Source organism: Bactrocera neohumeralis, chromosome 5 (genome assembly GCF_024586455.1).
Source record: "Bactrocera neohumeralis isolate Rockhampton chromosome 5, APGP_CSIRO_Bneo_wtdbg2-racon-allhic-juicebox.fasta_v2, whole genome shotgun sequence".
NCBI lineage: Eukaryota > Metazoa > Arthropoda > Insecta > Diptera > Tephritidae > Bactrocera > Bactrocera neohumeralis.
In genome coordinates, this window is record NC_065922.1 from 61,077,937 (window position 1) to 61,149,089 (window position 71,153).

Below are 71,153 nucleotides of genomic sequence, written 5' to 3' on the forward strand. Positions count from 1 at the left end.
AAAAACCTGAACTGACCAGTTTCAATTTTTTTCCTATTGTGCCACCTCCCCCCTTTTTTTTTATAAACTTTTTGCTGGTGTTAGCCATTTTGCGTTTTTAAATAGAAAAACCGTTTTTAAAGAAACCCAAAAATTTGGGGCCCATGTTCGGGGCAATCTCCTGCCTCGCATCCCCTCGGGGTTTTTTGTTGTGTAATTGGTAATCTGGGCTAAAATCATAGATTTTATACCCACTCTGAAGAATTTGTATAAAACCTTTAAGAGCTATTTTAGGGGTTTATTTCGAAGACTCATCATCGGGTTTCCGTTTTTGGCGTCTCCTTTGTTTTTTTGCCCTTTATAAGGGCTTCCGATGAGTCTTATGCAAAGAGATATCCCTCCACTTTCGCATTAGTAGGGCATTTCTGCACTTTAATCGACAAAAGACCTTCTGGTATATCCCATATCCAGTATAGTAACGACGAACCTGTTTTCTGCTACTTTTTCGGTCTCAGCAAAATGCTCATCTGAACATATATTTGTTCCACGGCAAGTTGCTCAGACGGTTTTAAATTTTCTTTAAGGTCGTCTTCCTGGCCAATATTCCAATCAAGGTTGATGTCGTCGTCTTCTTCGCAATTGCTGCCTGCTTGCGAGAAGTTGCGTCGCAATATATGCATAGACAATAGTCTTGCAACAATGTATTGCATTTCGTGTGCGGATGGATGATTGTTCGCTCCCAAACTTGCGCGAATCCTATAAAAAAAGTTTTCCAGTGCATCCTGGTTCATTCTCCTTAAGAGTATAAATGATATATTCGAATATTCATCGAATACATCGCCGCTCAATGCAATCATTGCATTTATTGTAAATACAAAGGAATCCAGGCACAGTATTTGGCTATTTGGCTTTTTTATACTTTTTATGTATTGGATGTGCTCTTTTAGCCTGTTTATTTTATCAATTAAATTTCTTCGTATTGGCCGTCTTTGCGGATTTGGATTGTAAAGCGTTTTACAATCCAATTCGTCGAACAGGTCATTCATCCTTTTAACCAGCAGCTGGGTTGCTTTGGCACATTTCTTCAAATGCTCATCGGAGCCCAATAAATTTTGCTTTATTGCCATATCTATTGCCGCGGCGACCGAATTGCTGAATACTTGCGTAGCTCTAGACACCGACATCTTTTCCAAATTTGAGGGGTACACATGCGAATACGTTAATTTAGGGCACATTTTAAAATTAACGTTCGCTTGGTCGATGTCAAATATTTTTCGGACTACTTTAAACGAAGCCAGTCCATCTTGCGTCTCGGTGTCGTACTTCACGATCATGTTGCGCATGCATTTGATCAGATGGCAATAGTCGAACATCATATATATTTTATTACCGTTATGGTAAAAATAAGGTTTTTCTGGCGATGCGCCCAATATTAGCCTCAATTTGGCATTGTGGGGACCCTGATCGCATACTATTGTTTTTATTTTAAGTCCGATTTCTTCGGAGGCGTTTTGATTGCTCTGGAGCAAATTTAGCAATCTTTCACTGCTTACGCCATCTTTCGCCACATAGTAGGAAATTACATATTTCACATAATTATGATATTAGTATATTTTGTATGAATGCATGCATAGTAATATTTATAGTCAATTTGGACTTGCATATTTAATAATTTTGTTTGATTTTTACATAATATACTATTCTAATAAATATTTTTATATTATATTTCCTACTAATAGAAATTAAATTTATCACAACAATATATACATATGTATGTATGTATGCATGTATGTACTTACATCTTCTATCATATTAATCTTGTCTCTGCACATGCTCATATCATAATCTTATTATGTATGTATGCATATGTACGCATGTGCGCATTCAGAAATTCAAATCATGATTTTATCACTTATCAATATAATGTATTACATGCGCGCGCATTGATCTGCATGTTCATATATTCATATATATTTATATGTACATATGTATATTTGCATACACTTCCGAACAAATAATGCACAAGCATACAAACATACATATGCGTACACATGTGAATATGTCACCAACAAAAATTGAAGCATTGTTCTACAAAAACAACAATTGTCTAAATAGCAGAAGCATCACAAGTCAATATGGCAGCCAAATTGGCGAAGGACAAATGTAGTAAATTTTACAACAAAAACGATTTCATTCATAAACGCAGGCGTAAATTCCACAAGCGACCTCGCTTCATTCATAGAAACAGACGCCGTAACATCTCCCCGAGCATGCCTTTGCCTACAAGCGTCTTTTCGCGACGATGGCAAAAGCTAAAAATCATAAATTGAACAACTTTCTGATGATTCTTCACAGAAAGAAGTGACAAAAGTGGCAACATAGCCGTTGTCGATTTATTATTTGTCAAAATATTTTTCCGTGACTCGCAAAAATCTGCGTCGATTTATGCACGCGCATATAAAATATTTACCTTTTGTTGGCGACGCTGTTCGAGCAGCAAAACAATCGGCGATCGTTTGTTAGTTTTTTCGATATGTATGCAATGCGCGACCGACTACAAACGAATATTAGAATCTTTAGGGACAAGCCAGCTGCACAACTACATAACNGTGTCCATAAGAACGTGTGTATTCCACAGATGTCGCTTGCAGTCTGTCGTGCTCAATTTGTTCAGCACTTGACTCTTAGACAAAACGCAAGTTTCGGCCATTGGTTGACCGTGACAATGGAGATGCGAAAGAAGCGTGCGACACTTGTTACTATGAATGTACATATACATATGTATATGGCTCGCATTTGCTTTCGTAAACATACAGACAAATGTGCCAAAGAAATAATATGTATATGTATCATAGAAATTCTATTGGTACAAATATGGAAATGATAACGAAATAATGCGAATATGCATATTTCATGAAGGTCATTAATTTTTTTTAAGAAATGAAGTTCATTTGACACATCTTCGCTTTGTAATAGACGAAATAAATATAACTTTTTTGAAATAATTAAAAAATTAAAAAATAAAATTAATTATTTTTTATCTAATTTTTTACGATTTTGTAAAAAACTAAAATTTTTACAATTTTTCTGAAAAAAATGCTTCATATGGTACAAGATCACGCATATGTGTCTCAGAGAATGCTTCTTTACATTCTTTGTGTGACTTTGCATATTTTTCTTCAAAGCATTTCTCTTTATTCATTCTCGCATGAATTCAGTCGTTTTACATATATTTCTGCCATTGCACATGCTCATATGATAGCCAGAGCACGGCGATTCCCCTATGTGATTCTATCAGCTCTGTTAGAATCGAACCATCATACAGATTTCGTGTGACTTATTTTCTTACATTTAAGTTCTCTTTATTCATTATCGCATGAATTCAGTCGTTTTACATATAATTCAGATATAGTAAAAATCGAAGAATTAACCAGAGAGAACTTAAAACATAGAGAAGGTGCAGGTTCGACCAGAGAACTTAAAACATAGAGAAGGTGCAAATTGAATTCTGTATGATGTTCGATTGGACGGTTAACAGAGCTTATAAAATTGCGACACGGAATTTCACCATTCTCGCTGCTATTTAGCAGAATTGAGCATGTGCAATGGCAGAAATATATGTAAAGCGACTGAATTCATACGAGAATGAATAAAGAGAATTGCTTTGTAGAAAAATATATACAAAATCACACAGAGAATGTAAAAAAGCATTCTCTGAGTGACATATGCATGTATTATATGAACCATTGTCACATAAGTATGCGTGATTATTTTGTGTTTGAAGAACCATTGTTTTCCGAAAAATGGTAAAAATTTTATGTTATAAAATTTAACAAAAAATAATTTTCTATAAATTATTATTTCAAAAATGATATTAATTAATTTCGACTATTATGAAATGAACTGAAATGTGCTCATATAAACACTTCCATTCATTCCTTCCATTTCTTAAACAAAATTAATGACCTTCATGAAATACCTATGCATATTCGCATTATTTCGTTATCATTTCCATATTTGTACCAATAGAATTTCTATGACACATGCATATGTACATATATTATTTCTTTGGCACATTTATCAGTATGTTTACGAAAGCAAGTGCGAGCCATATACATACATATGTACATACATTCATAGTAACAAGTGTCGCACGCTTCTTTCGCATCTCCATTGTCACGGTCAACCAATGGCCGAAACTTGCGTTTTGTCAAAGAGTCAAGTGCTGAACAAATTGAGCACGACAGACTGCAAGCGACATCTGTCAAATACACACGTTCTTATGGACACAGTTATGTAGTTGTGCAGCTGGCTCAATAACTGTGTCCCTAAGAACGTGTGTATTCTAATATATTCGTTTGCAGTCGGTCGCGCTCATTGTGTGCAGTACTTCTATGTGTCGAAACACTGACGCGACGGTAAAGCGCCACAACATTGTGTTGTTGGTAGAAAATCCGAGCTGTGCCGAAAGAAACTAACAAACGATCGTCGATTGTTACCGCTTCCCTTGCTGCTCGAACAGCATCGCCGACAAACCAGCGTAAATATGTATGAAGATGTATGCGCGTGCATACATATCGACGCAGATTTTTGCGAGTCACGGAAAAATATTTTAGACAAATATTGTAAATCGACAACGGCTATGTTGCCACTTTTGTCGCTTCTTTCTGTGAAGAAGAATCAGAAAGTTGTACAATTTATGATTTTTAGCTTTTGCCATCGTCGCGAAAAGACGCTTGTTGGCAAAGGCATGCTCGGGGAGATGTTACGGCGGCTGTTTTTATGAATGAAGCGAGGTCGCTTGTGGCATATGTGCCCGCGTTTATGAATGAAATCGTTTTTGTTGTAAGATTTACTACATTTGAGCTTCGCCAATTCGGCTACCATATTGGCTTGCCATGCTTATGCTATTTAGGCAATTGTTGTTTTTGTAGAACAATGCTTAAATTTTTTGTTGGTGACATATTCACATGTGTACGCATATGTATGTTTGTGCATTATTTGTTCGGCAATGTATGCAAATATATGTACATATAAGTATATATGAATGTATGAACATGCAGCTCAATGCGCGCACATGTAATGTGTGTATTGATAAGTGATAAAATCATGATTTGAATTTCTGAATGCGCACATGCGTATACATGCAATCATATGGGCAGATAATAAGATTAATATGATAGACGATATATTTATGTATGTATATATTTTTGTGGTAAATTAAATTTCTATTAGTAAGAAACATAATACAAAAATATTTATTAGTATATTAGAGTATACTATATAAAAATCAAATAAAATTATTAAATATGCAAGTCCAAATTGACTGTAAATGTTACTATGCATGCGTTTATACTCATAATTATTTTTACATGACAATATGGAAATGCCGACGGCAAAACGCAAAAGCATACATATTTGCATACATTGCGATTGCCTGGTTCAAAGCTAAAATTGAAGCATGAAAATATAACAATGCTGTATCATAAGGAGCCTGCATACATACATATATTTGGGTCTTCATATTTTTGGGCATGTGAGACAGAGAACACAATAAAAAATGTCTTTACGTTCTCTGTGTGAAACGTGTGTTTTGTACACATTTTTCGCTGTTAAAAGTGGAATATCAAAGAACTTATTTTTCTTCAATATTCTCTGCTTGAGCATATATGCCCTCTCATCATATGCCGTAAATACAAATATTTATTTCTCTTCATATTCTTTGTTGAATATGTGGAGAACTGTTAAAATTTTAACATTTCACAGCGGGAATTCTGTATTTGTGTGGTGAGATTCCGTGTCGCAAATTTATCAAATGTTCGCTGTCGAACCTGCACCTTCTCTATGTTTTAAGTTCTCTGGTAAGGGAATTCGCCGCATTTGTTAACATTGTAGGTCGGAATTCGCTTCACAATTTTAACATTTTTTACAATTCTCTCACATATTCTAACCGAGAATATGAAGAGACAGAAATATATGTATTTACGGCATATGATGACAAGGCATATATGCCGAAGCATAGAATATGAAGAGACAGAAATACACTCCCAACGAAGAATTTCGTTTTGCTTTTCGTTTTACATTTTATTTCGTTTTGAACAGCGAAAAATGTGTACAAAACACACCTTTCACATAGAGAACATAAACAAATTTTTTATGTTCTTGTCTCAAATACCCAAGAATATGAAGAGACATAAATACATATGTATGCATGCTCCTTATGATGCTCCTTATGATGCTCCCAACAACAGCATTGTGATATTTTCATGCTTCAATTTTTCTTTCAACTTGGGAATCGCAATGTATGCAAATATGTATGCTTTTGCGTTTTGCCGTCGGCAATTCAATATTGACATGTAAACATAATTATGATATGAGTATAATTTTGTATGAATGCATGCATAGTAATATTTATAGTCATTTTGGACTTGCATATTTAATAATTTTTTTTGATTTTTACATAATATACTATTCTAATAAATATTTTTATATTATATTTCCTACTAATAGAAATTAAATTTATCACAACAATATATACATATGTATGTATGTATGCATGTATGTATGTACATCTTCTATCATATTAATCTTATGTCTCTGCACATGCTCATATCATAATCTTATTATGTATGTATACACATGTGCGCATTCAGAAATTCAAATCATGATTTTATCACTTATCAATATAATGTATTACATGCGCGCGCATTGATCTGCATGTTCATACATTCATATATACACACTTACATATATGTACATATATTTGCATACACTTCCGAACAAATAATGCACAAGCATACAAACATACATATGCGTACACATGTGAATATGTCACCAACAAAAAATTGAAGCATTGCTCTACAAGAACAACAATTGTCTAAATAGCAAAAGCACCACAAGTCAATATGGCTGCCAAATTGGCGAAGTTCAAATGTAGTAAATTTTACAACAAAAACGATTTCATTCATAAACGCAGGCGCAAATTCCACAAGCGACCTCGCTTCATTCATAAAAACAGACGCCGTAACATCTCCCCGAGCATGCCTTTGCCAACAAGCGTCTTTTCGCGACGATGGCAAAAGCTAAAAATCATAAATTGAACAACTTTCTGATGCTTCTTCACAGAAAGAAGTGACAAAAGTGGCAACATAGCCGTTGTCGATTTACAATATTTGTCTAAAATATTTTTCCGTGACTCGCAAAAATCTGCGTCGATATGTATGCACGCGCATACATCTTCATACATATTTACGCTGGTTTGTAGGCGACGCTGTTCGAGCAGCAAGGGAAGCGGTAACAATCGGCGATCGTTTGTTAGTTTCTTTCGGCACAGCGTCAGTGTTTCGACACATAGAAGTACTGAACACAATGAGCGCGACCGACTGCAAACGAATATATTAGAATACACACGTTCTTAGGGACACAGTTATTGAGCCAGCTGCACAACTACATAACTGTGTCCATAAGAACGTGTGTATTTGACAGATGTCGCTTGCAGTCTGTCGTGCTCAATTTGTTCAGCACTTGACTCTTTGACAAAACGCAAGTTTCGGCCATTGGTTGACCGTGACAATGGAGATGCGACACTTGTTACTATGAATGTATGTACATATGTATATGGCTCGCATTTGCCTTCGTAAACATACAGACAAATGTGCCAAAGAAATAATATACATATGTATATGCCATAGAAATTCTATTGGTACAAATATGGAAATGATAACGAAATAATGCGAATATGCATATTTCATGAAGGTCATTAATTTTTTTTAAGAAATGAAGTTCATTTGACACATCTTCGCTTTGTAATAGACGAAATAAATATAACTTTTTTGAAATAATTAAAAAATTAAAAAATAAAATTAATTATTTTTATCTAATTTTTTACGATTTTGTAAAAAACTAAAATTTTTACAATTTTTCTGAAAAAAATGGTTCATATGATACAAGATCACGCATGTATATGTGTCTCAGAGAATGCTTCTTTACATTCTTTGTGTGACTTTGCATATTTTTCTTCAAAGCATTTCTCTTTATTCATTCTCGCATGAATTCAGTCGTTTTACATATATTTCTGCCACTGAAAGTGCTCAATTCTGCTAAATAGCAGCGGGAACGGCGAATTCCCCTTTGTGATTCTATCAGCTCTGTTAGCCGCGCAATCGAACCGTCATACAGATTTCGATTTGCACCTTCTCTATACTTTTAAGTTCTCTGGATAGGGCGCAGCAAGCATCTTTAGATGATTCTTAGAATGATGTCCATAAATTTCCAAGCCATAATTAATTACAGATGAGATGAGGGCTTTAGTGACGTTGACCAGTAAAGCCGAGCCGATGAGTGAGCGCTTACATGAGAGGTATTTAATAATATTTAAATTAACAAAAAGTCTTTTTCTTATATACTGACAATGTTTCTTAAATGTATACTTAGAGTCTAATACAATACCAAGGAACTTAATACTATCTGTACACAAAATGTTTGTATTATCAAATGTGAGCGTTGGGATAGTACATTGATGTTTTTTACAAATATGAAAAAGTTTCGATTTAGGAAAAGATATTGATGTGCCTGAAGTAGAGGACCAACGAGAAAGACGCAATAAAATTTCAGAGAAAGTAATTGTTACTGAAGTCAAATTTGAAGTTTTTGAGAATAAAATTAAATCATCAGCATAAATCTGATGCCGGATAGTAACAAAATCTGATAGAATGGTACTGATTTCATCAAATGCAATAGTAAATAGGATCACCGAGAGCGGTGACCCTTGTGGGGTACCATTATCTAATGGTAGAACAGAGGATGAAACATTGGATATGATAACACTTAATTTACGGTTGGATAGGAAAGATTTGACAAAGTTAAAAATACGAGAACCCACTCTCCACCTACTAAGCTGTCTTAACACTACATGAATCCCAATCCTGTCAAATGCTTTTAGGAAATCTAAAGAAAGAATAGAAACATGATTTTTGTGGGACAGAGTATCAGAGATAAAGTGATCAAGGTGCAGGAGAGCATCCAACGTACCCTGCCCCCTCTTGAACGCAACTTGGTTGTGCGAAATGAGATTATTAGATTGAGCATACCAGGCGAGTCTAGTAGCAATAATCTTTTCAATCAATTTACCAAGGCAAGGAAGAAGGGAAATGGGACGATAACTGCTGACCACACCAGGAGGTTTACCAGGTTTTAAAATAGGAATAATCGCGCTAGTCTTCCAGAGGACAGGGTAGTTGCCACTGAGAAAAATACTATTGTAAAGTTTGACTAGACGGGATATAAGGAATGGAGGAAGGTGCTTGATGATAAGGTAAGAGATTTTATCAATGCCAGGAGTTTTGCCCTTGACTGACGAGAGGGCTAAATTAAAATCAAGTTCAGATATATCGGCATCTAAATATTCAGCTGATTGAGATAAGGTGGAAGGAGGGAGGTAAGGAGAGCAAAGAGAAGAAAGTTTACTAGAGGAAAAATCAGAAGAGAAATTGGAGTCCAAAGAAATATTGGAAAAGTGGGTGGCAAACTCTAAGGCTATATCTTTGGGATATAGTAGAGTGCCCCGAGGAGTATTTAAATAAGTGATAGGAGAAGAAGGTGATAAACCAGCCAGTCTTTTCATATCAGTCCAGATTTTTCTAGAATCCGAAGAAGAAGTGATATTATTCGTAAATTCTTGGAAACAATGAACCTTAGCAGCCTTAGCTTTATGGCGAAAAAGTGCATTGGATTTTTTGTAAGCTATTAAGTTTGCACTAGAACGTAAACGTTTAAATTGATGCCATGCGATCTGTTTCAGATTTCTTAGTGCAGAAAGCTCATTATTCCACCAAAGAGGAGCAAGCTTGACTGGTTTAGAAGAAGAAAGGGGAAAAGAATAGTTAGAAGCAGAACGTATAATTTTTTGGATTCTAGAAGCCTCTTGATTTATATTGGAAGAAAAGGGGAAATAACGTGAATGCGAAAAACAGGCTTCTTCAAACCTATCCCAATCAGCCGAATCAGTTTTAAACCGAATCCTGGGCTTAAAAAAAGAATGAGGGCGAGAAGTAGATATTTTGGAAAGGATGGGAAAATGATCACTGCCATGGAGATCATCAATACAACACCAGGATATTTTTGAGGAGAGGGAGGCAGAACATATGGAAAGATCAATATTAGTGAAGGTAGAGTGAGTGGAAAAATGGGTGGGGGAACCATCATTTAAAACAATGCAGTTGGATCTTAGTAAGGCATCCTCAATGCTACGTCCCTTGGAGTTAGCCGAAGCAGAGCCCCAAAGGGGACTCCAAGCATTGAAGTCACCACACAAGATAAAAGGATTTGAACCGGAAGGAATAAGATTTAAAAATTCAGTAGTAGAAAATGATTGATCAGGAGGGGAATAAGCACAGATGATTGAAATTTTATAGGGGGCGAGGATCTCAATAGCTACAGAAGAAAAAATTGAAAGGGGTATGGGAAGTAATACGTGAGGTAGATTTCTTTTAACTAGGATGGCAACTCCCTGCTTGTTGGTGGTGTTATGTGGGAGATTAATAAAATATCCCACATAAGCCCTAGGGGTAAAAGCTGAGGCATTATAAGATAGGTGAGTTTCATTCAACAGGATAATAGATGGATTGTACGATCCCATAAGTAACTCTAAGTTAATATAATTATTAACATAACCGTTAATGTTCCATTGAAGAAGTGTAATCATATCATATGTAAACTTATAAAAGAAAAAAGTTAAGCTACGAATATTTTATTTAAACTAAATGTCTTCATTGTAAGAAGGAAAATTGGGTAATGCAAGAGGATCTTGCGAGCAGGAGAGGGTGGGGGAGGGTGTGATAGGACAGGAGGAAAGGATATTGAGAGGAGAGTCAGAGATGGATAAAGGGGAAAAGAGAGGGGAAGGAGAAGTGACAGAAGAGGAGGTAGGATGGGTTGGAAGGGATTGTTTAGATGAATTGATGTCTGTAGTTGTTGTTAGATTAGTTTTGGTAGGATTGTTGGATTTGTTATTAGGTGTTGTTTCATTATTGATTTGATTAGTATTGTTAGAAATTTTAGCTATAGAGGCAAAAGAGTTTGCATTAGAAGTTGTATGAGAAAATTGAATTTTATACTTGGTAACAGCTTCACGCATACTACATTTATAAATAGTTTTAATTTTTAATATTTCTTTGGATTGTTGATATTTAGGGCAAGTATTAGATGATGCCAGGTGGTCGCCCGAGCAATTTGCACACATTATTCTCTTACATTCAGTAGGTGGGGTATGATCGGAAGGGAGGTTGCATGAGACACAAGAAGGTGAATTACGGCAGTATTTTGCTGTGTGGCCAATTAATTGACATTGCTTACAACGCATAGGATTAGGGTAATACGGACGGACAGTGAGGTTCCTCCAGGCAACATCAATTCTTTCAGGAAGTTTGTATTTATCAAAAGTTAATAAAACTACACCCGTAGGATTACGGGAGCCGTCAGCAATTCGTGAAAACTTATGTACAGCAGAAACACCCTGCTCCTTAAGACCATCAACAATATCTTCTTCTGATAAGTTATTCAGGAATGGGGCGTATATGGTGCCTTTAACCGTATTCAAAGTATTATGAAGCATGACATTGATATGACCTCCGCCAGGTAAAATTTTTGCAGAAAGAAATTTGCTAGCTGTTTTGTTGTTATTTACAAAGAGCAGTAGGCTACCATCACGTAGCTCAGTAACTTTACTTACTTCCTTACTGATTGCTTGAATACCTTTATACGTAGCGAAGCATGATAACGAATTAAGTGGCTTGTTGTCGTCCAGCGATGACATGACCAAAAATTTTGGATCATCCGTGTTTGAGACTGGTAATTCTGGAAATTGGTCTAACGGGATCGGATTTGGTTTTTTTCTTTTCTTTTTCATTATTGGAGATAATAGGGAAAACCTATTATCCCCTAATTTGGTGGCCCCAGGGGCCATAGTAAACGCGAATTTTAGTTTAACAAATTAAGAAATTAAGTGATTGAAAAGATATAAAACGATAAAAAATAAAATAATTAAAATAAAGCTTTATTTACAACAAATATTCAAAAAAATAATATACAGAAACGTTATAGTGAAGTGTTACTAAGCGAATGGTAGGCACCTTGTCGCGGTGCAGGGGCTTAAACTGCAACACAGTACGGCATCTCCCAACCATCAGGGGGATGCTACATAGCATCTCTCCTGGGGGCTGGCAGAGGCTGCATGTGTGCGGCGACCAAGAGCTGCCACCTCCTAATCCGGGGTGTTATGCGACTCCCGTGCCCATTGGATGATTTGCAGCCAGGAGGTAAATTCGGCTGTGTTCGAACGGAGCATTCCCAACACCGGGCCGCCTTGGGAAGTAACGGCCTTACCGCGTTAAGGGGCTCTGGCGTGGCGGACCCTTCAGATTCCCCTTCCAAAATAATAGACCGGGAGGCCCACAATACGGGCTAAACGGTCGTACGAACAAGATGAACAAGGAAAACAACAACAGCAACGACAACAACCAAAGCAGTAACATCAACAACAACGGCGAACAGCTGCACAAGTACCGCAAGCAAGAGTGGCCCAGGGGCTAGACGAAAGTTCAGCTTCCTAAATGCCCTGTCGCCGGAAAAGCAAGCACTCTTTGATGAGCACGCGCGACGACGACGACGTGCCCTCCTGCAGCGGCAAGAGAACATCCCACGTACCTCGGAACCGGGACGCCGAGGAGGTCACGACGACCCACGAAGAGCGGGAATGAGTGGAGCCACTCTCAAGTCGTACCTCAGATTCCTTCAAGACGACATGACGTCGGAGACAGCTGAAAAGTGGGCTCTGAGTAGGAGCAGGGGGAGCAACCCCTCTCCTAATAATGCACAACGCGCAGGTGCCAACGGTTCGTCTGCAACAAGACGCAGAAATCAGAGGCGGCGCCGAGCCAAAGCAGCCTCGTCGGTGGGACGGAGCGAAGTTAAGCTGGCACCCCAAGAGGAACCCAGTCGAACAGAGAAGAGGAAAAGCAGCCAAATAACTCCTCCGGGGCCACCCAGGTCTAAAAGAATTCGAGAGGATAAACCACAGGAAGCCAGTGGAAAACGCTCCAACCCCAACCAGCAGCCGACGAGAGCCGCAAGCCGAAAATACTCGAATGGCAGTGTTGCCCCGCTACTACCCGGCGGAGGCCCTAGGGTCCGAACAGCAGACTGCTCTCCAGGACTGCCTAGTGAACGCTTTGTTCGTGGGCGATGAGTACAATGGCGCCTTTAACGGCATCTTCTTTAAGGGTGGTATGCTGCTGGTCGACTGTCAAGATGAGAAGTCGGCCACCTTCTAACGGAAAACACGCCAAGGCTAGAGGGTTGGAAGGGTTCGGCCCTGTGTGTTAACAGAGGCGATGATATACCACAACTGCAAAATATGGTGGTATTCTTCCCCAGAAGTGCGGACAAGAACTACGACATGCGCTTGGTTTAGTGAAAAACCAAAACGTGGGCTTAAGAACCACGGCGTGGAAGTTCGTATCGAGCAGTGTTGTAGATTCAGGGTGGAACCTCAACATAACAGTAGACGATGAATCCTACAAATACATCAGACAGAAGGGATTCAAGCTGAACTTCCGATTCGGCAGAATAGTAATGAGGCCATGGAGGCCCAAGGCAACGTCAACGGCGAGCCAAGAACCTACGACGGGGATGACCACAGCACCGGCTCCATCCGTAGTCAGCTCAGCAGTGCAGGAGGCGACTGCCTCTGTGGTTGCGGGAGAGCGGCACGAGTCCCCCAACGATCCCATCCCGGCTGGGAAGGCTGTGACCACCGCCACGGATGAAAGCAGGAGCAACGAGCTCCCCAATGAGCAAGATGGCATGCTGCCATCCACCCAAGAGCTCCTGGAAGGGCTGGAGATGCAGGTTGATGAAGAGATCGAGGACGAGGACCTGTCTCTCATCGAACCCATACTATGAGCTCTGGATTTGGAGAGCGTCACCTTTCCATTTATACCTATTTTATCCCCGAAATCCGGGGATGCTATTCTAAAATTTACCCAATTAAAGTTTTCCATAAGCATAGCATAAATTGAGGAATAAGTAAGTACAAAAAATTTAAAAGAAATTTGCAATAGTTAATTTTAAAAATAAATATTGAATTTCCAATTTCACATTTAGCTCTGCACACATAAATAGTGCAGTGTACCGCTTCTGTGGAAAATAACAAAATTTGTTACGACATTTCTAAGGTGTTATTACTTTGTAGTAAGGTCAACAATTTTTCAAAATTGCTTGGTATCATCGGTGCAAACTTTCCATTAACATTTTTGAATTTTTTTTTAGCAATCTGTATCTTAGCATCGCCTCATAGCACCATAAATTTTCAATGGGGTCTACATCATTAATAATTTCTGCAGTGAGCCAATTCTTCAAATTTTTAACTATGTGCTGTGGATAATTGTCATGTATAAAAATCACAGGCATCAATCGAGAAAGTTTTGTAATAATTTTGAGAATGTTCGGGTATAAAAATTGGTTCATTCTACCATCTATCTTCCCCAACTGTTCAACGCCGTATCAAGACGATCCCCCAGACCATCACGATACCATCGCTGTCTTGAACGGTTTTTGAGATGTATCTGGGTTATATGCCTGACACCACCTTTGTTTCATCGCTCTAAAGTACTTTTTCCAAAATTTGACGAGTCCTTAAATGTTTTTGTTTGAAAAACTCAGCCGTGTTCTTATATTGGCCAGCATGGTTTCCCTCACCTCATTCATCCAAATCATTGAGCATCACTGAGACGCCTCAAATTCCTCTTCTATTTCAGTCACAATCTCCCGAAAATATTTAAAAAACATCAGGCTTGGCTATTTTGATGATGCGTCTATAAGAATGTACCAATATTTCCATACAGACCAAAAATCAGAGATAAAGAGATCTTTAACTCCTCTCTCACTGGAAGTGAGAGAGCAATTGCTAAACGTCAAAACCTACTGAACTTTGACAGCTAATCGAGTTCAGTAGGTTTTGATGTTCAGATGGATAATAGAGCCCATACACGAGCACACAAGTGCGTTCGATCGGTGTGAATTCGTTTGCCCATACACGACACACAAATCCATTTTGCGTTCGTTCTTCACAGAGTTAACATGTGCGACAGGCAAGCGGAACATTTCTTCGAATTTATTTCTAATGTAGCACTTTTATATATTTCTTTGTATTTCGATAATAGGTTATTCCAACTTTTATTTTTCTTACACTATATGTATGAGCGCTTAGCCGAAAAGCGAAAACTTTGAAGCGTGATTTCTCGGTTTTTCATTTTTACGAAATTAATTGGCGGGAGGATAGAAAAAGAACCAAACGTCGTATGGAATTAGGGCAAAGTTTATTATCTTTGGCATAAAATTATCTTCTATTTAAACTAAAAAAAATATTAAGAAAAGTCAAGTTTTAACATATTTTTAAACAGCATAAATTAAAATTTTTTTGATCAAAAGCCACTATTTATTCAATTTTTAATAAAATTTTAAATTTTACACTTTTTTTTTGGAATTTTCTTAGTTTAACTAGAAGATAAATTAATAAAAAATATGAATCTCTTTGAATTTTTTGTTTCCGATAGAAATTGCGACCTGCATCCTGCCCGCCGTCTGAAAACTGCACATGCGAGATGCATCGGGCAATTGCTTCCCAAAGGCAGAATATCAAAGATTTCGTATCCCAAAAATTTGTGAAAGATGTTCAAGTATATAAACTATAAAACCTAGAAATTTCGCTTGAATCAATTATTTCTTTCCGTCCCAAAAAAATCCTCAAAAAAATCGATTTTTCGAAGCCTCGAAAGCAGGCTCTGCCCTTAACACTTGCCATTGTCTGCGATCTTCACTGTTCGGCGACACGAGAGAAATGAGATTTTGTGCGCCAACAACGCCATACACGATACACATGCTCGCGCACCGATCGTAAAAAATCAAACATTTTCGCGAACATGGATCGGTACGCGAACAAGCCCATACACGATAAACCGCAAGCGCACACATACCGATCGAACGCACTTGTGTGCTCGTGTATGGGCGCTTTAAGACAAAATACAGCCTAAGACCATGTTCAGACCGACACTTAACACGACACGATTTCGGCTGTTTAATGGATTATCCCACTAATCTTAAAAATTTATCAAGATTTCGCCATACAAAAATGACAGTTCCAAATCACTTCATTGAAATGATTTGAAACTGATCCACGCTAAATTTCTCTGTGCGACTCTGATTTTGCGCAATCTACTTGTCAGCACTGGAAATCTGTTACATTATCACAGCTGATTTAGACACTACAAAGGGAAAAAAATGTAAACAAACAAATTTTATTTTTATGCAATGAATCTAATTTCATCTGAAAATCGACTTAACAAATGAAAAAATGCATCCATTATTTCTATTATATGGAAAATATTAAAAAAAGCCGTCTTTTTATTTCAAAATACTATATGACAATCTTTTCTTTTGATAAATATTAAGCGATGTGAATTCTTGAATGACAATAACAGCTGTTTTTTGATCTTTCTAACGGCAGTGAGAACACTGTTGGGTTATGAAATGCTTAAATATAATCTAATCTTTTAAATTTTCGGTCTGAATATGGTATAAACCGATAAAAGGAACGGTTATCATTGTCGTAATCTTTTATTAGGGGTATTCGCTTGCTCTGGCAAGATTGCAGATTGCAAAAATACTATACCGAAATATACAAGGGCACGAGAGCACCCATTGCAGAATCTAGGATACTATATATGAATGGCTGATTCGGCCAATTTATTGTGAATGACTATTATGCATGGCGTACATTTTTAAAACATTGCACGCAAATATACATGGGTTTTGGTCTGACATATTTTACAGCCATTGCAAATAATTTTCTGCGTGTGTTTGTTGTTGTGCCGGTGCATCAAGAGGAAATATATGCAAGAGAATACCCCTTATGTTTATATTTTGACATGATTGAAAATCGATAGTTTTTACTCTTTCTAACCTTAGGTTTCGCGATTCAATAGCGGCCTTTACACGGTCACATATGTGTGACATCACACCAAGTTGGACCGTGTAAAGGGGAAAAAAACATGCTTGTCACACATGTTCAAAGTTTTTAAACTTGTTTAATTTTTCTGCTGGTGTGTCACACAAATTTGATCGTGTAAAGGGCTGCTTGATGCACGCAGTATATTTTTTCAGTCGAAAAAAGACAGTGAACAGAAATGGTGTCGCGCATGAACGAACAATTTTGGAAAGAGTTCTTTGAACTCTATAGAAGTTTTCCAGAACTGTGGCAAGTAAAAAGCGAGTGCTACAAAAACAAAAACAAAAAGAATGCAGCTTATGAAGTGCTTCTAACAAAACTAAGAGAAATTGATAGTAACGCTAGTTTAGACAATTTAAAGTGTAAAATTAATTCATTACGGTCATCTTACCGCCGCGAATTTAAAAAGAAAAAGCGAAGCGAAAAATCTGGCGCTGGTGTGAAGGACATATACGTACCTACGTTGTGGTACTTTGATGACCTCTCTTTTTTAGAGGACCAGGTGCAATTAAGCGGCTTCTCTTCAATCAAAATTGAGGAGAATGAAGGAGATATTGTTGAAGAAGTAAGTAAATAATACAATATTTTTAATTTACAAAGTATGCATTTATTTTTAATGACTATTTTGTATATATATTTTTTTTATAAAGTTAATTTTCCAATGAACCGACACTATTGAAATATTCACAAAATATGTTTCGAATTTCCATGGCTTTGTTGGAATAGTTTCGGCTTGTGGTATTTTGTAATTCTGCCATTTCAATAAATTGCTTATCATTCTCTTCTACTCGGCGAAGATATGAAGCGCTACTACGTTTACTTAAAAAATTATGCAAATAACATATCGCAAGTACAATTTTTGAGCATTTTTCTGGGGATAAATTTATGGTTGTCAGCAAAATACGAAATCTTGAAGATATAATTCCAAACGCATTTTCCACAACCCGTCTTGCTCGTGATACTCGGTAGTTGTACTGTAGCTGCTGGTGTGTCAATCCTCTGTGGCTATATGGCTTCATAAAATTTTCATGCAGTGCAAAAGCGTCATCTGCTACAAAAACAAACGGCAGCTCTTTGTCAAAACCAGGTGGTTTAACTGGGGGAGGAATTTTTAACTTTCTCTCTTCATGCATAACTGCAAAATTTGAGTTTCCATAAACATCACCATCAGACACTCTTCCATTAGCTCCAACTTCGACCATTGTAAATTGATATTTTGCATTGACAAGTGCCATCAGTACAATGCTATATGTTTTCTTGTAGTTGAAATAATAAGCTCCTGAATGTGGTGGTCTTTTAATGTTGATGTGTTTGCCATCAATAGCACCAAGACAATTCGGAAAATTCCACATTTCAAAAAACTCCGTAGCAATAATTTTCCATTCTTCTTCATTTTTGGGCATCTGAAATAATAACAATATTATTTTTTATATCGTTTAGAATCGAACACCTTCTGCAAAGAAATATAAAAAAGATTATAGCCGAAAAGAAAGGAGTGAGTTGCTAGCTAAGGCAGTTGAAGTTCTTGATAATTCAAACCAACAGAAGGACGATGCAAGCACACTTAGCTCAACGTGGGAATTGCTTTTCAGAAAACTTTCTTCCACACAACAACTCTTTGCCAACAAAGCAATAGTGGAAGTTTTATATCAAGGAGCATTGGAACGCTTGGATGAAAACTCCTACAAATTATTCGAAAAGAAAACGACACAGCATAGCTTTCCACCACGATCATCTTCAACACCATTTTTTTCGAGCGATACTTCATCTGCAGCTTCACAATATTTTGTTTCCACACCGCTGCAAAGTCCTTAGCTTATATCACTTCAATCCCATGCGCACAAACTCCAGCCATCCAGAGCAGTCATCACTCTACAACAGTCAAGTCATCACTCTGGACCACAACAACCTCAGTTTATACCTGCAATCAACATAAATTCGCATGCGAATGGAAACAACCTTGACGCGACCACAAAATATAGCAATTTTAATGAATTATTCACCGATTCAGATTATACTTAACTTTTTTGAAATGTAATTATTTTAAGTATAGTTTATAAGCACTCATATTCCTCCCTTTATGGCTTTAGTCTTTTACATTTTGAAAAATGTCTTATGTTTTTTGTTGAATAATACATACAGAAATAAAATCCTTGAGTACTTTTACTATTGATTCACATGTTTCTATTATTATTTTGCTCAAAGTTGGGGTAGCAATGCGTGACGGAAATTTTAAACTTTCGTAGGACTCTCCAGTGGCCAAAAATCTTAGCGTTACGGAAAGACGTTCATTCGGTGAAATTGCATCTCTCATAATAGTATCTTGCTTTTCGATTAATGGCGTTATCAGCGCCAAGAGGTCGTTGTAAACTGCAACATCCATCCTTAAAAAGTTTTTGTAATCCTTTGGGCAAGATATTTCCAGTTCTTTTAACAAATTTGTATGCGAACGTTTTGGTCTTTTCTTACGCCAATCTTGCACCCAAATTCGTTTTTTCTTGCCACTTTTTGCAATTTCTTCCTCTTTCTCCATTTCTAAAATTTCTTCAATCAGAAGAGCTGCCACTAATGCGCGTGCCATGTTTACTCGTTAAAAGCTGAACCATAGATAACTTGATCAGAATCTCTCGCTTGTCAGCTGGCAAGGCACCCTGATCTGTTTTCTGAGCTGGCAACAAAACACAATCAAGGTGCCGTCAACCAGCAGTTAGTGAAAAAGGCGGGACGCCAGAAGAGCAGCGCTATAATTACTTTACGAAATTAGTGTGAAATGAAATTTCATTGAACTGTGCGAACATATTTTGGCAAAATAAATGTTTATGTAAATTACTTAATAGGGGTATTCTCTTGCTCTTGCAAGATTGCAGATTGCAAAAATACTATACCGAAATATACAAGAGCACGAGAGCACCCATTGCAGAATCTAGTGATATATGAATGGCTAATTCGGTCAATTTGTTGTGAATGACTATTAAGCATGGCTATTGTGAATTGGCGCACCTTCTGCATACATTTTTAAGAAAAAAAACTGTAACAAATCTTTAAAATTTAAATAGAAATAATAAAATCCATTTAAAACTTATCTTCCTCAACAATTTAACGACGTAATATGTCTTTATGTAAAATGGCAACTACAACAGGGTTGCAATTATATTTTTGCGTGACATTGCACGCAAATATACATAGGTTTCGGTCAGACATATTTTACAGCCCTTGCAAATATTTTTCTGCGTGTGTTTGTTGTTGTGCCGTTGTAAATCTGCAATTCTTGCACCGTGCACCGGGTCTTGCAAGAGCAAGAGAATACCCCTAATGATTTTGCATTTTAGCATTTATATAAGTGTGGCGAATGAAACACCACATTTATATAAAATTACAGATTATTTATTAAGATAACTCAAAAGACTTCTTCACTTGTTGGCGTCTGTACAAGAAGTGACGCTTCTTAAAACTAAAAGCTTAGAATTCAGTTGAAACTGTAAATTTCCAAGAAGAATATAAAGAGAATGAAATAATAGAATAACTGACAAACAGTGCTGCCAGATGTGGTACGACTTGTCTGTGTGCCCACAGTATGTATGCATTTTCAAAAAAGTCCTGCTGGACTTATTTAAGGTTGAGTTCCTTTACTAGATCCTAGTCCGGGTGCTTGGTGCAGTTAGGCTGGTTGATGTATGTAGCGAATTCATTTGCTTGGTGAGAGTACTGTTGTCACTGGCCAATTGGTATGATTAAGTGGTAGTTGGGCAGTTCTCGGTTAGGGCTATGACGGTTGTTAGGAGCCTACACGTGCGAAACTGGGTTAGGGTCTTGAGCGACCGATTGGATATTTGTGCAGTTCTCGGTTAGGGCTACGACGGTTGCATAGGAGCCTAAACGTGCGTGACTGAGTTAAGCGCCTTAACTCCGTAGGTTCCGACTTTGCTACCGTTTGCAATGAAGCGATACATTGTGGACTCTAAATGATGTCGATCATATGTACCGTTGACATGTGCTGCAGTGTTTGTAGCGTCATTTTTGGTTGTGCGTGTTGCATATGACGGCTTGTAGTTTCCTGCGACAATTGGTATGTGGTCGGAGGTTGTGATGGTCCATGAGGTCAGAAGTTGGGTAGTTTGTACATCAGGATATGGAGGAACTGTTGCTAGCAAGATGATGATGATGATTGCTGTTGGTAGATATCGGTACTGTACTTTGTGCGCTGCCCAGCGACAGGTCCTGTTAAAAAGATAGTGATTTGAGTTTAATATAGGTGATGTTGAAATGGCAACTGCAGTTGTAGCGTCCGTTGTTGCTGTTACTGCGCTGTTACTGTTGCACCTGCGATTGCAGTTGCATTTGTACGTGCGGATTTTGCTGTTGTTGATGGTTGTGGTCATGTTGTTGCGCTGAACCAGTCAAATTCGGCTGATATAAATCGCTGGCGTTAGTGTAGTAGGTCGTGGCACCATCGCCGGCGGCTGGCGCCTCTATGATGGCTGACGAGAGGCCCGTAAGATCGGTGCTGGACGCCCATTGGATATCTTGTCCGCTGCCGAGGCCGTGGGCGTACAGGTGGCGTATTGCGTTGGTCGTTTGCGCCAGTTACAGTTGCGCGGCCTCGTAGGCGCAACTGGGCGGCTAGGTGATGTAGTGTTGTTATACTGTAGTTGTACCAATTATGGTGTGCTGTTCAATTGTAGGGGTCACCAATTATGTGGCGGCGACTTATGCACCACATTTATATATATATAATTACAGATTATTTATTAAGATAACTCAAAAGACTTCTTCACTTGTTGGCGTCTGTACAAGAAGTGACGCTTCTTAAAACTAAAAGCTTAGAATTCAGTTGAAACTGTAAATTTCCAAGAAGAATATAAAGAGAATGAAATAATAGAATAACTGACAAACAGTGCTGCCAGATGAGGTACGACTTGTCTGTGTGCCCATCATAAGTATGTATGCATTTTCAAAATGTTTAATTTAGTGTTTTGTATAATTTATAAATACCCATTTTAATATTTTTCAGCAGTGGCATCATTGGCAAATGTTATAAAAAAAAATGCGAGTTTTGACAGAGAAACTCTCTCTCGAACCAAAGAGTCTCGTATCAAGTTATCTATGGCTGAACGAAAATGAAAAGATCACGCACGTGCTTGACCGTGTAAACGAAAACGTTAAACTTTTGCATCATGCCATGTTCGCGAGCATGTGTGATCGTGTAAAGGCCACTAAGTTCGCGATTACATGAGGCAACTTTAGTTGCTAATTCTCGGGCGATTCTCTTTTGCTGTCGCCCATTACCTTCACACGAGCAACTTGTGTTGCGCAACTCTGCTCGAGTTTTTTTCTCATTCTCTTTCATTTTATTTTAACCCATTGTCTACTCTTTACTTTAACCCATTGTCGTTTCTTTTTCCTTATAGGTATTTGGGCCACTCTATATCACATATATTAATCAGCTCTGTCAATTAAGAAATACATTTTATTTATTAAAACAAAGATATATCACCCTTTTTACTGTCGTCTGAATCAATTTGTATGGCTTCCTCCATACATTTCACAATATCTTTAATTAATTCGATTTTTTCATCATACTCCATTTTTTTTAAATATTTATATTATATTATGTATATTTGTATACATATTTGCAAATTAATTACCAAAAGATGAAATTAAATTTTTTAAATATATTCAAAATATTAATTTCAAAAAAAGATACGCAAATGCAACTATGTACTACGAAAGAAAGAACACGAATGCCGAAAAACGTCGCAGCGAACTGTTACGAATAAGAACACAAAGCGAGTTGCTGAACACTGGAAACTCGGCGCGATTCCCCTCTCCTCGTCGCCCCCTCGCCTATAAACCAAGAGTTGCCGCAACAAAAGTTGCCTCGTGTAATTGGGCTCTAATGGCACCTAATGTTCATATGATAAGAAACAGCTGGAAAAATGTGATTGTTAAATGTATTACATTTGTTTTGTATTTGCAAATTGAGAGAGAGAGAGAGAGAGAACAGAGAGAAGTTCACAGCTGATTGACGTTCTCTAAGTTTATCATATTATTGTTATATTATTAAATTTTGTATATACATACATATTACTAATATTCAGTTAATGGCTTCCAATAAGATAATAAATGATAAGATTACAATCCGTGTAATCAATTAGAAAGAGTGAGCAAAAACATTTGCAAGTGAAGATGTAAATCATTGAAAATTTAAATAAATGTGTTTTTTTTTAAATTGTTTCTCTACCATGTCACGCAAACACGTCAAATTACCGGCAATCAAGGTTTAACATTGAAATGAGTCAGAAAATATTGGATAAATCAATATTATTTTGTGATTTTGAAATAAATATAAATAAATACAATTGTGGAATATTTGGCGAATCGTGGTTAAGTGATTAGTTAAAAAGGAACTTCTTTGCTCGTAAGAATTGAATTAAAAATTAAATTCTATACCAAACGATGTTCTCAATTGTTAGTGCATCTTTATATGAGAGTTAAAGTCCAATAGTATGGCCGCAAACATTTGTACATACATATGTACGTAGATTTTGTGTTGTTTAAATTTTAATAAAATAAAAGAATGCTAATATCAACCTTATCGGCCGGGATTTAGAAAAGCATATCCCGATTTCGGGGTTGAAATCGATATGTACGGATCTTTAATATATATACATATATATATATATATATATATAGCTGCCGGTGACTTATGGTTTTTTGAGATATTTGCATTTAAAGCTCACAACTTCAACTGATGCGACAAGGGTTATTTTTTTGAATCCGAAATTTTAAAAATTTTTGCGACAAAGTTTGATTATGTCAATTAGGTGATTAAACATAGTGATTTGAAATTTGGAATTTTTTTAATAAAAATAAAAAAAGTTTCTGAGAATAATACTTTTTTCGCGGGAATTTCCAAAGTTTGAAAAATGAACTTTCTGAATATGTGATGGTTATTTTTGAGGCACGATTCCGATTACTTTGGCGGAGGGGTAAAAAAAACGAATTTCCGTATAAATGGGGTATCTACGGATAGGAGAGCTCCTCCAGAGGAGGAATATCCAAAAATAATTTAAAAATTACTAATATTTTTTAAAATATTCACGATTAAAAGTTCAAAAATTTGCACTAAGAAAACATACTATTTCTCTATGTTTCACTAAATTTTTTCACATTTTTTACTTTGTATATTTAAATACACACTCTAAGCTTTGAAATAAGCTCACATTTCACATTTATTTTTCAATTTTTAAGCTAAATTTTGTTATTTAAAAATCACTTAGCACACTCATCGTTGAAAAGGTCAGATTGTTTATTTTTTGTCAATTTTTCTTTGTTTTATCGCGTGATTCTTTTTTCTATATTAACCATAAAAAAATACTTTCTACCTATGTATATGTGTAATACGTAATTTATGTGACTGAAGTACTTTCGCGTAGTACTCCTTTCTGCGTTGGCGACCTTCGGCCGCGCTATAAAAAAATAACCCTGGCCGAGCGAATACCCGGGGTGACTGAAGTACTTTCGCGTAGTACTCCTTTCTGCGTTGGCGACCTTCGGCCGCGCTCTAAAAAAATAACCCTGGCCAAGCGAATACCCGGGGTGACTGAAGTACTTTCGCGTAGTACTCCTTTCTGCGTTGGCGACCTTCGGCCGCGCTATAAAAAAATAACCCTGGCCGAGCGAATACCCGGGGTGACTGAAGTACTTTCGCGTAGTACTCCTTTCTGTGTTGGCGGCCTTCGGCCGCGCTCTAAAAATAACCCTGGCCGAGCGAATACCCGGGGTGACTGAAGTACTATCGCGTAGTACTCCTTTCTGCGTTGGCGGCCTTCGGCCGCGCTCTAAAAAAATAACCCTGGCCGAGCGAATACCCGGGGTGACTGTAGTACTTTCGCGTAGTACTTTTCTGCATTGCGGCCTTCGGCCGCGCTCTAAAAATAACCCTGGCCGAGCGAATACCCGGGGTGACTGAAGTACTATCGCGTAGTACTCCTTTCTGCGTTGGCGGCCTTCGGCCGCGCTCTAAAAAAATAACCCTGGCCGAGCGAATACCCGGGGTGACTGAAGTACTTTCGCGTAGTACTCCTTTCTGCATTGGCGGCCTTCGGCCGCGCTCTAAAAAAATAACCCTGGCCGAGCGAATAAAAGTATAATAGTATATTTCTGCGTATATATCGGCCGCGCTCTAAAAATAACCCTGGCCGAGCGAATACCCGGGGTGACTGTAGTACTTTCGCGTAGTACTTCTTTCTGCGTTAAAAATAAAAAACTTATTCCCTTTTTGCTGACAGATAGAATAACCAAAATATATAACTACTTTATATCCAAAACTCAAATTTTGTTTCAATATGAGTGCATGATAACCGAAAAATGTAACCACTTTATATCCAATATTCAAACAAAATTTAAGTTTTCGTTATAAAATTGATACATTTTGGTTATTATAACTGTCAGCGATTTCCATTTATTTTTTATGATACACTGGTTTGTATTTTAAGTGACGATATATGTATATATTATTATATTTAAAATATGAGTTTCGGATATAAAGTGGTTATATTTTTCGGTTATCATGCACTCATATTGAAACAAAATTTGAGTTTTCGTACTGTACTGTACTGTACACCTTACACTTTATTACGTAATATTATTATATAATATTACTTATACAAATGTTTATAATATTATATAATATTACTAATACATGTATATAATATTACTTATTTGCTTAATAAATTTAAAAAAGAAAATATCCATATGCATGAATAGAGGAATTTTTGCGAAAAAGAGGAATTTCAGCGAATTGCCTTGCCATCACATGGCAGCGCTTCATTTCTTCGTAATTTTTGGTAAACAAATGAGGTTCAAAAGAGTGTAAAATGTAATTTTTAAAATAAAGATTTTTTATATAAAAAACCTGCTAAAAGTGTAAAATGTGGATTTATTTAAAAGATTATAGTGTAATTTAATTAATTTGAAGAGAAAAATGTGAATAAAGTGTGTTTAACGTGGTGAAATAGCTTCTTGAAATGTTCGAATTTTGCGAATTTTTGAACTTTAAGGTCGAATATCTCCTAAACTAAGCGTTTGCGGTACCTATAACCCTATATATTTTTTAATCAGGAGGACTTCCTCTTTCCAACGGTACCTTCAAATCGCGGCGCCAAAGAAATCGGAATTGTGCCATTTTTGAGAAACGAAAATTAGTTGGTGAAATTTTAGTTTGAATGAAAAAACGAAAATTCCTATGTAAAATGTATGGGGACCTAAAAAAGAATAGCGACCCCTTAGGGTTAAGCTACAGCGCCTGGCTTGAGGGAGGATTTTTTGTTTCAATCACTAATATTTGAGGGGGTAAGAGTTGAAAAAAAATTAAAAATTTTTTTGAAGCACCCTAATCTACTAGGAAATGAATACGTGTATGTTCTACAAATCATTTTAATATTACAATTTCATATATACCACTTGAATTTGTATTTACTAGAACGTTAAAAAAAATATTTTAAACTACTAGACAGTAATCAAAATGGCACATCAAGTGCTAATTGAGCCCGATAGGGCTGCACTCCTACCTACTAGACAGTATAAGGGGTTAATTCTTTCAGGGCAATATTAAGAAATAAAATCTATGTAAAGAAAAACAATTAATAATACACTAGTATGTAGGTTATGAAGCTAATTCGATTGTGTGAGTAAACTGAATTACAGCGTTTGGAATGAATAGTCCAACATGTAAGATTAAAAATTGAAAATATAATTTCTTATTCAAACTTTTTTTTGCAATTTCCTGGATCATTCTAATATAGGAATTTTACTATACTATTTGCTTGACAATGTACTAGTTTTATGAAAATTTCACACAGAGTTTTATTATTTTATGTTGCTATAAATGGTATTACAAGAATGGTATACATGGAATGTAGTATTTGCATTACATTAGTTTATAGCTAAGAGTATAAGAAAAATCTCGATGACTCTATTTACATAGTTTCTTTTTATCATTTTAATTATTTTAATTTTTATGATCAGCCCTCATAAATCTTTAATAACATCGTATTTATTTCATTGCAGATCTATAGTCCAATAAGTTGACTTTGATTACAATAATACTCAAATACGGACTTTGAGCACTCATACTTACATATACTATATTCTGCAAGATGCTGGATTCCCTTTACAATTATTGGGCAAATTTACCAGGTTATCATGTATTAGGTTTCGGATTAATCGCTTATTTTACCTATTATCTTATACTAGTGGTTAAAGTAAGTGAATTTGTTTTAATTCATATGGAGTAGGGTGATCCAAAAATTAACCTATCGAATATCAGTTTTTCGGTTGTATGAAAAATGTAATAATGGCGGACCAAAATAAGTCTCATATTTTACGCTAAACTTCAAAGATGTAAAAAAAATTATCCTAAACGATTCAAAAGTTATGTAATTTTCTAATAAACTTTAATATATGAAAGTTTCTATTAAATGTTATTTATTAAATATGGGAAACCTAAAACTCGCTGAGACATTTTAAAATTGAGCAAAAATTCGATAGGTTATTCTTTCGGCTCACCCAAATATGGAGTAATTATAAGAAGGAAAATCAGTATTTATATAATTGTATCCATACTCCTAATATACATTATTTTTTTTTTGTTTTTTCGCCTCTAACTTATTATAGCGCCCCACATTTGTTTGCGCCGAAGGACCACTTAAAAATTATCTTCTGCGGGAAATACCAACATTGAGTGTTAAGTTTTGGCCTACATTTTGGTGTTTAGACAGTCGCGCTCAAACAGTTTTTGCCAGTGTCTTACGTTCCAAAGTCATACCTCCTATTAGCTATGAAAGGTAATATCTAACATACAAATCTAAAACATAATAGTGTATATACAATTTGACTTTATTTATTATTATTATAATTAAATATCAGTGATCTTTCATGCACATATCAGTTATAAGTATAAAGGTTCAGTAGTTTAGAAGTTTGGCCCAGACAAAATACGTAGTTTTTATGTATATATGTACATATATAGTGACTCACATAACGATCACGCTTAAGTTATTTATGCAATATATTAAGTAAATCTCGGAATTGATTTTGAGGAATTAGTTGAAAAAATTATAAATAGCTTTTGTTTAAAACAGATATGAAAAAAAACCAAACAGTTCATTGGAATCAATCTTCTGCTTTACAAATATTTCTTTAGATTTTGTACAGCATCCTTTTGGATACATGATATGCGACATACTATCAACTGGTGCTCAACAGGTTTCTGGTGAAATAGAACTCCGCAAATTGTTTACCATGTCCCATAATTCATTAAGATGGACAGTATGACTTGCATAACCAAATAAGCGCTTTGAGGTGTTACAAGCCCATTTGAACTAGTTTTTTGTCAAACGTCATTTTATTATATATATAATTATATTAAATATTTTAAATTATCGTAAATGGATATGTTAAATTTTTGTGTGCACATATACATATGTATGTACAAAATCTATTGTCAAAAGCGCTGGAAAATAGAACATAGAGCTATTTGAAACTTCAAGCGCTTGAAGCAAGAGTACATGCTCTAGTACCCAGCGGCATAATGGTTCACCGCTTAGATTTTTCTTTGAATAATGTTTCGAAGAAAATTCTATGTAGAATTCTCGATACATGAAAAACGTTACAATACAATATGTAAACAACAAATACAGGTTGATGAAATATAATTTATAAGAAAGTATTTTCATTAATTCGTCAAATCGTCAAGCATTTGAAGAAAATTTGCAGAAAGTTGGTTGTGTTTAGGTGGGCTGCTATTTTAATTAAAAATTTTGTTTATTTTTGTGTTCAAACTTTTCTCGAAAAGGCATATGAGAAGACCAATTAAAAATGAAGAAAGTGAAGCACTTTAATGCGTTACTATTCGGTAAGTTTTTCACGTTTTTATCATTGAAGGAAAGTTAAAACTACATACGGTTTCAACTTTTTTTGTAGAATGTGTAAAAGTAGAAGGCTTAACCGAATCGGAGTATGCTCACCAAATTCAAAAAGCATCAGACTCGTCAAAGGCCGTTTCTCAGCCACATAGTAATTAAAAGAAAACCATTCCTTTTTATTATACTTATTTTCATAATGAAATACATACATACATGCACTTTCATAAATAAAGCAAAATTAATATGCAATTTTTTCTATTCTACCATTGTGCTTGGCATAGAAGAATTCTTCGTTAACTTTGACATCGAAGAATTCTTCGTCCCTACGGTAAGCGACCCGCTTCGTACTTTTCGTAGGACATAATTCATTAAGATGGACAGTATGACTTGCATAACCAAATAAGCGCTTTGAGGTGTTACAAGCCCATTTGAACTAGTTTTTTGTCAAACGTCATTTTATTATATATATAATTATATTAAATATTTTAAATTATCGTAAATGGATATGTTAAAATTTTGTGTGCACATATACATATGTATGTACAAAATCTATTGTCAAAAGCGCTGGAAAATAGAACATAGAGCTATTTGAAACTTCAAGCGCTTGAAGCAAGAGTACATGCTCTAGTACCCAGCGGCATAATGGTTCACCGCTTAGATTTTTCTTTGAATAATGTTTCGAAGAAAATTCTATGTAGAATTCTTCGATACATGAAAAACGTTACAATACAATATGTAAACAACAAATACAGGTTGATGAAATATAATTTATAAGAAAGTATTTTCATTAATTCGTCAAATCGTCAAGCATTTGAAGAAAATTTGCAGAAAGTTGGTTGTGTTTAGGTGGGCTGCTATTTTAATTAAAAATTTTGTTTATTTTTGTGTTCAAACTTTTCTCGAAAAGGCATATGAGAAGACCAATTAAAAATGAAGAAAGTGAAGCACTTTAATGCGTTACTATTCGGTAAGTTTTTCACGTTTTTATCGTTGAAGGAAAGTTAAAACTACATACGGTTTCAACTTTTTTGTAGAATGTGTAAAAGTAGAAGGCTTAACCGAATCGGAGTATGCTCACCAAATTCAAAAAGCATCAGACTCGTCAAAGGCCGTTTCTCAGCCACATAGTAATTAAAAGAAAACCATTCCTTTTTATTATACTTATTTTCATAATGAAATACATACATACATGCACTTTCATAAATAAAGCAAAATTAATATGCAATTTTTTCTATTCTACCATTGTGCTTGGCATAGAAGAATTCTTCGTTAACTTTGACATCGAAGAATTCTTCGTCCCTACGGTAAGCGACCCGCTTCGTACTTTTCCTAGGACAGGACATCGCCGTGTTAATTTTCATCGATCGGAGTAAGCGATGCAATCATGCTGCATCGTTTACCTCGCTCGCTTACCAATGTCTACCATATCCCGCTGGGTATAGTTATATTCAGTTTCGACATCTCTCACAGCAAAGCATGTAAAGCCAGCCAGCATTGGTCCAGGCCCTTTTCTGACAGCAATACTTTTTAATATTTGCACGCCTCCTGAGGCGCAACTCTTCTGAAAACCCTTCGAACTGTTTCCGCGGAAACTTTCACCTGGCTCGTCGCTAATAGATTGTGGCTTACTTCCCTTGCCTTCCCTTTTTATATTTACCACTCCAAATCTCCTTCAAAAGCTACCTCTCTTGAATTTTACTTAACTTCTTCTGAACCCAGGCTGACAGTAAATTTAAAAGTTGTTGCCTTTTTTGCTTACAATACTTGCGAAAACTCCACACTTTCTCGAAATTTCCCTATTTGTATATCAACTATAAAGAAAGCTTTTGAGTTTCTGCCGAAGATTTCCAATAATAGCTTTGTTGTCTCAAACGAATTTGCAACAAATTATTATAATTAAAAAAATTTTAATTGAATTTAGTTACCATAAATATTTTCCTGAACATCAAATTTGAATGCTATTTTTCATTCCTATACTTTTTTTAGGGAAATTTACACTCTGAAAGATGGAGGCGAAGTAGCTTTGGACTGGATGGACACGAATTGTAATTCAAATTCGCCTTGTATTATTATTTTACCCGGCTTGACAGGTAATTCTCAAGACGAATATGTAAAGTGCCTAGTATACGCGGCCAATAATTCTGGCATACGTGTTGTCGTCTTTAATAATCGCGGACTTGGTGGTGTAACTATTAAGACGCCACGCCTCTACAATGCCTGTAACTGTGAGGATTTGGCTGAGGTAGTGCAACATGTTCGAAATGTATTGCCTGCACACTGCAAAATAGGAGCAACTGGTGTTTCGATGGGTGGCCTAGTGTTGGGTGAGCTGATTTATTGTTTTATGTTCATATGTTCACACAAATGCAAGTTGTTGCTTAATTCTGTTTCAAGGTAACTATTTGGCACGTAGAAGCCAGGAAGCGCAGACATATTTGTCGGCAGCTAAAATAATTTCAGTACCTTGGAATGTGCATAAAGGTATGTTACCGTTAATGCATTTTTATACTCTCACAAAATGTTGTATATAGATGTATATTTTTTCATCTATCGTTGTTTGTAACACCTTACACTAATAGAGAAAAATATTGAGTTGTATATGTACATATATATAAACGATGAGGAATTTCATGTATAGTATGTCCGTCCTTTCGTCCGTGAAAGCGATAACTGTATTAGAGGGGTGGCAAACATATATTTTAACGATATTATGAAACATTGTGAAAATGGGCTATATCGGGCTACAGCCGTACTAACCTCCATTAAATAACAATTTTAAATTCCGTCTGTAAATCTATAGCCCATGTCGTTACTCATATAATACTTTGCAATTTATGAGATTTTAAGACCTAAAAAAGTCAAAACGCACCATAATTTTAAAATATGTATGTATAAAGTTTTGCCAACGACTGAAAATATTTTCCTGGCTTAGATTTGTGTAAATTGTAAGAGTATAAAATGTTCGCTTACACCCGAACTTAACCGTTCCTTATTTCTTTAATAAAAATTATTTGACTTCAAGTATTTTCGGTTTGCAATCCATAGCTATTGATAGTATAGAACAACCTATTTTAAATAATCTTCTCGGACGTATATTAACACAAAACATGTATCGTACATTAAAGAGAAGTGGACTGCACGAACATCAGGAACTCGATATGAAAAGTATTAAAACGGTATGCTAAAAAGAGATAAAATGATGACATACATATGTGTTTAAATTTAATTTATTTTAGTGCAAAACAATCAGAGAATTCGACACCAATTTTACCATTAAACATTTTGGTTATCCCAGTGTAGAAGATTATTACAACGATGCTACTTTGCAAGATAAATTGCATCACATCTCCGTGCCACTACTGTGTTTGAGTGCTGCCGATGATCCATTTCAACCGCTTGATGGTGGGTATTCCTCAGTTTTTCTCTCTTACAATGAAACAGTTAACTCTTTATTATTTTAGCCATTCCCATCAAAGCCGCAAACGAAAGCAGTCACGTGGCTATTATCGTAACTGCTCGTGGAGGCCACATTGGATTTTTAGAGGGATGTTTTCCTTCGGCTAAAGATCAGTACATAAGTCGTGTTTTCGTCGAATACTTTACTAAAGCCTTATTTGACGAAGAAGGTGAATTTCAACGAATTAAAGAAGATCTTCACCGAACATACCTTGAGAAACATAGTGATTTCAAAGTTTAATGTATTATTTAAACATATTTACTGAGTATTTAACTGGTTAATTAAATTAATAAGTTGTTACTAAAAATATATATGAATTAATAAAAAAGAAAAATTTTAGTTTTCACAAAAGTTCAAGTAAAGTTCAAGGTCAAAAACAGCCGTTTTGCTTTTCTTTTATGTTTTAAAAATAAATTTTACAAAGATTTCAACCAATGAAACTGCGTTTTTGAGTGATAACTGAATACGAATAGATTGTAAATCACACAAAATCATCAAAATGTAAAAAAAAACATTCTTTTAATATTATGAATTTTTTCGTAAGGGAAAGCATTCTTCGTAGTAACACAACCTCATATAATTGAATCATGTACGAGATATTATATTTCCTTTACTTCAGTATTAACAAAAATGTATATAATAAATTATAATTCCGTCGAATTGCTAAAAGGCTTTAAAAAAATCCAGTTTGAGAAGTGGCCAATGTCATGCGGAGACTCATTGCACGCAAGACATATGTTGGATATATAGAGGTCTATTCTGGATAAGTAGGAGTTTAACCTGCTACAATATCCAGAACGAAGCAGCGCAAGGGTCACTGGCGTTTCTCGCGGCAACTCGAGCTATTCGTCAGCTCCACTGTGAATTGCAGTTAGGTCCTGTCGGAACTTAGTTGCGTCCGAAGTATGGTCGGTGTACTGTACGAAGTTGTCGACGATGTTAAGGAAAGACCTCTTAATGCTCCTAGGAGGCGGTTCCGCTCCAAGCAGGTGACCTCAAGGATGATTTCTACAAAAATATCCCAGCAGGAACTGCTTGGAGAGGAGTTCATTATGCTCCTTAACTGAGAGCATAAGCGTCTAATTTTGTAGGATGTTCGATGGGAGACATCAAGAGGCATCCTGTCGTGGTCTGGAGTGCAGTATTCTGGCAGGTCTGTAGTTTCCTCATCTTTCGTACCACTGCACCCAGGCGACCACCTCATATAATTGAATCAGTCGTGCGGTGTAATTGAAGACCAGCCGGACAATTGCCTTGTATGTTGCCAACAACGTTTCTTTGTCTTTTTCCCATGTGCTGCCGGCTAGCGACTTGAGGATTTTGTTGCGGCTCTGTACCTTGGCAATAATCGCGGTCGTGTGAGGAGTGAAAAAGCATAGACTATCAAACGTTACACCTGAAATCTTATTCTATGTAGTTCGTGAATATGGACCACTCAGGTAGTTCATGGTAGGAATGGGTAGAGCGTTGAAGATGTTCCTAGTAAAATCTGTGAAGCCAACCCAGTTAGCTTTGTTAAAGTTAACGAAGGTACGGTTGTCCACAGAAACAAAATCGGGAGGTTTCTCGATCGAGATAATTATGGGCAGGTGTTCCGATGTGAGAGTTAAGCATAGGTCGCCAGGTTATGTTATTTGTCAGACCACCAGTAGCAATGGTAATATCGGGCGAGCTCTTACAGGTGCCCATAACTCTAGTGGATGCCTCGTCATTCATTGTGCAGAATGTCGAATCGTTCTGGAAATTTCGATGAGATAGATTTACACTAGGAGAAAATTGCAAAAAGTGGTCGACCAAGATGTTACCTCTTTGTTTCACTATTGTGCATTATAAATATAAAATAAAATAAGTCGAAGTTTGATTAGAAATACGAAACTACCCAATATTAATCCAATATTAATATTACAATGTCTATGTAAATAACTTGTTTCTCAATACAGCTTCTATCTATGCGTCATGGTAGGGATACAAATCGTGGCTTTTATCAGATGACGCCAGTTTTCTATTAATATTCTTTATATCACCCAGATCCCTTACCGAAAATCACTCACCAATTTTTAGAATACTAAAAAATTATCGGTAACGCGACTGTATTGTAATCATGATTATAACTTCAGAGGTGGTGATGAAAAGCAATAAATATCAATACCGCAATCATTAATATAGAAATTAAAAATATAATTTCACCAAAAAGGTTATTACATTCCTTTTATTTAAATCTCTGTCGCCGAAAAATGCATTATTTCGATCAGCTGTGTAAAAAGTTTGACAGCCATATGATTCTTTTCAGAAAACTTAGATTATAATAATTATCATAGACCGTTTATTATTATAATTTACGGTCTCTGATAAACCTGCTCTAAAATATACGTTCTCTGGATGAACATTTCAATCAGTCGATAATTTAGTGCTATTGTGACTTTAGTAGACTATTGTGTTGTGAATAAGCTAAAAGAATGTAGTGTAGCGAAAAGTTGTATTAGTATTTAATTATACTGCTGTAGTTAACTATTTTTAAACAAATTAATCCATGAAAATCTGCAGCAAAAATACAATATTTACCATAAGATTTAAATTAAACAGAATATAAGTGTGAATACAAAAAAATGTTTCAATTAATATGTGCTAGGAAAGAGAAAGTAGTGAAAAAACTGCAATGCTAAACTTTACAATTAGCAGATAGAATCACTAAAAGCATTCGTAAAGAAAATAAATATGTAAACTTAAAACCAATACAAAAATATAAAATTATTTTTTTTTTTCAAGTGGAATTTCTTGACAACGGGTCCTTAATCAAAAATAAAACACAAGCTATTAAACATAAACACTTCCAATTTGTTGAACAACTAGGTGATATACTTAGCCCAACAAAATGTCAGGACAAGCAGCAAACAGCCATAGCAATCAAAGAGATGTCGAAAATGGTCTCTATCCACAAATGCCGTCTGAACGCGGCCAAGCAACACAAAAACCGACAACGTCTCGTCCACCACCACGTCGTCAAGATACAATTGACATGGAAGTTATCCCATTGAATCGTAGCCAATCCGCCCCTACAGGAGTTGAAACGGATGACCGGCGACGGGCGCGTCGTATCTTTGATAATGTAAGTTTTATTTCAAATAATTGCATGAGATCGAATTTAAAATATATTTTAGTATATATAGTTTTAATTGAAAATCAAATCAATATTTTTGTGTCGTAGTATGTAAACTCTTCGAAAGTTCAAGTACATAGAAGAGAGAAAGTAAGAAATAATAAACTTAACATTGGCATCAAAGTTGTACTTCAGTTGAAATTTTTATGACTCAGAATCATAATATTGTATACCTTTAACTTCTTTTACACATTGTTGTTGTTGATTATTAGATATATCTGTTTTAAACAAACATAGGTATGTGGGAAAGCAAAGGTAGCTATTTAATAGGGCACCATGATTCACAACTGCATTGAAATAAATATCTGTGTATGTGTTATGCATACTTCCGTGAATTTATAAATGTGTATCTTTATGATTGTGCAGTTATTTTTTACCTTCCACTCCGTTGTCATAACTTTGTATAAACGTATACTTATACAATGTAATGTGATTGTTCCCACGACAGTTGGGTCTACGTAACCGGAACGGACCCGGATTTTTATCCGGCCAAGGACTGTCAACTTTTTTACTTGATCAACTGTCAAATTTCAGGAGGTTTTGACGTTTAGCAATTGGAAACGAGCGATGGCCAGATTGAAATCTTAAACAAACAAATCAAACGTAATTGTAATTTGAAGCATCCATAGTATTATTTTCAATGGAAAATGATTAAAAACATTGTAAATAAAGCTTTATTTACAACAAATATTAAAAAAATTAATATACAGAAACGTTATAGTGAAGTATTATGCATACTTCCGTGAATTTATAAATGTGTATCTTTATGAATGTGCAGTTTTTTTACCTTCCACTCCGCTGTCATAACTTTGTATAGACGTATACTTATACAATGTAGTGTGACTGTTCCCACGACAGTCGGGTCTACGTAACCGGAACGGACCCGGATTTTTATCCGGCCAAGGACTGTCAACTTTTTTACCTTCCACTCCAGGAATAAAGAGATGTCCAACTTGTTCCAGTGTGAGAGCGCTTCAAAATTAGCGTTTTTTATAACATTTTCCATTATGGCCAGGGGAAAACTTTAGTATACCATCCCACGATTTCAGGGATAAAAGTGATATGGTTGGATAGGGCTGATGATCCAGATTAAGAAAATATATATGTATGTAATTATAGCCGCCGCAAACTTATAGTTTTCGAGATATTTGCCTTTAAAATTGAACATTTCGCTAATTTAATTCTGCAATTTCTCGATTTATGGGAACTTTTTCTTTAAAATTATGCACTTTTTTATACACTTACACTTCACTACAATATTTCTACATATTTATTTTATATTTATTATTTAGATATTTGCTTAAAATAAGCATTTTATATTTTACATAAATATTATTACACGCACAATAACAATAAGTGTTCCGTGTTGTCAAATAGAAAGTGTTACCATATCCCAAACGATTGAAAACAATAAAAACAAAAAAAAAATTAGCCTGGGCGGACCAACACCGAGGTGTGTCAGGTTTTTTTCGAGTAAAACTCCTTTTTGCGTTGGCGACCTTCGGCCGCGCTTCAAAAGAAATAACCCTGGCCGATCCAATACCGGGATGTATCAGGTTTTTTTTCGAGTAAAACTCCTTTTTGCGTTGGCGACCTTCGGCCGCGCTTCAAAAAAAAAAAAACCCTGGCCGATCCAACACCGGGTTGTGTCGTGTTTTTTTTCGAGTAAAACTCCTTTTTGCGTTGGCGGCCTTCGGCCGCGTTTCAAAAAAATAACCATGGCCGATCTCTTTAGTGCTTTTTACTCATGATATAGCAATGAAAATTAAATAAATTTGTGAAATTTAAAGGTATTTGATGAAACGTAATTGTAATTTGAAGCATCATAGTATATTTTCAATGGAATATGATTAAAAACATTTAATGATTGAGAGCTAACAAGCTTACATCCTTTTATTGGGTACTAAAAGATCAAAAGTCAGTTATTCTAATATACTTTAGAAAGATTTAAATAGTTTATCCATATAATAAATAACGACTATTTAGTAATTTTTATTCGTACTAAATATTGGGTATTGAGTTGATAAATGCCCAAAAATTGTTATTTTGTTCAATCTGGCCATAATGGAAAATGTTATAAAAAACGCTAATTTTGAGACGCTCTCACACTGGAATAAGTTTAACATCGCTTTATTCCTGGTCTCGTATCATATTATCCATGCCTTTATTCCTGACACCTGTTGCCCTTACATTTCACAATCACCTTTATCGGTGCCATATTTTCTCGGCGACGTTAAATCAACAAAAAAAACAGATATGTACATTTTTATCATATTTCTGTTTTCTTTGCTTTATTATTTGGCTTTTCGCATTTGCGCTTTCCAGTGTTTCAATTTACGTTTTATACCTACCAATTGAGGCATTGGCAATTTTTCCCGTGTATTTAATATTTTTTTCTTTGAGTGTTTACATTTGTTTTTTTGCATACGAACGGTATTGAGAAACCGGTTATTTATTTTTTATTTAAACATTCTTTAGTAATTAGAAATTCATAAGATGAGAACACATACATACATACATATATGTCGTGAAATATGCATATGTTTACGATATTTTACTTAACTAAGCATTTTGGAAAGTTGCTTTGGTTTGAGTTTTATACAGTTGATTTCTTATCTATATTCATGTTATTACTATTTGCGCCCTTCATACATACATTAGTATGTACATATGTATGTATATATCTACCTAAGTAGGTAAACATTAAGGGGGTCATCCCTTGTGCCGGTTTCAAAAGTTTTTTTGCTTTTGCATAAATCCAATCAGGAGCAGACCTGAATTTTCAAATCTGTTTTTCTCGAAACTACATTTTTCAAACTGGCGTTCCGATTTCTCAAAAACGGTTCCATCGATTAAAGTTTTAAGTTATATGATATATTCATTACACATGTGGCTATCGCCTGAACCAAAATTTTTCAAAAATATTGAACAGTTTTTTTTCATAAAAAATTGTGTTTTAATGTTTAACTGCATTCAAAAAATTGAAATTTCAATGTACATATGTAAAATATCCTACTTTCGGCAATGCATTTTTTATTTTGGTCTGTTGGAATCATGGACACCGTTTGTGTGCATTTTTTTTCATGGGTGCCATTAGAGCAATTGACAAAATATTTTTGCTTAAGAAAATTCATAATTACAGCTCAAGGCTTAATTAATATTTTGTAAAAGTTTGGAAGTTTGATGTTTTTTCATTTCATTATAAAAAAATCCTAAAAAACGGCTGTCACACCGGATGAACCCATTAATACATTCGTGCTGATTTATACAGTTTGCTATAAATTGAACTATATTTTTGGAAGGCAAGTTTGTATATACATGGTATACATGAATTTAAACTTGTTATCTAATCTTTGGTTAAAAAAATCAAATATTGTTTTTGTAAATAAAATCGAGTAGTAACTAAATCGACTATGCTATAATGACATTCAGAATGTTCGAACAAGAAAATAATAAAACTTTAAATATTTTTCGTCGTGAAATCAACCCAACAATCTTAGTAAAAATACATACATACATATATATAATTTAATAAACAATAAAAATTTGTATGATCTCGATCGAGTTTATATTTAATAAAATTATGAAATTACTTGGAGTAAGTTCTTATTTCATAAAACATAAATAACAAGTAAGAAAGCGCTAAGTTCGGATGCAACCGAACATCTTATACTCTTTCAACTTGCAAGAATCAACGCCAGGGAAATATCTTAAGGTGTAAAACGTCAACCAGAGGATCGGTATCTAAGAATATTGTATATACTATATAACTCATACACTGACCGACAAATTCGGCATACGATTTGTAAGAAAAACGAAAATCATACGTAAAAAGGTACGTAGTATCTGGGAGTTGGAATAATATCGACTCGATTTTATCTATTAACTAATATCAGTCCATATGCTAAAAAAATGTTCCCTAGGTTTAATTAAGGTACCACACATACAATCACCTATGGTAGGTCGAGTTTTCGCCAATTTTGTTTCTTTTTTAGGCACAAAGATATACTGTTCTGAGTTAAATGTTCTGTAATTTTCATTGAGATAACTCAAATTATTTTCTTCATCAGCAGATTGAAGAAGTCGCACGATAGGGAGTCGCCTTGTCTGAAACCTCGTTTGGTATCGAACGGCTCGGAGTGGTCCTTCCCAACCCTGACGGAGCTTTTAGTGTTGCTCAACGTCAATTTACACAGCCGTATTAGTTTTACGGGGATACCAAATTCAGACATCGCGGCATAAAGGCAGCTCCTTTTCGTGCTGTCGAAAGCAGCTTTGAAATCAACGAAGAGGTGGTGTGTGTCGATTCTCCTTTCACGGGTCTTTTCTAAAATTTGGCGCATGGTGAATGTCTGGTCGGTTGTTGATTTTTCAGGTCTAAAGCCACACTGATAAGGTCCAATCTGTTTGTTGACGATGGGCTTTAATCTTTCACATAATATGCTCGATAGAACCTTATATGTGATGTTGAAGAGGCTTATCCCACGGTAGTTGGCGCAGATTGTGGGGTCACGCTTTTTGTGGATTGGGCAGAACACACATAAATTGCAATCGTTGGGCACACAAAAAAGCTGATGCATGCTTCTTATGAGTTCTTCGCCGCAGTATTTGAATAGCTCGGCCGGAAATCCATCGGACGCCGCTGCTTTGTTGTTCTTCAGACGGATAATTGCTATTTGAACTTCTTCATGGTCGGGCAATGGAACGTCTGCTCCATCCTCATCGATTGGGGAATCGGGTTCGCCTTCTCCTGGCGTTGTACGTTCACTGCCATTCAGCAGGCTGTAGAAGTGTTCCCTCCATAATTTAAGTATGCTCTGGGCATCGGTTACATCGGTCTTAAAACCTTCTGATAGCCGCCGCATTTTTTCATAGAATCTTCGAGCATTACCCCTGTCGGCCAGCTTATCAAGCTCTTCATACTCACACACGACTTTCTTTTACGCATCAATGTATATAGATTGTAAAATCGACGGTGATCTTGCAAAAAAGATTTCGTCAGGGCCTTCTGCAGGAATAAACGAATGCCTGTGCATATTTTCACGTCCTTCCCTGCTGTGTTTCGGGCTAGCATACACTAGCTTACCCCGCAAGCGTTGTCCTGCGTGAAATTATGTGTTTTTAAATGAAAATAAAGTTGAATTTATATTGTGTTGAAAATTATTTATTTGCGATTTTTCTATATTTTTTGGTTTCTGTTCCGTTGCGTAAATGTACAGAGAAGATGGTTTTCCAACTTGTGAACACGTGTGAAAAACACGGTATTTCCAGAATTATGCCATACATTTCTAGCGACTATCCTTGTGCGTGTTGATTGTCATCGCAAAGGCAATTTTCTTAGGAAACTGAATACTTTTGAACTGAAATGGCAAATTGTTGAAACTCAAAGAAATTCGTAGAATCAAGCATTCGACCCCCTTATATTCGATAGATGCGTCATATTCAGTCGGGTTCCATTACACAGTTTCGGTGCATGAAGTTTGCGAAACATAATAATGACAGATCCAACTTTGAGACGCAAATGATGCGGCGGTATACCAAGCCTCTCCAAAGAATTTAGAAATGCCACTGGAAAATTCACGGTTTCGTCTTCATTTTTAAGACGTTCGGTCGATTTGTATGAGCGCAAACCTCCCGGAATTCGACTTTGAAGTTTAAGTCATTAACAGCGGTATTTTGGAAGCTAAAATTGCGCGTTGCAAGGAAGGTGGAATTGATATAACACCACTGAAAGTCCTTAGCGAATGCGATGTAAAATGTCTTAGGCAATGCCATTTTTGTTCGTATCCCATAATTGACGCGGATTTGAAGGCTGATATGTCGAAATGATCTTCGCGATAAGTGTGCGAACTTCAGTGGCATGCGAAGTAGCTATCGCATCGTCCATCGTTTGATTCCAGTGATTATCATGTTCGTGCAATTGTAATTGCTGACATGCTTCTCAAAAAGTTGCACACTCCGTACCATTCACAATACGCAATGACACAAATGAAGTTGAACCACGTACATTAATCAATAGCAACCGAAGGTAGAAGCAATCGTCGTTTTTCGGGTGGATTGTGTAAATTCGTCTACTGGTTGGCCATGGTTTCTGCGTAACCATTTCTTCGACGATACTTTCTATGTATAATAATGCATTCCAAGATATTTCCGAATAGTTTCTCGTCATTCTCGATTTTGTTGTTATCTGTACTGAATTCCCTGGGTAGAAATACACTATTTTGCAATTCTCCAAATAAACTGCGAGATGCACAAAAGTCGGAAAGAAAATATCCTACAAAGCGCTTCATTGCATTGCTAATCTCATCTCGTTCAAGGCCAATCAGCGCCATGACGCTTTCTTTGGTGACGTACTTGCAATCGTTTTTGATCGATTTTACCGAACTGCAATACTCAACATTGATATGAGTTTTGAATATCTTCGACAATATTGGCGAATAAGGTACGAACCAAGTGTTGTCAACTTCGATATTCACTTCTCTAAATTGAATGCTGAATGTTCTGCCATTGTCGTCTGGTGAGCGACGCTGATAGAGTGGATATCCATCATTTCCAGTTTGCGTTTTCGATAAAAAAAGCACGTGGATAGTGTTTCGTGCATTTATTGTCAGACATACCAACCGATGTGGTATTGTGGTGTCCGCAAGGTCCATGAACCATAAAGATTTTCACCACTTCGTATAATTCTGGATCTATCTCTGGATCAAGAAACTATTTCATCGATTTGATCTGGTGTAACCACCATCCACCATCCAAAGAAGAATGTGTGCGTGCGGCAAACCTCTTTTTTTTGCCACTCAATAGAGTACATCCAGCATCGAACAGCACCATACATACATATGTTGCTTCAAGATAAAGTTCAACAAACATCGTAGCTGTTTGAAAAGTCGGGTTGTGACATCGAAACGATCTTGCTGATTGATCGCGATTCATAATTTCGCACGTACATATGTTATCGCATCCAGCGAGTACTCGTGCATGTGCTTTGGGCTGCCAATGTATATTGATGACAAAAAGAACACCGACCGATATTAGCGCGACCTCTGCGTGGCATTGTAACAAATTTCAATCTGTAACTGATCACTTTGTATGAAACACAAATAAAGTTTTCTCTGAATAATTTTCAATAATTTACCTTTTAAATAGCCGATATAAAGAAAGCAAACGACAGAAATTTTACGAATCAAGTAATTTACAAATAAATGAATTGGAAAATTTGAAATTTACGCTCGTAAGTCAGTTTTCTGATTTTTTTTACAAACCATCCTCATTAGATGCCCTTCAAAGTGGTTCAGGTCATTTTTCATTTCATGCAACGGTTTAGTCAGCTATAGCGAACAGATATTTATTTTAACTTATTTTTATAAATATGATTAAGAAAATCCTAGAGAGATGAGAAACTATCAAGAAAATTTACGAGCAAATCAATTCAAAACAAATATCAACAATTTATTTGGTATCGTTAAATTTTTTTGGTATTTCGTAAATTAAAAAATAGAAAATCTCGTGCTTTTAAACTTAAAAAAAACTGGTTTAGTTGCTAACTGTTCAAAATATTCTAAATTGCGTCGACAATTTGCTGAACTTAAGAAAATATGTTATAATAATTATATAAATAAAGTAAAAAATAATATTATACGTAATCCAAAATTGTTTTATGGTTTCGTCAACTCCAAACGCAGGATTTCTAATTTTCCGTCCGCGATGGAATATAAGTCTACTATGTCCAATGACAATTACACAATTTCTAATATGTTTACTGAATTCTTTAGGTCCAATTACTCTCAAAAAATGTGCCGCATCAGCACAAGTTATGTCCGATTTCTGTCATTAATTCACCTAACATTTCCGAAGCAGATGTCTTATAGTATCAGTTAAATATGTTAGAACAATAATACAATTATGGCCTAGATATGATTCTCTCATGCTTTCTTAAGAAATGTGCCAAATATATATACCAACCACTAACAAAACTATTTAATTCATCTCTTATGCAAGGCTTATTTCCATCCATATGGAAAAAGTCATTTATAATTCCTTTGCATAAGAGTGGATTTAGGTCATCTATTGAAAACTATAGGGGAATAGCAAAGTTGTCTGCAATACCTAAACTTTTTGAAGCAATTATAACTGACGACATAACCTTTCGGATCTCTCCATTAATTTCTTGTTCTCAGCACGGTTTTCGTAAAGGGAAATCTACCATAACTAATTTGCTTGAATTTGTATCACATGTATCAACGGGCTTTAGGGAGAATAAGAATACTGATGTTATATACACAGATTTTAGTAAAGCTTTTGATAAAGTAAACCATTCAATTCTTTTGAATAAACTTGATCTTCTTGGTTTTCAATAATCAATGTTCCTTCAGGCGTTCCTCAAGGTAGCCATCTTGGTCCAATTCCGTTCTTGTTATTTATTAACGACATATCATTTGTTGTTAAGTTTTCAAAAGTTTTATTATATGCTGACGATGTAAAACTTTTAAAACGCATACTTCAAACAGCGAAAGATGTCAGTTGCAAACAGACTTAAACAACCTAGTTTCTTGGTGTGATAGAAATGACATGCCATTGGACCTTAAAAAATGTAAAACGATGTGCTTTTCACGTAGAGCTGTAGATCCTACCTCATACGCAATACAAAACTTTAGGTTGGAGCAAGTATGCAGTTTTGTTGATCTGGGAGTAGCTATGGACCCCAAACTCAATTTTAATCTTTACGCATCTTCCACGGTTTTTAAAGCTAAAGGCGCTCTTAGTTTTGTTAAACGTTGGTCTAAAGAATTTAGAGATCCGCTTACCACAAAAATTCTTTTTACATCTCTGGTGAGGCCTATAATGGAGTATGCTTCTATGGTTTGGAACCCTAGTTACCAAGTCCATTCGGATAAGTTAGAGTCCGTTCAAAAACAATTTTTACTTTTTGCCTTAAATCATTTGCATTGGTATTCCAGTTTAAATCTTCCCCCTTACATTAACCGTTTAAAGCTTATAAATCTCCCGACACTCGCTAGTCGTAGGGAGATGCTTGGTATAATATTTCTTGTAAAACTAATGAATGGGTCAGTCTGTAGCCCATCTCTCTTATCTGATATTAATTTTAACGTTCCCGCTCGCTCTACCAGGCAGCTTAGACCTCTACTTCTAATTAACAAATTATTTTATCTACTCTTAACAAGTAACATTTAAAAATTATAAACTTTAATCTAATTCTTAATTTCGGCTGTTGAAATTTTTATTTCTGTAGCTGAGCAGCTTAAGATCGCAACGCTTAAGACTCTCTTGCCTTTTATGACTCGGCTAATTCCGCTCGTTCGCGGATTGCGCCCCTCGCGTCGGTTGGGCGGGAGGAGGGTAATCGTTGGGTATAATTATTATTAAAAATCGCAATGCCGACGTTCGAGGTTAGGTGCGCAAGTTATATATGTACATACATACATATGTATATATCTATCTCCTTTTGCTTATTTAACACAGCACTCAAAAAATTTTGTAACTGAATTTCAATAGCACTTGTCGTAATGTACTACTATGTTTTGACATTTAATTTTCCTAAAATTGGCATTTGAACGATTTGAAGTATTGTATTTAAGGATAAACATGTTTTTATGATAAAGTAATACTCATAAACATATATGGAAACATGTTTTAAAACATACTATATGTGCGTAAATGAATGTGTACTAAGTGTAATACTATGTACATATGTATGTATATACTACTATGATTAAATTTTACTATGTATGTCTGAATTTATTGAACAGAGAAGTGCGATAATGCACCTCATACTGCATTGGTTATTCGTGATAATTTCGCCACATTTTCAACTACATAATATCGTGCCGCAACCACCGCATTCGTCAGATTTACCTTCGTGTAACTTCTGGCTCTTCAGCAAATTCACATGACCACTCTGAGGACACCGTTTTGACTCAATTGAGGACGTAAAAGCTGAATCGAAGAAGGCTCTGATGGCCATCACGACGGAGGATTTTTCCAATTGCTATAATGACTCGAAAATTCTTTGGCATAAGTGTATTGCAGCGAAATAGACAAAATTCACCTTTCAATTTGATCACAGTAGTACATATATTATACAATTGCATGGATATTATTATCATTCATTCGTTTCTAGATTTTTGAATTAAAAATCCGGGATTAAGGAACTAGTCTCTCATTTAGGTTATCAGTATTTTGCAACGCATATTCTATACATAAATGATCATTTATCTACTAGTTGAATTTTCCTTTTTGTCCTCCTTGAAAGCTCAAATTCAATTCTAATAATGTAATATAATTATCGTAGTAAATCCCGTATCAAAGTATCCTAAGGTGCAATTTAATAAACTCACATACATACATTAATTTTGTCGGCTTTCTTCTTCTTTAGTGGCGTAATTACAGCTTACGCGGTTATAGCCGAGTTTACAACAGCGCGCCAGTCGTTTTTCCTTTTCGCTGTTTGGCGCGAATTGGAGATTCCAAGCGAAGCCAGGTCCTTCTCCACTTGGTCCTTCCAACAGAGTGGAGTTCTTCCTTTTCCTCTGCTTTCTCTTCGGGTACTGCGTCGAATCCTTTCAGAGCTGCGGCGTTTTCATCCATTTGAACGACATAACCTAGCCAGTGTAGCCGCTGCCTTTTAATTCGCTGAACTATGTCGGCTTTATGATCGTATTATATAAAAGCACTTTGTTGTCTTGGCTAAGTTTGGAGTTTTTATTTAAAATCCAATTTAAATTATTATTTGCTCTTATCTTCATGCAATTATATTTCTCCACGTAAGTCTTCTATATAGCTGAATACCAAGATAAGTTACTTCGTTCGCTTGAGGTACTAAAATATTGTTCATTTTTACTGCCGGACACATTTTTGGTCTTAACGAAAACGTAAAATGCTTGCATTTTTGTTCATTCACATTTATACGCCAGTTGGCTAGCCATTCTTCGACAGACCTTAAGTGCTCGGCTAATATTCTTGATGCTAGTATGTGGCATTTGTTACGACTCACTAAAGCTGTGTCATCCGCAAAAGTTGATGTTAATACATTATTAGCAGTTGGAAGATCTGCTGTATATACATATGTACATAGGATGTATAGAGTTGGGCCTAAAAAAACACTGCCCTGTGGTATACCAGCCCTTATCTGTCGTTCATCAGATATGAAATCTCTCACTTTTACCATAAATATTCGATTTTTTAAATAAGACTCCAAAGTTTTATACAATTCTAAAGGTAGAATGTTTTTAATCTTATACAAAAAGCCTGCATGCCATACCTTATCAAACGCCTGAGCCACGTCAAGAAATATAGCTGAACAATAATTCTATTTACTTGATCTATCGTGCTATGTTTTTCACGAAACCCGAATTGGTGCATTGGTATTCTATTATTTCCGTGGATGAAAGGAGTCATCTTTGATAGTAACACTTGTGTTGGGTAAGCTGGATAGCTCAAAGTTGTTCTTTTGGCAATTAGGTTGAAATACCTTTTCTAGGTGATTTGCAAAACAAGTAGCCTTTTCCTCGTCACTTCGAGCCCAATTTCCACCTATAGGTCTCCTATAGGCATGTTGGAATCAGTTGGTGGCTTCATAGACTTTTGAGCTTTCCAAAGGGAATTTTGCTTGCTTGAATTTGGACACAACTTCTTTATAAACATTTCAGTGTTGAATTCTTCCTCACGTTTAAGCTCTTTTTTTAATTTACGTACAGCTGATGTTAATTGAATCTGAATGGAAGGGGGGCGATTTATCTGTCATTCTCGTCTTGCACGCCTTTTTTTTCATTTACAAGCTTTTCAACTCTATTAGAGATTTTTCCGCTGAAACCAAGCGGCTTATTATATTCTGCACAGGGTATATTAAGTTTGCCACGAAGTTTGTAACACCCAGAAGGAAGCGTCGGAGACCCTATAAAGTATATATATAAATGATCAGTATGTCGAGCTGAGTCGATTTAGCCATGTCCGTCTGTCCGTAAGTCTGTATATATACGAACTAGTCCCTCAGTTTTTAAGATATTGTTTTGGAATTTTGTAAACGTCATTTTCTCTTCAAGAAGCTGCTCATTAGTCGGAACTGTTATCGGACCACTATAACATATAGCTGCCATACAAACTGAACGATCGGAATCAAGGGCTTGTGTGGAAAACTTTCTTATTTGAAGTGGCATCTTCACGAAATTTGACATGGATTACTGCTTAAGGTAATAATATATAAAGAAATGCACCTGTGAAGGGTATATTAGCTTCGGTGCAGCCAAAGTTAACGTTTTTTCTTGTTTTTGTTTGGTGTTGCTAAGGCAGCTGCGTTAGTTCTTTTATGCTTTCGTCAATATCTCGTATTTATTTTGTGCTCAATATTGGCTAAAGTCGCCAAGCAAGATTTTGACATCGTGGCAATTCGCTTTATAAGCGTTAGACCCACAAGCGCTCAACAAATCTTTGGTTGTCCTTCTCTTCCGTCGGAGGCGTGGGCGCAAATCAGTATATGTTGAAGAACTCGCTTTGATGCGGATTTATCTATATTTTCATTCACAAAATGAATGATAGTACTCGGCAATAGTCTCTCTACCACCAGATATCAACACAAACTTGCGCTCCTTTATGTGGCCATGTATAAATGTCACAAGAACTTACTCGTCTGTCCTTGTCCAGTCCATCGCATTTCTTGGACCCGGTGATGTCATTTTTATTGACATCAACCAGCCACGCAGCACATCTTACCTAGGTCCGACATCTTTAAATTGCATGCCTTCAAATCGTAGTCCTTATTTCATTTTCCATGGTCGTCATCAAAAGGGGGTCTCTCATCCGAGGATTGTTGCTTCCTTTCATTGGGGTGTTTTTACGTGGCGGGTCCCAAACCAGCGCACAACCCTATGGGATGTTCCGCCTTTCACCAACACTAGCTCGCCTTCGAACGGATGTTCTTAGGCTACCCAGAGGGTACTTGGTCAAAGACCGGAAGTAGTGAGCCGCTTGAGCCATATGTAAAAGAATCATTTCTGGCCACCCCAAGTGAATGGCGATCAGAGAACTTTCCTCACTTGGTGAACTTCTACACATGACTCCTGCCTCCATATTGCTCATTTGAACACAGCCGCTTTCTTTACCACAGATCAGTGTTAGAAAATGTTTGTGTATTTTTCCCAAAGTACGAATTTGACGCTAAAAAAGCTCGAGAAATATTTTCTTTTTATGAAAGGGTGATCAACTGTTCAGAACAAAACTTTCTTGCGGAGGTGAAAATGTGGAAACAGCGAACTTCAAGCAAGCTTTTTCGGAATGCTCTCGAAGCTTTAGAAGCAGTGAACAAAACGTCTTTTGGGAATGTTTCCAAGATTTTACGCATATTGACGTTATTGCCTGTTTCAGTAGCATCACCGGAAAGAAGTTTTTCAAGTTTAAAGAAAATTAAAACCTATTTACGGAATACGACAGTTCAAGATAGGCTTAATGGTCTAGCATCAATGAATATTCATAGGGATATTGATCTGTCAGTTGATGAAATACTAGAAGAATTCTTTCAAAAACCAAGGAAAATATAACATGGAATGTGAGATCCCGTGTAATCCTCAATTAATCACTGAGCTTCAGCGATACTGCTTGTACAAATGTAGAGAAAGTTCGAATTATATGAATAACAACAAAGATCTTGTAACTTATTATAATTGCTTATAATTTGATGTGATTTTTTTATCAATAACCTCATTTCAAACCCATATCAACAAACATATATTTTTCTCTGATTTTAGGGGGTTTTTAAACCAAAAACCCCCACGTGGATCCGCCACTAGTGGTGGTACCATTTGCACATAAAGTGCCCTGGAGACGATCAAATAATTGCGTCAAACACTTTAAGTGTGTTGGTGTCGTCGGCTCTCGTCGGCTACACGTACGCTACACCGACCTGTTGTCGGCTCTGTTTGATGAAAATCAAAAATTTTTGATATTTCTATTTGACGGACGATAATTTGATCGTCTCCACTCATGTTTGACAAGCATGAGCTCATTTGCAGTGAAGATTTCAAGCTGNGNAGACACAGAAAAGTGAAGTGAAATGAAGAACAAAAAAGTGAATTGACACAGAAAAGAGAATTGAAATATGTGTGAAATTTTAAAATAAATAAAGTAAAATAAAATATAATAAAATAATATAAAAATGGAGATATCGTTAAACGATCAAACATATATACTACGTTTGATTGAACACTACCAAAATTTGGAAGGATTGTGGAATACTAGAGTGGAAGCATACAGCAATAGAGAAGAAAAAAGAAAGCAATACCAAATCCTTCTAGAAATCTAGAAAGAGCAATATTCCAAGGCCACAATCGAAGATGTAAAGAAAAAAATTAATATTTTGCGTACGGGTTTCAGGCGGGAGAAACAGCGATTGGCTGATAGCGAGAGAAGTGGTGCTGGAGCTGAAGATTCCGAATCAAATTTGTTTTATTATGCACATATGCAATTTTTAAACGATGTGGAGTCACCAAGCACATCAAGAAGCACTACAGTAAGTAAAACTCTTAAAAAACGTATATTTCGATAAACTTTTATTTTTAGAATATATTTATAAACATAAAAAATATGTAGTTAAATTTAAAGTTATGCATATTTTGTTTGCCAAGAAACTGCCCCTTCGTTACTAAAATATTCTACAAAAGTCTTGCGAATTTCTTTAGCTTTATTTGAAGCATTCCGCATTTGTGTGGATTCCAGTGTATTAAGATGTATATCTTTACGTCATTTTCCAATAACCAAATCCTCTGAGCTAGTAACTTCATTATCAATTATATCGGTGAATGAATACAGTTTTTTTGCGCGCAAAAAATTATGCAGATAGCAACAAGCCAAAACAATGGTTTGTGCTTTTTCCGGCTCGACGGAAATTGTGGTTTGTAGAACACCAAATCGGGATACTAATATTCCAAACACATTCTCAACAATTCTACGCGCTCTACTCAACCTGTAGTTAAAGATGCGTTTTGTGTTCGAGAGATTGGTGCCAGGATAAGGCTTCAAAAGGTTTTCATGCATTTGAAAAGCATTATCTCCAATAAAAACATATGGCAGAACTTTATTGCTATTTGGTAGTTGCGATGATGAAGGTATTTGTAAACATTTGTTGTAAATTGCCTTCCCAAAATCGGTTTTATAACATCACCATCAGAAATGCGCCCATTTGTACCAACATCCGCAACTATAAATTCACAATTTGCATTCACAGTTGCCATGAGAACAATACTAAAAAATTTCTTGTAATTATAGTAGAATGATCCTGAGTTTGGAGGTTTTTTTATAGCAATATGCTTTCCGTCTAATTCGCCTATGCAATTTGGAAAAGTTCATAAAATTCTTCTGCAATTGATCTCTATTTCGATTCTGACTGTGGCACCTGAATATAATAAAGACAAAATATTATATTTTTTAAATAAATATTAATTAATATATAATTTAAAATATGTGTATTTTTATTTCTTTATCATTTCAGAATATTATTAAGGAAACTGTTCCAAAAGAAAATAAAAGAAAAAGAGATGCTTGTGATGTTTTATTAGAAATTGTAACGAAACGTTTTGCAACCAAGAGTATCACAACAACAATAACAGACTCCTGGGCAGTGAAATTAGACCGAATGGCTCCACAGCAGCGAATTTTATGCGAAAAATTTGTGGAAGACATTTTGTTTGAGGGACACATGGGAACACTGCACCGAAACTCAGTGCAAATTAATGGTCCAATGAACAATGCAGGACAAATATTTAGCAGCAGCAGTTCCACACCTATACATCTTCCTAATGCTACCATATCATTGAGTGATGCTGAAACGTCACAATCTGAAAAATTTTTTCAAATTTCACCGAATAATTTTTCATTCATTTTAATTTTATGTACAAATTTAATTTATGAAATAAAAGTAATAAAAAGTATGAAATAAAAAGTTATAATAAAACATAATCGAAATTCTTTATTTATTGATATAATAATTGAGGTTATAACTTACCTTTATAAATACAGAAAGCGACGAAATAATTTCCTCACAAGTTTCAATAAAAATCAATCCAAGGGATCTAGGAGCTCGAAGGTGGGGTCGAATCGTTATATCCCTGCACGGACCGGCAAACATACAAAAGAAAATTACGTGATACGTTAATCGTATGCGGTGATTGGTATTATGACATACGATAGCAAACGGATCGTAATGTATTTTCAATTAAATTTTTTTAATTCCACATTGCTTTGGATCGTATTTTTAGGTCACAATAGATGTGGAACTGTCAAAACTGTTGCGAAATTTTCAATAAACTAACAAAAGCTAAATAAATATCAAAATGGATCCAACTTTGTTTTTTTATTTGAGCTCTAGTGAAAGTGATGAGGATAAAAAATAGTGCGGAGATAGCTAAGAGATCGTAGCAATAGCGTAGGTATAAAAAAAAAACAAATTATGAATCCTCATTAACAAAATTTTCTTTGTAGATGTATCGTTGAACAAAGCATTGGAATCTTATGACTAAAAATTTTAAAAAACATAAAATTTATAAAAAATTTGCTCACATTTTCATAAAGTTGTCTATTGCGATTGGTAGTTTGCGTTCGAATGACGATTATGGACGGATATGTTTATAGACTCGTTCACGTATGTCATCATGCCAGATTACGATAGAAGCGTTGCGATCACGTATGTCATAATACGAAATACAGACTTTTACGTGACGAGTGATACGTTCACGGATGTAACGATTCGACCCCTGTTGCCATTTACGATTTCTGGTTACTTATCATTTGAAGTGCCTGGTTGAAATTTTTTGGTATTGACCGCTGATTTAACTGGACTTCATTTCCTTTTTGTAGTTGCGCTTTCAGCTGATCGCTGCGATGATGAGTCATCGCCGTTGGTTTTGTTTTTGGCCGGAGGTGCTTTTGTTGGCTCGACAAAGTTAAAGTAGGCATTTAAAAAATGTCTACGGCCTTGCTGGTGAGGCTGAGCAGCACTATTTTTGTTTGTTTGATTATTTTTGTTTCGTGCTCAATTTGTTAATGTTTATTAATAACAATTTGTGTGCACTGTTTGCTACTTTCGTTTTCAATTTAATAATTTTTTTTTTATTTTTACTTTTTGCTTGTTTGCTTTTTCAAAATCATTTCTAACACCAAGAAACTAGGTTGTTTAAGTCTGTTTGCAACTTTTGTTTGTGTGTTCCTAAGTAAACAGGACCTTAAAAAAAAACAAATGGGTTTTTCGGTAAAATCAATTTATTTTATTCAAAATAGTATCCTTCTGCTTCAATACAGCTTTTTGCACGGTCCAAAAGCATGTCGGACGAGTGTTTTAGCTCGTTGGCCGGTATGGCCGCCAGTATGCCGGTGCAAGCCTTTTGAATGGCCTCTACGTCTGCATAACGCTTTCCTTTCATGGGCAAATGTAATTTTCCGAAACGGAAGAAGTCGCACGGTGCCATATCAAGTGAGTACGGGGAGTGGTTAATGGTTGAAATGTGATTTTTTTCAAATAACCGGAAAATTAGAAATCTTTCGTTTGGAGTTGACGAAAGCATAGAACAATATTTTTTACTTTGTTTATATAATTATTATAACATACTTTGTTAAGTTCAGCAAATTGTCGACACCATTTAGAATATTTTGAATAGTCAACAACTAAACCAGTTTTTTTTTTTTTTAGTTTACAAACACGAGATTTTCTATATTTTAATTTACTTAAATCTCTCGAAAACCATATATTAGAACTCATTCTTTGAGTAACAACACATTTCGGAACATATTTTTCAAATAAATTTAAAATACCTTGATTAAAATGGAAGGCACTAAATTGAATATTGCAACTGTAATCTCGCCATGTTACTTTAGAAAGTTCGTAATTAATCTTCTTGAAATTAGCTTTCGCAAAGTTGAACCGAGAACAAAGGTCTTGTATATATTATCTAAGTTAAAACATAAGCGAATACTAACAGGAATGTTGTAATCATCAATAGATTTCCATGATACACATGGTAAATTGAAATATCCCAAAACAATCATGGAATCAGTATTATTAGCCATGGAGAAATCGAATTCACCCACAAAGACCCCAGATGGCCAGAATGAGCTGTCTTGAACCAATGGAAAATTGTCAGCGGATATGTCGGTCTTAAAAGACGAAATATCCCTGTCGTATTTGAAATTAAATTTTCGGAAGTCTGCATCGTCCATTTTTAATTTTGTCGCGATATAACTCTTTATGTTATCGACTATGGTATCTGCAAGTCTTGAGATAAAAATTGTCTTTTTCCGCGGTATTACAACTAAATTTTTATTACCAATATATTTTCCCGTAGCTCCTAGGTGGAACATAGGGCCTCAAATTTTTATTACCTGACTTACAGTTATTTGGAGGCGGCTCCTGAGAAGTTTTTCGCTTATCTTGTTCAGTTACAGCTTTCTCTATATTCTCAGAAGACGAAACCTTCTCTCCTTGAGGACAAGGGAAGAAAGATTGATGAATTCAATGTTCGGTGGGGGCATACTTTTTAAGAAAGATGCAGTGGTCTCTTCATCAGACGGATGTTTACGTTTAGAGGAAGGTATATACATATGTATATAAATGATCAGGATGATGAGACGAGTTCAAGTCCGAGTGACTGTCTGTCCGTCCGTGTGTCTATGCAAGCGATAACTTGAGTAAAAATTAAGATACCTTAATGAAATTTGCTACACGAGTTCCTTGGCAAAGAAGTGGGGACAAACACGTAGATGGGCGTAGCAGAACACTGTCACGCCATTAAACGAAACCCTACAATATAAAGTGTCATAACTAAGCACTAAATTAAGATAGAGCTGTAATTTCGCACAGTGTGTCGCAGTACCTGGGGTCCATACAAGCTAAACATTTTGAAAAAATGGGGGTGACCTCGCCTTGTAATTGGTTTAATGTAAATACATATCTCCTTTACCACTTCAGCTACAAAAACCAAATTCGCTAAAGACAAATCTCTTAAACACCCCAATCGACACTGCAAGAATGGATGAAATCGGATTGTAACCCCGCTCATTCCCCATATAACGGTACTGTTAAAAAATATTAAAACCGCGAAAATCAATAACTAAATAAATAATAAAGATAGTTGAAGCCAGTATACAGGAGCCGGAGTGAAAAACAATGGGCGCTGTGCCGTCTACTTATATGAAATCACATATTTCGTTACTCGCTTCACCGATTTCCACCCAATTAAGTAGTGAAAAATAGGTGAAATCGGACTACAACCACGCCTACTTCCCATATAACACAACTTAAAATTCCATTTGATTCTTTCACTTTCCTGTATACAAATCAAGAAGCAATTAATTATAAACTTTGCACGAATGGTGCATTTAAAGTATGTCGTCTGATGACCAGAAATTAACCAAAAACTGTTCAAGCTCCTAGGTACCGAATATATTGATCACGGTACCTATAGTTGACTTTTGACAGAAAAAATCAGTCAATGTGTGAGATATATAATTGAAATTCATAGAGAATCTATTCCTGACTATAGTATGTGTGTGTGTGTCAAAAATGGTTGAAACGGTATATATACATATATTATATAACTCATATTGTGGCCGACATATTCTACATAAGGTTTGTTAAAAAAACGAAAATCATTATACCTTCTATATGTGGTATAAGGGATTTGAGGGTAGTACCGACCCGATTTTATCTATTAACATGCCACATACTAATAAAATGTTCCCTGGGTTTCATATAGGTACCTCACATACCATCACCAATCATATGGAGTAAAGTGTTATATGGCGGCTAGGTCAAGTTTGCGCCCAATTTCATTCATCTTAGGCCCAAAGATACACTGTTATCTGCAAAACTCGATCTCTCATTTTTATTGCGATAATTCACATGTTGGCCGGTATATGCGATTTAAAGTCCCATAGTCGGGAAAGGACGCTGAAAAGTCAACTATAGGTACTGGGTCCAAATATTCGGGCTTGAACAGTTTTGTTAGACATTTTTTGGTCATAAGTTGGCATACTATAATGCATTGTTCGTGCAAAGTTTATGCCTTTATACTAATTTCTTCTTAATTTGTCCACAGGAAGGGAAAGACTCAGATGGAATTTAAAATTATGTTAAATTGGAAGTTAGAATGATTACAGTCCGATTTCTGCCATTTTTGCACAGTTAAATATATGTCAAATTTCATACAAATTTTCTTTCACAACTCGTAGCTTTTTGTGAATTATGGTTATTCGTGTCAGTCTTTTAGTAGTCAGTTTCATCTGGCGGCTCCTAGAACGGTAAATAGCTAAGGCAGATGTCTGAGTGCGCACGGAGAGCGGAGCAAGACCCAAAGCGCAACGCGAGATCATGCCAGAGTGAGAGCGTTGAGGGAAGCGAGCTACATTGCTTTCTTTTACTTCTTCCTGTTACAAATGCACAAAAATGTACGATTTTATGATTTATGGTAAATAAAGCTCAGAATAGCAACAAAATTTCCATCTGAGCTTTCAAAGACGCGTGCTTTGAAAGAAAGTCACGAAAACGATGCCATGAACGTTTTAAAACATTATCTGCTCAACGAGACAAAAGTTTTGCTGAAAAGAGAACCATAAAAGTTACAACGTTCTGCCAATTTTGCGAAAATAAACCACCACTTTGTTTAAAATGTTTAAAAAAAACTCACAAATATTAATAAATATATTTAAAAATTTGTTTTGATGCCAAATAGTTTTATTTCATTTATCAAAAAATAGTTCTGAATCAAAGCCAGCGTGACCCACCGCATACTCACGCCGTCCTCAACGTGTTAAGTTTTTTCTTTGGTGTAATAAAAAAATATCTGCACTGAACAGTTAACAAATAATTAAGCAAATAATTCAAAATAGGGTGTTTTATTTTATAACTACAAGGTACGTTCCAAAGTAAACAGGACATTTTGAATCTAGCGCCCCCTGGTGGCGCCATCTATATGTCGACTGGTGCGTTAGAATCTGCTATCTTTATCGATTGTCCGAAGAAATTGAGAATTTCATCTATTGAAGTGAACAAAAGTTATTGCGTTTTTTGAAAGTGTCGAAATCGTATGTTTGTTTTTAACTCTGTGCGAAGCGATATATTCGAACAAAGAGCCAACATTAAATTCTGTTTTAAAATTGATAAAATTTTTACCGAAACGTTTCAATTGATGAAACAAGTTTATGGCGATGATTGCCTATCCCGTAGCAGAGTGCACGAGTGGTTTCAACGTTTTCAAAGTGGTCGTGAAGGACATAAATGACGATCAACATGTGGGCCAATAAAATCCGAAACCGGAAATTCCATCGAAACTGTGCGTGAATTCATCAAAAATCAGCCGAAATCATCAATGAAATTCATGGAAATGGAATTGAACATCTCCAAAACATCGATTTATCGAATTTTGACCGAACATTTGGGCTTACGAAAGGTGTGTTCCGTGCAAATTGGCTGACGACCAAAAATTTCTCTCATCGATCGACGCTTGTGACCGATTATTTGACCAAAAATCACATTTTAACCATTAACGACGTACGACTTCTTCTTTTTCAGAGAAATGCATTTGCCCGTGAAAGGAAAGCGTTATGCAGACGTAGAGGTCATTCAAAAGGCTTGCACTGGCATACTGGTGGCCTAACCGGACAACGAGCTAAAACACTCGTTCGACATGCTTTTGGACCGTGCAAAAAGTTGTATTGAAGCAGAAGGAAACTATTCTGAATAAAATAAATTGATTTTGCCGAAAAAACCATTTGGTCTGTTTTTTTTTTAAAGTCCTGTTTACTTTGGAACGCACCTTGTATATATTACTAACTCTAACGTTTATGTAAAACAACGTAATTACATTAAAATAAGTATAATCTTTTATAATCTTTTAGCATGATTCAGATGGCGATGGCTTCATTAATGTTCACGAACTTAAAGGCCTCATCAATGCAGGCCTCTGTAGTGACATTCCCGATTACATTGCTTCACAAATTCTTCAAATGTCTGATGATGATAGTGATGGGCGTTTAAATTTCGAGGAATTTTATCAAATGTCCCAAACTCACAAATGGATGATAAGGAATATTCTTACCAAATACTGTCGCTTGGTTGTTCCGCCGCCAAAAGCAATCGAAGGTGACCAATTGGGTAAGTGGAAATGGCGTTCCAACTAAGTTTTTATTTCTTATTGGATTTTTTTTTCAATATTTAATATTTGCAGATGGTGTCTATGAAAAGCAAATGTCAGTCTGTCCACCGCCACTGACTATGGTTATGTTCTCCATAATTGAAATTTTATTCTTCTTAGTGGATGTAATACATTTTCAGTGAGTATAAATTTCGCAAAACTAATTTATAATTTTTAGTACTAAAATATTACGAAGAATAGCTAAATCGGCTAAAAGAGCTCGCTATTACACTAAAAGTACAAAAGTATACATCTATTAGAACTATTCATTATTAAAAAAAAAAACAATATTGAAAACAGTTCTTATTTTTTATGAGTATACACTAGACATTAACATAGTTCTAGTGTTCTGCAGTACAGTTGGTTTGTTTACTAATTTAAAATAAATACGGGTTGTCATGATTGCAAAAACTAATTAATCATGTTGCTGTTGCTTTAGTGACAGAATTCTTCCGAATTGACAGTCCTTGACCGGATTAAAAATTCCAAAGTCCGAAACGTTACGATCGCTAAACGGTAGGCCGCCAATAGTACACTCGAATCTAATTTTCATGTTCCAAATTCCAATTTTGCTTCCTTTCCAGCTGGAAATGGCTTACATTCGTAACAAAATTACAAAAATATTCTACAAATTTTAAATGTTTAATCATCTAAAATATTCTGGAATACTTTCAAGCTGCTCTTTTATTCTTACGCCCATTTTACGCAACCCTTTAAAATGAGATTTTTGTTGTTACTAATTTCTTTAGATAGTATGTAAGTGCGACATAGAGGCGGAATTTGTCACGGGGGAGATTAATTATTTTCTTAAACCTAGAGGGGTTGTACCCTCCTAGAAGTAGCTTGGAATGACGCATGCTTGCTGCCTGCTTCCAGTGCTATTTTCTCTCCACTCTCTTCTCCTTCTGATCCCGTCATCTTGGATGCTGTCGGCCAGCACATTTCCGGCTATGCACTCTTCTACTAAAAGTGATTTAACCTCATATGCTGAGGTCGCTTTTAGTGCCGCTTGACTGTCGCTAAGAATGGCGATGCGCTAGTTGCGATAGTTGCGGTGGAGATTGAGTTCTACGCACTGACTTATAGCAAAAACTTCTGCTTGAAAATGCTTCGAAAACATCCCATTGGTATAGATAGCTTGCTTGCGGTCCCGCAATGCCTGTTCCAATGCCTTCCGGTGTTTTCGAGCCGTCAGTGTACCACTGGACTAATTTCTTTAAACCTGCTTATATTTTTTGCAGAGACGATCCTAACAACACTGCCAATATTGGTGAAAATACGAATGGCCCCGCTGCGACTCTCTTCATTTACAATCCCTACAAGCGTTACGAGGCTTGGCGTTTCGTCACATACATGTTTGTGCATGTCGGCCTGATGCATCTTTTCATGAACCTTATCATACAAATATTTCTGGGCGTCGCTTTGGAACTTGTACATCATTGGTGGCGTGTAGCTTTGATTTACTTGGCTGGTGTGTTGGCAGGCTCGATGGGTACTTCATTGACAAGTCCGCGCATTTTCTTAGCCGGTGCCTCTGGTGGCGTTTATGCGCTAATCACAGCGCACATCGCCACCATAATTCTGGTAAGTTATTGCATTTTAAAACATTACAAAACAAAATAAAAGTATTTCTTTCCATTTATTTCCAAAACAGAATTATAAGGAAATGGAGTATGCCATAGTGCAGTTATTTGTATTTCTTATATTCTGCTTCACGGACTTAGGTACTTCTGTTTATCGGCATTTGACAGATCAGCACGATCAAATCGGTTACATTGCACATTTATCAGGCGCCGTCGCGGGTCTATTGGTAGGTATAGGGGTGCTGCGAAATCTGGAAGTACGTCGTTGGGAAAGAATACTCTGGTGGATCGCCATTATACTCTACTTTTCACTTATGATGACCGGTGTTTTAATACATGTGCTGATGCCCAATTATTTCCCACGTCAAGAATACAATTAGATTAATTTCGAGCAATCAACCGAATCGCTAAAGCATACATACAATCTGACATAGCAGTATACGCATAAAAATACAATATTTTGTAACATGTTTACAGTAATTATATATAAGCGGGACAAATTATTTACATTTTGATATATTTATACAGATACGCACATGAGCAACATGGACGACATATACTTAGTTGCGTTTTTGGTATTAAGTTTTAAAGAGCTAGTATCAAGCCCAAAGTGCCTTTAGAGTATTTTATACACATAAATTACTCTGCAACAAAGTAAAAATATAAATTTATAATAAAGTCATACTGCATTTACCAATTAGGATTATATTTGGTGTGTAAACTGCAACTCAAATGTTAAAATCCTTTGTAAAGACTTAAAGTAAAAGAAATATAGCTATGTATCTCTTTCCGGGAGACATTTTCAAAATATATGACATTAATGATGGCAACCAAATAAAATGCATCTGAAGGCAGATTTAAAATTTATACACATTATGAATTGAACTATAATAAATATTTCGAAGATATTAAAAGTATTAAGCAAAAATATTTATTCTCTGAATTTTTTATACAGATTGCATAAATTTAACCACATAATAACTTGTAAAATAACTTAAAACTTTTTGTATGAATTGAATTTTGTATAGAAATTACTTTAGTTAAGTGGAATTGACACAAAGATCAAAAGTATTCAATTATGAAGAAAATAAAAAATGACAGCTTTAAACGTAAGCTTTTGACGAACTTTAATTTTATTACTTTGCCGTCGTAAGTTTTTATTGAAGTAATAATTCGTAAATAATTATATGGAAATTGTAAAGAAATATTTGGTATTCTGCATATTCTTGCTTTATTAAGGGGGTATTCTGGTTTAAAAGCCCGAATTTTAGATATTTTTTTGACGCAATAAAAAAAATCAAAAAATGTTTTGACTATCCATTTTTTACATGTTTTTTATTGATGTTCTAAGAATACAAAATATAAATAATATAAGAAAAAAAATTAAATTTAAAAAAACTGCAGGCGAAGTAAAGACTGATGAAACAATGGCTTGTCCTGGTGTGCAGGATACAAATCCTTTCCGTGACCTTAAATGAAAATTTATGCGAAATCCGTGAAGAGTAAAAGTGTAGTTATCGCACTACGAAACGTTTTTGAAAAAAAAATTTTTACAAAATGGTGGCGGTTTGAAAAAAAGTTCGTATTTTCCGTTTTTTTTTTGTGGTTCGGAGTTTTTTAAAAATAAAAATAATAAAAATCTTTCGAAAGCTCTTCGTAGTGCGATACTATAATGTATAGTGTAAAATTTCATGTGAATCGGTTGAGTAGAACTTGAGATATCATGCACACCGTTTCAAGAAAAGTAGTTATGAGAAAAGCGAGTTTAAAGTTTGAGCTGTAACTCGGAAAATAATTTGAATTTCGAAAAATCCTCTTAGAGACATTTTCTTGAAAGGTTATACTATAATAATATGCAAAAAATCGATTTTTTCAAATTTCTAAACCAGAATACCTTCTTAATTTATTGGTTAACAGAACACGTATGTATAGTTTCCTACTGTTTACAAAGCTCAACTTTAATTAGCTGTAATCATCAAATCGCGACTAACCGAAACTCGAATACTTACAATTACGTTTTTGCATCATCTCGTGGCCTGAGGAAGAGGTACATCAAGGAAAGTCATCGAGGATAGAAGAACACTGAAAGCTGGTGTGGTTGCTGTTAAAATCGTTTAATAGTTGTTACGTTTTTCTTTCCGATGTACAAGTTACCAAAAAATTAATACGCTTTTTACGCGAAAGAAATATTTAAAAAATATTTTTATATCCAGGAATCGTTATATAGAAGACACTTCATAAACCTGACGCAATTTAAAATGAGAAATAATTTATTTTATGTGATAAAATTAATTACATTTAAAAAATGTTCGTTATACCTTCGTAGAAGAACTTTTTTTAAGAGTACTCGTGAATTTATAACAGTAAAATTTTCTTCCATATGCAGTATTCTTGGTCCACATACATACATATATTGTTTGTGTATAACGTTTAACATTTTTTTTGTCTCATTTGCAGTACGTTAATTAAAAACGGCATTGCGATTTGTATAGTTTAAAGAAAATAATAATATATGCAAATGCATCTATTTGTGTTCTGGCAGCTGTACAAACAACATACAGATTGCAATTATTTGAAAGATTCCCAAACTATGTTGTATCAAGCGTATCAGTTGCAGTCGATAAGCGCGAGAAGAGATTTATTTATCACTTAGCAACTAACCAAGGCATGAGTTGCAGAGAGATAAAAGTACAATTATGTCTACCAAACGTGTTCAACATATAATGGAATATAAAATGAGACTTAAGTTTAAATCAAAACTAGCCGCGAATGAAGAAGCGACATAGAGATGCCCGTGAATACATACTATGATTGCCTATTCCGTAGCAGAGTGCACGAGTGGTTTTAACCTTTTCAAAGTGGTCGTGAGGACATAAACGACGATGAACATGTGGGCCAATCAAAATACGTGATCACCGGAAATTCTATCGAAACTGTGCGTGAATTCATCAAAAATCAGCCGAAATCATCATTGAAATTCATGGAAACGGAATTGAACTTCTCCAAAACATCGATTTATCGCATTTTGATCGAAAATTTGGGCTTACGAAAGGTGTGTGCACGGTTTGTTCCGTACAAATAGACTGACGACCAAATTTGCTCACATCGATCGACGCTTGTGACCGATTATTTGACCAAAAACCACATTTTAACCATTAACTACTCCCCCTATTCACCTGATATGGCACCGTGCGACTTCTTCCTTTTCGGAAAAATGCATTTTCCCTTGAAAGGAAAGCGTCATGCAGACGTAGAGGTCATTCAAAAGGCTTGCACTGGCATACTGGCGGCCATACCGGCCAACGAGCTAAAACACTCGTTCGACATGCTTTTGGACCGTGCAAAAAGCTGTATCGAATCAGAATGAGACTATTTTGAATAAAACAAATTGATTTTGCCGAAAAAGCCATTTGTTAAGTTTTTTTTAAGTTCTGTTTACTTTAGAACGAACCTTGTAGAATATTGAGATCAGAAAAAAGTGAAAACCCCATTAGATTTCTTTAGTTTTGTACTTCTTTTTGATATTTTAAGGCACATGCAGTTTTTGATTTTTTTTGAAGTGCCGATAAAATTCGTAAATTTGTGCATAACGAATTTAATTGAGCAGTTTATTATAATTAAATTAATTTGCACTATAACAATGAAAAAATTATTATCTTATTGCGTAGAGGACCTCAAAACTTTTGACTTAACTATTTTTTCAAACGCAGTAGGATATGACAAAAGTACTATTGTGTACTTAAAATACTTAAAAATCCCAACTACAACTCGTTTTAATAATTCGCTCATTTCGTAAATGTTAAAATGAAAGAAACTAGCGCAAATGACATCGTGTGATCATCATTAATCATCTACAAAATTAATTTTTAGCTTTTGCTGTGTATATACTTATTTCATCGTCCTCTTAATTGATCCCGGTTAATTGGTTTTCCCGTTTATTTGAATCACGCGATCGGTAAAAAATGTACTGCATTGTAAATTTTCCCGCTTTATTGGTTTTCATGCATCAGCAACTGATAACACACATTTATTCGTGAAGATATTTTTTTTGCGCTCCTTAATATGGCCACTGTAGTAAATGCCACAAGGACCTACTTGTCTCAGTTCTTGTCCCGTCTATCGCATTTCTTGGACGGCGGTCGGCCTTTATTTTCGTGAGGACTTCAACCAGCTGTGCAGCGGCACCTTCCCAATTAAGTTACCGAACATTCCCAGGTGCATGCCCTCAATTCGTAGACCTTATTTCGTTTGCCATGGCCGTCATCAAAAGGGGGGTCTCTCATCCGAGGCTGATTGCTAAGTTTCAATGGGGGTGTTTTTTTACGTGGCGGGTCCCAAACCCAGCACACAACCCTAGGCAGGGGATGTTTCGCCTTCTTACTTTATCTCGCCTCCAACGGATGTTCTTAGGCTACCCAGAAGATATTTGCTCAAAGACTGGAAGTCGTGAGCTGCTTGAGCCATATGTAAAAGAATCGTTTCTGGCTACTTCCAAGTGCATGGCGATCAGAGAACTTTCCTCACTTGCGTGAACTTCTACACATGACTCCATCCATAAATATACATATTATATTAACAGAACACAAAACAAATATAGATATAACTTTAAGACCATAACAATATGAAATTTCTTTCTATAACTTTTGGCCCTTCATATTACTGTCAGCTCTTTATAATAGCCTTGACAGACGATAGCGCTAATATGCATTAGCGTGCTTAATTTACATTTACTTCCGAATTTGAGCTATGTTAATGCAAGTTTGTAATGCACAAAAATTTCGTGCATTTAGCTGAATTTACCAAATTGGAGTAGGCAACACTGCTCAAAAATGGTTGATTTTTGCTATTTTTTGACAGATGTCGCTTGTAGTCTGCCGCCTCCTTTGCGTTTGCAGCATCAGAGGTAAGCAGTTTTATATTGCTAATTAAATTATGTGCAAGTATATTAACAAAAACAAATTTTCATGATTTTAGATGGCAGAAAATAAGCAACGCAAAGTTTGCTATCCATTTTTCCAATATTCATAACTTTTTCGCATACTTTTATTTCACTTCTTTTTTTTAATAAATAAACAAATTTCATTATCAGCTGTCTAAATGCACAAGTCTGCCGTCTGTCACCATAAAATGGCAATGCGTTGCTTAAGGCGCATTAATTTTGATCGTCTGTCAGGGCTATAATTTATCCTCACGCGCACGATATGCTAGTACAATTCCAGTCATATATCGATTTTTGCTGTTTGAGTAGACAACAGTGCTCAAAAATTGCCGATTTTTGCTATTTTTTGACAGATGGCGCTTGAAGTCTGCCGCCTCCTTTGCGATTACAGCATCAGAGGTAAGCAGTTTTATATTGCTAATTAAATTATGTGTAAGTATATTAACAAAAAAAAATTTTAATATTTTTAGATGGCAGAAAATAAACAACGCACAGTTTGCTAACCATTTTTCCAATATTCTTAACTCTTTCACACACACTTTTTTCGCATTACAATTAATTATTGCTTTTAATTTCACTCTATTATCTTTGAACGTAGTTTATATTAAACGTATTTTTTCATTAAATTTATATTGATTTTCCAAAAATACCAAAATTTCTATTAATAATTTCTCTTATTCATTTTTATTTCACTTTTTTTTTTAATAAATAATGTCTAATGTTTTAATTAAAAATGTCTGTCTAAATGCACAAGTCGGCCGTCTGTCACTATAAAATTTCAATGCGCATTAGCGTTATTTAAGGCGTATTAATTTTGCCCGTCTGTCAGGGCTATTATTCTCGCAAAATTTTTTAAATTCTGCTACAAAATTTCCTTGTTTGACCATGCTCTAAAAAAGAACAAAACCCCCCCGTTTGAACTCGGACTATAGAATTTACGCTAGCTTTTCTCCCGTAGTAAATTTTGAAGGAATGAAAGAGACAACTAAAGATAGCATGTTTTCAACCATTTTTGTTTTGAGATCAATCGCGGATGCCGTGGAAATAACATTTTATATTGAAAAGCGTATTTGTTGTAATACGTGGTAAGTAAAGTTATTAAAATTTATTAAAATGCTTGAGAAATATTTTGCGACTGCGACCAGTCAAGAATTAAGAGTTTATTAAAATGTTTTTTATTCATTGCGTTGCTTGGTGTTGAGGAACGGAACAAAGTTTTTTCTAGAAGTGGTTAACTATTTCGCTTAAGACGGTCAACTATCCGATAATCATAAGGTAATTACCATATAGTCCTACCAGAAGTTTTTGTGTTTGTTAATGTCGAGTTGACTTAATTATTAGAAACTTTTGTTTAGACATAATCTGCTTTTTGCAATGTATAATTATATTAGTATTGGTATTTCCATTCCGTTTTCGGTACTGTCCATAGTGCAATCATCGATTAAGATCCTGTAAGAGCAACTATGTTAAAAACACATAAAATCCCCGTAATTGTAACTGATGTTTTGGTATATCGAATGTATAAATCTGGTAGTACTATCGTACATTTGTGATTCACCGAACATAACTTATTCATACTACATCCATTTTAAATTTGTATTTGTTTAATCAATTTTAATTTTAAATTCGTTGTTATTTAATTAATTTTAAATTTATTGAACTATTAAGGTAATTCAGTAGAATTTTAAAAGCAATTAAAAGCTCTGCTATGTTAGTCGTGTTCATCCTTCACGTACAACTGTAAAAAGTTAATTTTTAGACTTATTTACATATTTTAAAAATCATAGGTGCGTGGAAATGGCAAAAAGCTATTGCAAAAGCAAGTCTGCGCTGTTTTAAACCACCTATTACATATGACTATGTATGTGTAAAGGTTCTTCGCATGATTATTGTTAATTATGACTGAATTTAATTTTAGGCGGTATAAACTAAATATAAGTAAGTTTCTTTTTGTAATATGGGCACTATTCCGCTTTCTTTGGCGCCACGATCTGTAGGTACCGCTTGAAAGAGGAAATGGACCTGATTAAAAAATATACAGGGTTATAGGTACCGCAAACGCTTAGCTTACGAGATATTCGACTTTAAAGTTCAAAAATTCCCAAAGTTCGAACACTTTATTTCACTACATTTAACATACATACTTATGCACATTTTCACTTCAAATTTACACTTTTTGCAGGTTTTATAAGTAAGAAATTTATATGTTAAAAATTACCTCTTACACTCGTAGTGAGCATCATTTATGTATGTGCTAACAATTATGAGGAAATGGAGCGCTGCCATCTGATAACAAGCAAATATGAGCAATTTGCTGAAATTTCTCTTTTTCGCTATAATTCCTCTTTCTTTATTTAGCAATCTTAGTTCTAATAAAAACAATCGCCTATAAATTATATTTCAAATTAAAATGATTATGAACAATCTTTCCATGCATATGAATATTTTCTTATTTAAATTTAATAAACAACTAAGTAATATTAAATAATAATATTACGTAATACTACGCAAAAGTACTTCAGTCACCCTGGGTATTGGCTCGACCAAGGTTATTTTTTAAAGCGCGGCCGATGGCCGCCAACGCGAAAATAATTCAGTTGTTTTTGTTTTAACGGTATATCAATCCCCGTTAGGATGGTGAGGGTTATCCAGGTTGTCTTCGACGTCATTTAGTGGGAGGCCCAGGAAACGTGCTGTTTCGACGGGGTCGGACCAAAGAGAAAGGGGTGTTAGATGAGTGGGGTTGGCAGGGCATGCAAAGAGGGGCCAGTGTCATGCGGAGACTCATTGCATGCAGGATATATATTGGATATGGTATATGGGTCTATTCTGGATAAGTAGGAGTTTAACCTGCTAGAGTATCCAGAACGAAGATGCGCTTGGTCACTCGAGCTCTTCGTTTGCGATGGATGGTGATTTGACTCCAAGAATGCCATTCACTGGAAGGGAGTCGGTGAAGGTGTTGATAGCTCCACTGTGGATGGCGATCGTTTGACAGGCAGGCATGCCAAAGATCATGGTGCGCGTTAAAATCGCCTAGTACCAAACGGTTTTCCCCTCGAAGTAGCGCACCTATATTCGGGTGATATCCTGTAGGGCAACATGTTACTGGGGGGATGTATATATAAAATATTTCGAGCTCGACATCGCCTGGCCGAATAGCTATACCCTGACATTCTAGGGTAGTATCCCCGCGGTCAATGTCTTCATCGATTAGACGATACTGCACGGTGTTGTGCAATAAATATGAAGGCTAGGCCACAACCATTATCTGGATCGCGATCCTTACGTAAAACGTCGAAACCTGGACAACTCAGGAGATCTGAGCGGCTGTTTAGCTTGGTTTCTTGGACCGCAGCTATCGATACGCGTTCCCGATTCATAAGTGCAAGTATCTCCTCGATCTTGCTATGGAGTCCGTTGCAGTTAAATTGAAGAATGCTTGTTTGACACGGGTATCCGTGGGTGATCCTGGGGGTGAGGGAGTGGCGTGTAGGTAGTGTTTATTGTAGCTGTAGAACCCGAAGGCGGTTGTGTGGTGTTGATTGGCGACGCCACTGTTGTGTGTTGCGGGGCAGACTCCTGCAGCATGGGGCAACGTACGACTCACTCCACTCACGCGTGGTGCGCAGGCCGGAACACGCCGGGAAGTGCCACCAGCCAGTGCAGGAATTGCACTTAACTGCCAAATGGGGTTTGAATTACTTTCGCGTAGTACATCTTATTGCGTTGGCGGCCTTCGGCCGCGCTTTAAAACAATAACCCTGGTCGAGCCAATACCCAGGGTGACTGAATTACTTTCGCGTAGTACTCCTTTTTGCGTAAGCTAAGCGTTTGATGTACCTATAACTCTATATATTTTTTAATCAGGAGGACTTCCTCTTTCCAACGGTAACTTCAGATCGCAGGTCCAAAGAAATCGGAATTGTGACTCAACTTTATTGACCCGAGTAATTCTTTTGCAGATTTACTTGTAAGTTTCGGGTCGTTATCTTGCTGAAACAACTATTTTAATGACATATTTCATTCCGCGTATGGCAGCAAATTTTTTTTCAATGTATCCACGTACACGTACTGATCCATGGTTTCTTTTATCAGATGGATTGATCCCGTCCGTTGTACGAGAAACTTCCCCACTTTGCACCACCATGTTTGACGGTCTTAAGAGTGTATTGCGGATTATATTCCGTATTTGGTGGACGACGGATATACTGCCTAGACCCTGTGCCACCAAATAAAATTACCTTACATTCGTCTGTGCACAAAATATTTCTCCATTTCTCCGGTTGCCAGTTGACATGTTCCCTGGCAATTAGAGCCGTGCTTCAATTATGTCTTTGTCAACAATGGAACTTTTCACGGACTCTGGCGCAAATAAATTATATTCCAGTAAACGTCTACGAACTGTGACGTCATTAACTTCAAGATCGAGACGTTTCTTTATTTTTGTAGACGACGCTTCGGGATCTTTTTTAGACGACTGGTGTATGCGTCGATTGATTTCTTTAGTAGTGTTGCGTTTTCGTTCACGTGTTTCGGCTTTATTTTTTTAGGACAGGGCATTTACTATCATTTGATCAGAGCACCCGAGTATTTTTTTTTATTTTTTTCCTCTACCCACTAATTAAAATAAATGACTTGCTTAAATAAAAACATTTTATACCACTTGGTAACTCACACTCTAATTTTTGTGAACAACGCAATTCAGTGACCGACACAGATTTGAACTCATAACATTGCAAATAATGTTGAGTTAGATCTTATTATTTTGAACACAGCTGTACTATTATTATTATTATTATTATATTATACATATAGTATATCTACATATAACGGGTATTTCAATAAGAGCGCTACAAATCTTTTTTTAATAAAATAAAAAAGGTTATTCGTGTGAAAGTACATTCGATGCCATTATGTAGGGAATTCGATACTTTTAAATGGCCACCACGGGCACGCTTGCAGAAGTCAAGACGCTGAACCCAATTTTCGACAGTTTTCGAGCAAAAATCGGTCGATAATGCTGGAATTTCATGTTCGATATTCTTATGAAGTTCATCAATCGTCGCTGGCTTGTTGACATAGACTATAGACTTGAGGTAGCCCCATAAGAAATAGTCTAACTGCGTCAAAACGGACGACCGTGGTGGCCAATTGACTCGACCATTTCGTGAGATGAACATTTTCACCAAACTTGGTTTTCAATAAATCGGTTGTGACATTTGCTGTGTGACTTATGGCGGCGTCCTGTTCGAATCACATATTGTCCAAGTGCATATCCAATTCAGGCCAAAAATATTCGGTTATCATTGAGCGGTAGCGATTCTCATTCACAGTAAGATGTCGGTCTTGATCATCACGGAAGAAGTACGCCCAATGACGCCGCCGGCCCATAAACAAAAAACTTGTATCGCTCTTATTGAAAAATCCGCTCTTAAAGTTGAGGTTAGTAAATTTTAATAATTTCGACTAGTTGTTGGACCGCACATTTTTCCAAGATGAAATGGCACCTTACTAAAAAGAAATGTTGAAAGAGCAGGAAAAAATATGGCGTGATTTGCTATCCCTATTGGTCTACTTTTGTAGCGTAGTTATTGAAAACCCCGTTATAAAAAAGATTATTTTATAAAATTCAACATTAGCACCAATCTTATGAATTGTATGATTCAATTCAAGAACACAATTTTCTGGAAATATATTATTTAAAGAAGAAATAAGAAAAGCGTTATCTTTAGCCACACCTGAGATGTAACTATTCACAGGTGTATTTATTATAGCACGCCAGGGTATGAAATATCGTTATCTTGGTTTTGATCGGTTAGTTTCAATATATCCGACCTGAACAATTTGTTGGGAGATTTTACCACTGCCTTGCATAATAATCTGTGCCAAATTTCGTGAAGATATCTTGCCAAATAAAAATTTCCTTTAAAAGTTGTTTTTGATCGATCAGTTTGTATGGCAGCTATAGAGAATCTAGTTCTCCGATATCGGCGGTTCCGACAAATGAGCAACTTCTTATTGGGGAGAGTATGAGCGCAAAATTTCAAATAAATATAAGAAAGGAATTTCCGTTGTTTTTTTTTTTTTTGTAGGATTTTGATCTTTGTTACATTCGGTTCTAATGGTAGCTTTATAGAAAACGCCTTTTCGTCATACATTTTTTTACGGAAATGGCAAAGACAAAGTATAAATTAAATATTTTAAACTTTTTGAGATTTTAAGAGCTCTACCAATTAAAAATAAAGATTGCTAGAAATATACACAAAATAAAGAAATATTTTCGATCCTAACACCTTTCGCGGGCTTTTGATTAGAAACAACTTAAGGGGTTTCATGGGTTTACGAGTTTCAAAAAATCGAATTTTTTTATTGTCTTATTAAATTCTACAACATCTCCAGAATATTGTCCTAAATTTCAAGTTTATCCGAGTAATAGTTTCGGAGATACAGCCTTGAGAACTTGTGGGCTCGAGGCTAGCTAAGCTAAGTGCGTCGTTTTTAAACGCGTTTTTCTCGGCAAGATTTTTCGATAACAACCGATTTTCATAAAATTTTTTACAAGTCTTTGAGATAGAATTCTTAAGAACTTGCACGGAGTTGTGTTTCAATTAGAACAATTTGAAAAGAAAAAATTTCGCGAAATTTTCACTGAAACTTAATTTTTTTTTGTAAAAATGACTGCCAAAAATCGAATTTTAATTTTTTTTCTTCCTCCAAGTTCTAAGGTTTTAATAACTTAAATATAATTTTTATTATACAGTGGAATATTCGTATTAAGGGATCGTTTCTGCAGCACAATGTGCTCTAATTTTTGTTGAGATTAGAATCTTGCCAATTGAGACCAATATATTTAATATAC

The 71,153-nt window shown here is 35.7% G+C and overlaps 5 protein-coding genes across 16 annotated transcripts in view; 4 read left to right on the forward strand and 1 right to left on the reverse strand.

Annotated features, from left to right (window-relative positions):
* Nucleotides 1-17,002: 17,002 nt before the first annotated feature.
* Nucleotides 17,003-19,214, forward strand: LOC126759466 (uncharacterized). Its single transcript, XM_050474295.1, has 2 exons — nucleotides 17,003-17,606; nucleotides 18,482-19,214. Exons 1-2 carry the CDS (start codon nucleotides 17,220-17,222, stop codon nucleotides 18,854-18,856), a joined length of 762 nt encoding a protein of 253 aa, XP_050330252.1. The 5' UTR covers nucleotides 17,003-17,219; the 3' UTR covers nucleotides 18,857-19,214.
* LOC126759441 (putative nuclease HARBI1) lies at nucleotides 17,626-20,385 on the reverse strand. The gene is made up of 2 exons (XM_050474254.1): nucleotides 19,182-20,385; nucleotides 17,626-18,444 (listed from the first exon to the last, which is right to left on the reverse strand). Exons 1-2 carry the CDS (start codon nucleotides 19,620-19,622, stop codon nucleotides 17,692-17,694), a joined length of 1,194 nt encoding a protein of 397 aa, XP_050330211.1. The 5' UTR covers nucleotides 19,623-20,385; the 3' UTR covers nucleotides 17,626-17,691.
* A 2,661-nt stretch (nucleotides 20,386-23,046) lies between these two features.
* On the forward strand, nucleotides 23,047-32,804 carry LOC126759440 (phospholipase ABHD3). Of its 6 annotated transcripts, none has more exons than XM_050474253.1 (8): nucleotides 23,047-23,068; nucleotides 27,113-27,306; nucleotides 27,719-27,888; nucleotides 30,955-31,292; nucleotides 31,363-31,449; nucleotides 32,014-32,144; nucleotides 32,205-32,370; nucleotides 32,430-32,804. In XM_050474253.1, exons 2-8 carry the CDS (start codon nucleotides 27,202-27,204, stop codon nucleotides 32,663-32,665), a joined length of 1,233 nt encoding a protein of 410 aa, XP_050330210.1. In that variant the 5' UTR covers nucleotides 23,047-23,068; nucleotides 27,113-27,201; the 3' UTR covers nucleotides 32,666-32,804. The 6 variants fall into 6 exon arrangements, with proteins under 6 accessions (XP_050330210.1, XP_050330209.1, XP_050330205.1 ...); XM_050474252.1 differs by lacking the exon at nucleotides 23,047-23,068 and adding an exon at nucleotides 23,198-23,229; XM_050474248.1 differs by lacking the exon at nucleotides 23,047-23,068 and adding an exon at nucleotides 23,293-23,459.
* A 2,022-nt stretch (nucleotides 32,805-34,826) lies between these two features.
* LOC126759439 (protein rhomboid) lies at nucleotides 34,827-60,164 on the forward strand. The gene is made up of 5 exons (XM_050474246.1): nucleotides 34,827-35,531; nucleotides 57,474-57,729; nucleotides 57,803-57,908; nucleotides 59,011-59,353; nucleotides 59,424-60,164. Exons 1-5 carry the CDS (start codon nucleotides 35,298-35,300, stop codon nucleotides 59,730-59,732), a joined length of 1,248 nt encoding a protein of 415 aa, XP_050330203.1. The 5' UTR covers nucleotides 34,827-35,297; the 3' UTR covers nucleotides 59,733-60,164.
* Nucleotides 60,165-65,264: 5,100 nt separating this feature from the next.
* Nucleotides 65,265-71,153, forward strand: part of LOC126759464 (uncharacterized) — an 8,102-nt gene continuing 2,213 nt past the window's right edge. For 4 of the 7 annotated variants that reach the window (XR_007666998.1, XR_007666997.1, XR_007666999.1 and 1 more), the window contains exon 1: nucleotides 65,383-65,566. The gene's annotated coding sequence lies outside the window, so the exon portion shown is untranslated. The other 3 variants (XM_050474290.1, XM_050474291.1, XM_050474293.1) reach the window with 3 other exon arrangements.

Bases quoted from the DNA above. Each gene is read 5' to 3' on its own strand.
- LOC126759466 (XM_050474295.1), top strand. From the start codon at position 17,220: ATGGTGTCGCGCATGAACGAACAATTTTGGAAAGAGTTCTTTGAACTC. The intron at 17,607-18,481 runs GTAAGTAAATAA...TATATCGTTTAG, and splicing joins AAGGAGATATTGTTGAAGAA to AATCGAACACCTTCTGCAAA.
- LOC126759441 (XM_050474254.1), bottom strand. From the start codon at position 19,622: ATGGCACGCGCATTAGTGGCAGCTCTTCTGATTGAAGAAATTTTAGAA. The intron at 18,445-19,181 runs GTATGTATTATT...TTATTATTTCAG, and splicing joins TACTCAAGGATTTTATTTCT to ATGCCCAAAAATGAAGAAGA.
- LOC126759440 (XM_050474253.1), top strand. From the start codon at position 27,202: ATGCTGGATTCCCTTTACAATTATTGGGCAAATTTACCAGGTTATCAT. The intron at 31,293-31,362 runs GTGAGCTGATTT...TTCTGTTTCAAG, and splicing joins GATGGGTGGCCTAGTGTTGG to GTAACTATTTGGCACGTAGA. The intron at 32,371-32,429 runs GTGGGTATTCCT...TTATTATTTTAG, and splicing joins TCCATTTCAACCGCTTGATG to CCATTCCCATCAAAGCCGCA.
- LOC126759439 (XM_050474246.1), top strand. From the start codon at position 35,298: ATGTCAGGACAAGCAGCAAACAGCCATAGCAATCAAAGAGATGTCGAA. The intron at 35,532-57,473 runs GTAAGTTTTATT...ATAATCTTTTAG, and splicing joins CGCGTCGTATCTTTGATAAT to CATGATTCAGATGGCGATGG. The intron at 59,354-59,423 runs GTAAGTTATTGC...TTTCCAAAACAG, and splicing joins ACATCGCCACCATAATTCTG to AATTATAAGGAAATGGAGTA.